This window comes from Polyodon spathula, chromosome 29 (genome assembly GCF_017654505.1).
Source record: "Polyodon spathula isolate WHYD16114869_AA chromosome 29, ASM1765450v1, whole genome shotgun sequence".
NCBI lineage: Eukaryota > Metazoa > Chordata > Actinopteri > Acipenseriformes > Polyodontidae > Polyodon > Polyodon spathula.
Genome location: NC_054562.1, coordinates 3,783,319 through 3,855,195, shown reverse-complemented (window position 1 = coordinate 3,855,195; position 71,877 = coordinate 3,783,319). Strand labels below are relative to the sequence as shown.

Below are 71,877 nucleotides of genomic sequence, written 5' to 3'. Positions count from 1 at the left end.
ACTATGCTAGGTGGAGTTCATGTATTTTACTATGCTAGGTGGGTTCATGTATTTTACTATGCTAGGTGGAGTTCATGTATTTTACTATGCTAGGTGGGTTCATGTATTTTACTATGCTAGGTGGAGTTCATGTATTTTACTATGCCAGGTGGGGTTCATGTATTTTACTATGCTAGGTTGTTCATGTATTTTTCTATGCTAGGTGGGTTCATGTATTTTACTATGCTTGGTGGGTTCATGTATTTTACTATTCTAGGTGGGTTCATGTATTTTACTATGCTAGGTGGGTTCATGTATTTTACTATGCTAGGTGGGTTCATGTATTTTACTATGCTAGGTGGGTTCATGTATTTTACTATGCTAGGTGGGTTCATGTATTTTACTATGCTAGGTTGGGTTCATGTATTTTACTATGCTAGGTGGAGTTCATGTATTTTACTATGCTAGGTGGGTTCATGTATTTTACTATGCTAGGTGGGTTCATGTATTTTACTATGCTAGGTGGGTTCATGTATTTTACTATGCTAGGTGGGTTCATGTATTTTACTATGCTAGGTGGGTTCATGTATTTTACTATGCTAGTTATGTATTTTACTATGCTAGGTGGTTCATGTATTTTACTATGCTTGGTGGGGTTCATGTATTTTACTATTCTAGGTGGGTTCATGTATTTTACTATGCTAGGTGGGTTCATGTATTTTACTATGCTAGGTGGGTTCATGTATTTTACTATGCTAGGTGGGTTCATGTATTTTACTATGCTAGGTGGGTTCATGTATTTTACTATGCTAGGTGGGTTCATGTATTTTACTATGCTAGGTGGGTTCATGTATTTTACTATGCTAGGTGGGTTCATGTATTTTACTATGCTAGGTGGGTTCATGTTCTATGCTGTTATTTTACTATGCTAGGTGGGTTCATGTATTTTACTATGCTAGGTGGGTTCATGTATTTTACTATGCTAGGTGGGTTCATGTATTTTACTATGCTAGGTGGGTTCATGTATTTTACTATGCTAGGTGGGGTTCATGTATTTTACTATGCTAGGTGGTTCGTGTATTTTTCTATGCTAGGTGGGTTCATGTATTTTACTATGCTAGGTGGGTTCATGTATTTTACTATGCTAGGTGGAGTTCATGTATTTTACTATGCTAGGTGGGTTCAAGTATTTTACTATGCTAGGTGGGTTCATGTATTTTACTATGCTAGGTGGGTTCATGTATTTTACTATGCTAGGTGGGGTTCATGTATTTTACTATGCAAGGTGGGGTTCGTGTATTTTACTATGCTAGGTGGGTTCATGCATTTTACTATGCTAGGTGGGTTCATGTATTTTACTATGCTAGGTGGGTTCATGTATTTTACTATGCTAGGTGGGTTCATGTATTTTACTATGCTAGGTGGGTTCATGTATTTTACTATGCTAGGTGGGTTCATGTATTTTACTATGCTAGGTGGGTTCATGTATTTTACTATGCTAGGTGGGTTCATGTATTTTACTATGCTAGGTGGGTTCATGTATTTTACTATGCTAGGTGGAGTTCATGTATTTTACTATGCTAGGTGGGTTCATGTATTTTACTATGCTAGGTGGGTTCATGTATTTTACTATGCTAGGTGGGTTCATGTATTTTACTATGCTAGGTGGGTTCATGTATTTTACTATGCTAGGTGGGTTCATGTATTTTACTATGCTAGGTGGGTTCATGTATTTTACTATGCTAGGTGGGTTCATGTATTTTACTATGCTAGGTGGGTTCATGTATTTTACTATGCTAGGTGGGTTCATGTATTTTACTATGCTAGGTGGGTTCATGTATTTTACTATGCTAGGTGGGTTCATGTATTTTACTATGCTAGGTGGAGTTCGTGTATTTTACTATGCTAAGTGGGTTCATGTATTTTACTATGCTAGGTGGGTTCATGTATTTTACTATGCTAGGTGGGTTCATGTATTTTACTATGCTAGGTGGGTTCATGTATTTTACTATGCTAGGTGGGTTCATGTATTTTACTATGCTAGGGGTTCATGGTTGGGTTCATGTATTTTACTATGCTAGGTGGAGTTCATGTATTTTACTATGCTAGGTGGGTTCATGTATTTTACTATGCTAGGTGGGTTCATGTATTTTACTATGCTAGGTGGAGTTCATGTATTTTACTATGCTAGGTGGGTTCATGTATTTTACTATGCTAGGTGGGTTCATGTATTTTACTATGCTAGGTGGGTTCATGTATTTTACTATGCTAGGTGGGTTCATGGTGGGTTCATGTATTTTACTATGCTAGGTAGGTTCAAGTATTTTACTATCCTAGGTGGATCAATGTATTTTACTATGCTAGGTGGGTTCATGTCTTTTACTATACTAGGTGGGTTCATGTATTTTACTATGCTAGGTGGGTTCAAGTATTTTACTATCCTAGGTTGGTCAATGTATTTTACTATGCTAGGTGGGTTCATGTATTTTACTATGCTAGGTGGGTTCATGTATTTTACTATGCTAGGTGGGTTCATGTATTTTACTATGCTAGGTGGGTTCATGTATTTTACTATGCTAGGTGGGTTCATGTATTTTACTATGCTAGGTGGGTTCATGTATTTTACTATGCTAGGTGGGTTCATGTATTTTACTATGCTAGGTGGGTTCATGTATTTTACTATGCTAGGTTGGTTCATGTATTTTACTATGCTAGGTGGGGTTCATGTATTTTACTATGCTAGGTGGGTTCATGTATTTTACTATGCTAGTTCATGGTTCAGGTTGTATTTTACTATCCTAGGTTGGTCAATGTATTTTACTATGCTAGGTAGGGTTCATGTATTTTACTATGCTAGGTGGGTTCATGTATTTTACTATGCTAGGTGGGTTCATGTATTTTACTATGCTAGGTGGGTTCATGTATTTTACTATGCTAGGTGGGTTCATGTATTTTACTATGCTAGGTGGGTTCATGTATTTTACTATGCTAGGTGGGTTCATGTATTTTACTATGCTAGGTGGGTTCATGTATTTTACTATGCTAGGTGGGTTCATGTATTTTACTATGCTAGGTGGGGTTCATGTATTTTACTATGCTAGGTGGGTTCATGTATTTTACTATGCTAGGTGGGTTCATGTATTTTACTATGCTAGGTGGGTTCATGTATTTTACTATGCTAGGTGGGTTCATGTATTTTACTATGCTAGGTGGAGTTCGTGTATTTTACTATGCATGTATTTTACTATGCTAGGTGGGTTCGTGTATTTTACTATGCTAGGTGGGTTCATGTATTTTACTATGCTAGGTGGGTTCATGTATTTTACTATGCTAGGTGGGTTCATGTATTTTACTATGCTAGGTGGAGTTCATGTATTTTACTATGCTAGGTGGGTTCATGTATTTTACTATGCTAGGTGGGTTCATGTATTTTACTATGCTAGGTGGGTTCATGTATTTTACTATGCTAGGTGGGGTTCATGTATTTTACTATGCTAGGTGGGTTCATGTATTTTACTATGCTAGGTGGGTTCATGTATTTTACTATGCTAGGTGGGTTCATGTATTTTACTATGCTAGGTGGGTTCATGTATTTTACTATGCTAGGTGGGTTCATGTATTTTACTATGCTAGGTGGGTTCATGTATTTTACTATGCTATGCTATGCTAGGTGGGTTCATGTATTTTACTATGCTAGGTGGGTTCATGTATTTTACTATGCTAGGTGGAGTTCATGTATTTTACTATGCTAGGTTGGTCAATGTATTTTACTATGCTAGGTGGGTTCATGTATTTTACTATGCTAGGTGGGTTCATGTATTTTACTATGCTAGGTGGGTTCATGTATTTTACTATGCTAGGTGGGTTCATGTATTTTACTATGCTAGGTGGAGTTCATGTATTTTACTATGCTAGGTGGGGTTCATGTATTTTACTATGCTAGGTGGGTTCATGTATTTTACTATGCTAGGTGGGTTCATGTATTTTACTATGCTAGGTGGGTTCATGTATTTTACTATGCTAGGTGGAGTTCATGTATTTTACTATGCTAGGTGGAGTTCATGTATTTTACTATGCTAGGTGGGTTCATGTATTTTACTATGCTAGGTTGGTTCATGTATTTTACTATGCTAGGTGGGTTCATGTATTTTACTATGCTAGGTGGGTTCATGTATTTTACTATGCTAGGTGGGTTCATGTATTTTACTATGCTAGGTGGGTTCATGTATTTTACTATGCTAGGTGGAGTTCATGTATTTTACTATGCTAGGTGGGGTTCATGTATTTTACTATGCTAGGTGGGTTCATGTATTTTACTATGCTAGGTGGAGTTCATGTATTTTACTATGCTAGGTGGGTTCATGTATTTTACTATGCTAGGTGGGTTCATGTATTTTACTATGCTAGGTGGGTTCATGTATTTTACTATGCTAGGTGGGTTCATGTATTTTACTATGCTAGGTGGAGTTCATGTATTTTACTATGCTAGGTGGAGTTCATGTATTTTACTATGCTAGGTGGGTTCATGTATTTTACTATGCTAGGTGGGTTCATGTATTTTACTATGCTAGGTGGGTTCATGTATTTTACTATGCTAGGTGGGTTCATGTATTTTACTATGCTAGGTGGGTTCATGTATTTTACTATGCTAGGTGGGTTCATGTATTTTACTATGCTAGGTGGGTTCATGTATTTTACTATGCTAGGTGGGTTCATGTATTTTACTATGCTAGGTGGGTTCATGTATTTTACTATGCTAGGTGGGGTTCATGTATTTTACTATGCTAGGTGGGTTCATGTATTTTACTATGCTAGGTGGGTTCATGTATTTTACTATGCTAGGTGGGTTCATGTATTTTACTATGCTAGGTGGGTTCATGTATTTTACTATGCTAGGTGGGTTCATGTATTTTACTATGCTAGGTGGGGTTCATGTATTTTACTATGCTAGGTGGGTTCATGTATTTTACTATGCTAGGTAATGGTTCATGTATTTTACTATGCTAGGTGGGTTCATGTATTTTACTATGCTAGGTGGGTTCATGTATTTTACTATGCTAGGTGGGTTCATGTATTTTACTATGCTAGGTGGGTTCATGTATTTTACTATGCTAGGTGGGTTCATGTATTTTACTATGCTAGGTGGGTTCATGTATTTTACTATCCTAGGTTGGTCAATGTATTTTACTATGCTAGGTGGGGTTCATGTATTTTACTATGCTAGGTGGGTTCATGTATTTTACTATGCTAGGTGGGTTCATGTATTTTACTATGCTAGGTGGGTTCATGTATTTTACTATGCTAGGTGGGTTCATGTATTTTACTATGCTAGGTGGAGTTCATGTATTTTACTATGCTAGGTGGGTTCATGTATTTTACTATGCTAGGTGGGTTCATGTATTTTACTATGCTAGGTGGGTTCATGTATTTTACTATGCTAGGTGGGTTCATGTATTTTACTATGCTAGGTGGGTTCATGTATTTTACTATGCTAGGTGGGTTCATGTATTTTACTATGCTAGGTGGGGTTCATGTATTTTACTATGCTAGGTGGGTTCATGTATTTTACTATGCTAGGTGGGTTCATGTATTTTACTATGCTAGGTGGGTTCATGTATTTTACTATGCTAGGTGGGTTCATGTATTTTACTATGCTAGGTGGGTTCATGTATTTTACTATGCTAGGTGGGTTCATGTATTTTACTATGCTAGGTGGAGTTCATGTATTTTACTATGCTAGGTGGGTTCATGTATTTTACTATGCTAGGTGGAGTTCATGTATTTTACTATGCTAGGTGGAGTTCATGTATTTTACTATGCTAGGTGGGTTCATGTATTTTACTATGCTAGGTAGGGTTCATGTATTTTACTATGCTAGGTGGAGTTCATGTATTTTACTATGCTAGGTGGAGTTCATGTATTTTACTATGCTAGGTGGAGTTCATGTATTTTACTATGCTAGGTGGGTTCATGTATTTTACTATGCTAGGTGGGTTCATGTATTTTACTATGCTAGGTGGGTTCATGTATTTTACTATGCTAGGTGGGTTCATGTATTTTACTATGCTAGGTGGGTTCATGTATTTTACTATGCTAGGTGGGTTCATGTATTTTACTATGCTAGGTGGAGTTCATGTATTTTACTATGCTAGGTGGGTTCATGTATTTTACTATGCTAGGTGGGTTCATGTATTTTACTATGCTAGGTAGGTGGGTTCATGCATTTTACTATGCTAGGTTGGTTCAATGTATTTTACTATGCTAGGTGGGTTCATGTATTTTACTATGCTAGGTGGGTTCATGTATTTTACTATGCTAGGTGGGTTCATGTATTTTACTATGCTAGGTGGGTTCATGTATTTTACTATGCTAGGTTGAGTTCATGTATTTTACTATGCTAGGTGGGTTCATGTATTTTACTATGCTAGGTGGGGTTCATGTATTTTACTATTCTAGGTGGGTTCATGTATTTTACTATGCTAGGTGGGTTCATGTATTTTACTATGCTAGGTGGGTTCATGTATTTTACTATGCTAGGTGGGTTCATGTATTTTACTATGCTAGGTGGGTTCATGTATTTTACTATGCTAGGTGGGTTCATGTATTTTACTATGCTAGGTGGGTTCATGTATTTTACTATGCTAGGTGGAGTTCATGTATTTTACTATGCTAGGTGGGTTCATGTATTTTACTATGCTAGGTGGGTTCATGTATTTTACTATGCTAGGTGGGTTCATGTATTTTACTATGCTAGGTGGGGTTCATGTATTTTACTATGCTAGGTGGGTTCATGTATTTTACTATGCTAGGTGGGTTCATGTATTTTACTATGCTAGGTGGGTTCATGTATTTTACTATGCTAGGTGGGTTCATGTATTTTACTATGCTAGGTGGGTTCATGTATTTTACTATGCTAGGTGGAGTTCATGTATTTTACTATGCTAGGTGGGTTCATGTATTTTACTATGCTAGGTGGGTTCATGTATTTTACTATGCTAAGTGGGTTCATGTATTTTACTATGCTAGGTTGAGTTCATGTATTTTACTATGCTACATTGGTTCATGTATTTTTCTATGCTAGGTGGGTTCGTGTATTTTACTATGCTAGGTGGGTTCATGTATTTTACTATGCTAGGTGGGTTCATGTATTTTACTATGCTAGGTGGAGTTCATGTATTTTACTATGCTAGGTGGGTTCTAGTATTTTACTATGCTAGGTTGGTTCATGTATTTTACTATACTAGGTGGGTTCATGTATTTTACTATGCTAGGTGGGTTCATGTATTTTACTATGCTAGGTGGGTTCATGTATTTTACTATGCTAGGTGGGTTCATGTATTTTACTATGCTAGGTTGGGTTCATGTATTTTACTATGCTAGGTGGGTTCATGTATTTTACTATGCTAGGTGGGTTCATGTATTTTACTATGCTAGGTGGGGTTCATGTATTTTACTATGCTAGGTGGGTTCCTGTATTTTACTATGCTAGGTGGGTTCATGTATTTTACTATGCTAGGTGGGTTCATGTATTTTACTATGCTAGGTGGGTTCATGTATTTTACTATGCTAGGTGGGGTTCATGTATTTTACTATGCTAGGTGGAGTTCATGTATTTTACTATGCTAGGTGGGTTCATGTATTTTACTAACCTAGGTGGAGTTCATGTATTTTACTATGCTAGGTTGGTCAATGTATTTTACTATGCTAGGTGGGTTCATGTATTTTACTATGCTAGGTGGGTTCATGTATTTTACTATGCTAGGTGGGTTCATGTATTTTACTATGCTAGGTGGAGTTCATGTATTTTACTATGCTAGGTGGGTTCATGTATTTTACTATGCTAGGTGGGGTTCATGTATTTTACTATGCTAGGTGGGTTCATGTATTTTACTATGCTAGGTGGGTTCATGTATTTTACTATGCTAGGTGGGTTCATGTATTTTACTATGCTAGGTTGGGTTCATGTATTTTACTATGCTAGGTGGGGTTCATGTATTTTACTATGCTAGGTGGGTTCATGTATTTTACTATGCTAGGTGGGTTCATGTATTTTACTATGCTAGGTGGGTCCATGTATTTTACTATGCTAGGTGGGTTCATGTATTTTACTATGCTAGGTATGGTTCATGTATTTTACTATGCTAGGTGGGTTCATGTATTTTACTATGCTAGGTGGGTTCATGTATTTTACTATGCTAGGTGGGTTCATGTATTTTACTATGCTAGGTGGGTTCATGTATTTTACTATGCTAGGTGGAGTTCATGTATTTTACTATGCTAGGTGGGTTCATGTATTTTACTATGCTAGGTGGGTTCATGTATTTTACTATGCTAGGTGGGTTCATGTATTTTACTATGCTAGGTGGGTTCATGTATTTTACTATGCTAGGTGGGTTCATGTATTTTACTATGCTAGGTGGGTTCATGTATTTTACTATGCTAGGTGGGTTCATGTATTTTACTATGCTAGGTGGGGTTCATGTATTTTACTATGCTAGGTGGGTTCATGTATTTTACTATGCTAGGTTGTTCAATGTATTTTACTATGCTAGGTGGGTTCATGTATTTTACTATGCTAGGTGGGTTCATGTATTTTACTATGCTAGGTGGAGTTCATGTATTTTACTATGCTAGGTAGGGTTCATGTATTTTACTATGCTAGGTGGGTTCATGTATTTTACTATGCTAGGTGGGTTCATGTATTTTACTATGCTAGGTGGGTTCATGTATTTTACTATGCTAGGTGGGTATGTATTTTACTATGCTAGGTAGGGTTCATGTATTTTACTATGCTAGGTGGGTTCATGTATTTTACTTGCTAGGTGTTCATGTATTTTACTATGCTAGGTTGGTTCATGTATTTTACTATGCTAGGTTCATGTATTTTACTATGCTAGGTGGGTTCATGTATTTTACTATGCTAGGTGGGTTCATGTATTTTACTATGCTAGGTGGGTTCATGTATTTTACTATGCTAGGTGGGTTCATGTATTTTACTATGCTAGGTGGGTTCATGTATTTTACTATGCTAGGTGGGTTCATGTATTTTACTATGCTAGGTGGGTTCATGTATTTTACTATGCTAGGTGGGTTCATGTATTTTACTATGCTAGGTGGGTTCATGTATTTTACTATGCTAGGTGGAGTTCATGTATTTTACTATGCTAGGTGGGTTCATGTATTTTACTATGCTAGGTGGGGTTCATGTATTTTACTATGCTAGGTGGGTACTATGCTAGGTGGGTGATTTTACTATGCTAGGTGGGTTCATGTATTTTACTATGCTAGGTGGGTTCATGTATTTTACTATGCTAGGTGGGTTCATGTATTTTACTATGCTAGGTGGGTTCATGTATTTTACTATGCTAGGTGGGGTTCATGTATTTTACTATGCTAGGTGGAGTTCATGTATTTTACTATGCTAGGTGGGTTCATGTATTTTACTATGCTGAGTGGGTTCATGTATTTTACAATGCTAGGTGGGTTCATGTACTTTACTATGCTATGTATTTTACTATGCTGGGTTCATGTATTTTACTATGCTAGGTGGGTTCATGTATTTTACTATGCTAGGTGGAGTTCATCTATTTTACTGTGCTAGGTTGGGTTCATGTATTTTACTATGCTAGGTGGAGTTCATGTATTTTACTATGCTAGGTGGGGTTCATGTATTTTACTATGCTAGGTGGGGTTCATGTATTTTACTATGCTAGGTGGGTTCATGTATTTTACTATGCTAGGTGGGTTCATGTATTTTACTATGCTAGGTGGAGTTCATGTATTTTACTATGCTAGGTGGGTTCATGTATTTTACTATGCTAGGTGGGTTCATGTATTTTACTATGCTAGGTGGGTTCATGTATTTTACTATGCTAGGTGGAGTTCATGTATTTTACTATGCTAGGTGGGTTCATGTATTTTACTATGCTAGGTGGAGTTCATGTATTTTACTATGCTAGGTGGGTTCATGTATTTTACTATGCTAGGTTGGGGAATGTATTATGAAAAAGACCTAGGGGGTTTGTATTTTACTCAGAAATGTCTTCATGTAGACACTGTGGGGAAGCTATAAATTTTACTATGCTAGATTCTCGTATTTTACATTGTGAAAAGTTCATGTATTTTACTATGCTAGGTGGGTTCTGTATTTTGCTATGCTAGGTGGACCTCATCTTTAATATTATGTTCAGTTCTGAACCTCGCTTTCAAAAAAGATATTGCTGCTCTAGAAAGAGTGCAAAGAAGAGCGACCAGAGTTTATTCCGGGCTTAAAAGGCATGTCATATGCAGACAGGCTAAAAGAATTGAATCTGTTCAGTCTTGAACAAAGAAGACTACGTGGCGTTCTGTATTCAAGCATTCAAAATTCTAAAAGGTATTGACAGTGTCGACCCAAGGGACTTTTTCAGCCTGAAAAAAGAAACAAGGACCAGGGGTCACAAATGGAGATTAGACAAAGGGGCATTCAGCTAGAAAATAGGAGTTCATGTTTTTACACAGAGAATTGTGAGGGTCTGGATTCAACTCCCCAGTAATGTTGTTGAAGCTGACACCCTGGGTGGGTTCAAGAAGCTGCTTGATGAGAGGTGGGATCAATATTTTACTAACAACCAAACGAGCAAGATATTTGACTGGCCTAGGTCGTTTCAATGTATTTTACTTATGCTAGGTAGGGTTCATGTATTTTACTATGCTAGGTGGGTTCATGTATTTTACTATGCTAGGTGGGGTTCATGTATTTTACTATGCTAGGTGGGTTCATGTATTTTACTATGCTAGGTGGAGTTCATGTATTTTACTATGCTAGGTGGGTTCATGTATTTTACTATGCTAGTTGGGTTCATTTATTTTTCTATGCTAGGTGGGTTCATGTATTTTACTATGCTTGGTGGGGTTCATGTATTTTACTATTCTAGGTGGGTTCTAGTATTTTACTATTCTAGGTGGGTTCTTGTATTTTACTATGCTAGGTTGGTTCATGTATTTTACTATGCTAGGTGGAGTTCATGTATTTTACTATGCTAGGTGGGTTCATGTATTTTACTATGCTAGGTGGGTTCATGTATTTTACTATGCTAGGTGGGTTCATGTATTTTCCTATGCTAGGTGGGTTCATGTATTTTAGTATAATAGGGTGGTCAGTGTATTTTACTATGCTAGGTGGAGTTCGTGTATTTTACTATGCTAGGTGAGGTTCATGTATTTTACTATGCTAGGTGGGGTTCATGTATTTTACTATGCTAGGTGGGGTTCATGTATTTTACTATGCTAGGTGGTTCGTGTATTTTTCTATGCTAGGTGGGTTCATGTATTTTACTATGCTAGGTGGGTTTCATGATTTTACTGTGCTAGGTGGGTTCATGTATTTTACTATGCTAGGGGAGCTTCGTGTATTTTACTTACTCAGGGGGTTTCATGTATTTTACTTTTGGGGTTCATGTATTTTACTATGCTAGAGGAGCTTCACTAGCACGACGTATCCACTGGTGTTTGTAGTATGAGCTGTGCTTCTCTGAGCATTGTGCCTCTGACTCGCCCATTCCCAAGGCACTCACAATTCTGTCCCGTATCAGTGACTTGGTTAGCTGCCCGAGGTCACAGCTTTAGGTTTGTATTTTAGATCTATCTATCGTTTCATACAGTCCTTCTTTCTCATGAAGAATATGTGTCTAATATATGTCATGTTCTTTCCTGGCTCACAGTACTGTTCAGATGTTTTTTTTAGTACTGCTAACTTTTCTCTGACTTCTGCATTATGAAACTGGAGCGTTTTAAATCACTGTATTACTTCTCCAGCGACGTGCAGAAATGTGGCACACTGTAGCTTCTCCGTCTTCACCGCCATTCCACTCCCATCACAAACACTTTGAATTTCTGTCTCCATTTTTCTGACAGTTTGAATTTCTGTATGCATGCTGTCCAGTTTTCTGACAGTTTGAATTTCTGTATGCATGTTCTCCTGTTTTCTGCCCAACCGCTGTTAGACACAGATTATTTGAAGGTTTGAGTTGCTCAATTTATTTTTTCCTTTTGTCTAAAGAATTTTGTTCAGTTCTGACACCATGTAATGGAAGCGACTGCAAGAGACTGCGTAGCTTCAAGGAGTGAACTTTTTGTGGGTCAAGAGCACAAACAGTGTGTTTTACATTTGTGGCTTTTGTCACAACACCACCAGCTGACAACCTCCCATACAGGCTTCATTCCACTTTATCAAGCATAATTCATTCATTCTATTTGGAGGGTAATGACGTTAGTTTATGTTTCTCTACAAAGCGAATTTATTTATTTATTTGTTCGTTTGTTTATTAATTTATTTATTAATCTCTTCCGACAGGAAATGACCAAACAGGAAGCAGCAATGCTGCAGTCGGCGCATTTTGACTCCCGACAGGAAGTTGTCACCCTGGAGGTGTGGCCTCATCCTGGACAGGCATTGCCGTTGTGATAGGAGGGACTGAGTCCTCCTGGGGGGGGGGGGGGGGGGGGGGGGGGTCTGTTGGTTTTCGGAATTTTCGGCATTGTGATTGGAGCCTGTGCCACAGTGGTGGGGCTCTGGAGCCAATCAGAGAGCAGAAATGTGTATGGCGGCAAGCCCAATGTGCTCCTGGCCTTGGGATTGGCTGTTCTGGGGGCGGGGCTGCTGTCCGTCATGGCAATCTGTCTGTGGAGGAGATTCTGTGGGAAAAGACGAGAGAAAAACTGAGAAGGGAGGAACGTGCTAGTGAGAGAGACGGAGGAGAAGAAATACAGTGTGTGAACACTAGTAAATGCACAGCATAGCCATGGGAAAAGATTTACTGTGCTGAAGGATTTCATGAACACAGATATATATATATATATATTACTTCTACTGCTAATATTCCCATATGAAAAGCAGATCTTAATTGTGTATTCAAATAACAGCCTGGAATACAATATTACTCAGCCATGTTTCACAAAGAATGTATATATATATATTATATATATATATATATAGTATATATACTGTAGTGAATAGCAAATTCCAATACAGCCACATGCTTCTATGCTGAAGTAGAAATTGTCATTTTACTGATTTAAATAAGGACTGAAACATAATTTTTAAAAAATACAAAGAACTATATGAACATAATTTAGATCTTTTATTTAACCTCATATAATCAGAGAAACTCCACAACGATATTGCAGCAGACCACCGGAAGCCACAACAGTAGTACAGTGTTTCATGGTAGATTTCGTTAACAGATGAAATGGTAGCTGTATTAGTCCAGAGATGATAGACAAAGAGAAGGAGAAGTGATACCTTTTATTGGACTAACTAAATAATAATTATTCACAAGCTTTCACAACTTCAAAGGTCTCTTCTTCAGGTGAAAGTAGGAAAGAGAGATTGATGTTTACATTCAAAGGTTCCATCAATCTCTCTTTGCTACTTTCACCTGAAGAAGAGGCCTTTGAGGTCTTCAAAGCTTGTGAATAATTAATCCAATAAAAGGTATCACATCTCCTTCTCTTTCTAAATCTAACATGAAATTACAACTGTATTTGTATATCTGACAAAACCAGTCAAGCTACACTCTCTCCCCCTTCTCTCTCTCCCCTCTCTCCCTCCCTCACAGGAAGTTAGTAGGGGGACGTGTTGACGGACGGACCCCACTTAAGCAATTCCTGTTGATCGAACTCTTTTCTCCGTTTAGGTGAAACTGAAACAAAAGGTTCCGTTCCTAGAGACTGAGCTCTTGAAACTGCGCTCCGCACATTGAATTACTTTCTGTTTAAAAAAAAAAAAAAGAACGAGAGAAGCCGCATCTTTTAGTATGTTGCTGATGTTGCAATTTCGTACCACTAGAGGTCAGTGTTGCTTTATTATTTTTGTCAACGCTGTCAATTCTTCATCTACCATATTACACAAGCACATCCCAATGTGCGCATTCTTGAACAATGATAATTGTGACGTGTCCGGCTGTGGCCAAACGTTTAGCATCACCTAGAACAGGGCTACTCAACCCTGACCCTGTAGGGCCGCTGTCCCTCCTGGTTTTTGTTCTATCTGTACCCTAAATTACTTAACTGTATCAATTAAGTGCTTATTAGAAGATTAATGGGCCCAATTAATCAATTTCGGGTACAGTTAGAACAAAAACCAGGAGGGACAGCGGCCCTGCAGGACCAAGTTTGAGTAGTCCTGACCTAGAATGTGTTTGAACGTCAGGGGTTTTTGGTTTTTTTAGACAGACCTGGGTAGTGTAGCTCTATGTTTAAATTTTCGCCCGTCCCAGTTTTCCCCAGATCGTCCTGGCTTTGAGGACGATGTTTCCCAAGATTCTGGAAGATGCTGGTTTTGAATCTTGTCCTGTTTTTAATCTTCGGTTTCCACACAAATGTATATTATACAGCAACACCGCACAGCCAGCGCCCTAAACTGAGCACAAGTTACATCAATCAACTCTGCACTGGACTTGCCCGCCCTCAGCACCGCGTCCCACTGGATCCTCAGCTGATGCGCCGTCCGTGCACTGCTATCATGTCATTGCAGATATAACTGGCTGCAATCCTAACGTGTTGCCTCCTAGTTCATATTGTATTCTAGTAGAGTTATTATTTGCACTTACTATGAACTGCACTGTATTTAAATATGAATCTTACATTGTAACTCTGTACTGTCCTGGAACACCTGCAAGTTGCCTTGGATAAAGGGGTCTGCCAAATAAACTAATAATATTGCAATAGATGCGCAATATTAATTGATTGTCAATAGTAGTGATATTAGCAATGTGACTTGTTAGATACATGATATAGACCTGAATACAGCTGGCTTGCGCTATTATTAACCTGTAACACTCTGCTGCCCCCTAGTGAGTACAGCAGTAATACATTGTGACCCCCCCCCCCTTCTGTGATGTCGCTAGCCATCCCGAGCTCTTCAGGTCACTGCAGTGACTCACTCACTGGGTTGTGTTGTTTGAGCTCTTCAGATCTAGCTGCCTGCCAGACGTGTGTAACACAGGCTAAATCACCTTTATATAAGTGATGGCGCAGTCTAGTGCACCGCGAGTTTGCTGCCAGCAGCACTAAAGGAGACTTGATCCAAAGACTCAGACCACTAGATGGCTTTGGCTCTTACTAATGTAAAGATGATCTCACGTGTTACACGTGTCTGTGTTCTTTTACAAGAGTCGTTTAAAATGTCATTTTAATGGCTTTTTATGCCACTTTATTAGGACCTGCCTGCCTCGGTCTTTCAGATTGTCTGTGTGTCTGTGTGTGGTGTGTTAGTGGTGTATGTATTCAGTATTAAGCCCCTCCCCCTGTATTCAGTATTAAGCCCCTCCCCCTGTATTCAATATTAAGCCCCTCCCCCTGTTTCAGTTTTGAGCTTCTTTATATGCAGGACACACTCAGTTATAAAATACACTCCACCTCAACACCAGTTTGATTATTATTAGTTTTATTGAATTAATAATCCTTTGTTTGTTTTCATTGTAGATGTTTAAAAACAATTCATAGTGTCTCTTAATAACCCAACACTTCCATCCTGGAGAAAACAGTTTGCCAAAAAAAGCTACAGCAACAAGAAACAATTCAAAATAATAAAACAAATAAAAACAATAATTTATGTGCTATGCATGGAGATGTCCAGCATGTGGCGCCGCGCTCTCACTAATTTTCTTGTTTTCACCCAAACAGTGTTATAAATGAAATAGAAAAACAGCATTCATTTGTTTTCTTATTTGAATTTGATCAGTTTTGGCAAACCCGTTCTCCTCTCTGGTACTGTTATTATTTGTTTAATTGAGCTCATATTTACAGTTCATTTTCTCAGCTATATATTCGTCTATTTTTAATTCATTCTTTTTTTTGCACAAAGATTCTGAAAACAGCAACGATCACTGACACATAGAAAGACATACAGGAGAGCAGGGGGTTGTGGGTAATCAAGACCCCCCCCCCCCCCCCCCCAAAAAAAAATAAAATAAAATAAAAATAATAATTGATCCCAAACTGATCACTATTGGGACGACAGGAAAGTTGCGGATTTGGGGGTAACACTTCAGTGGAATCGTTTCCCGCGTGCTCTTTGTGGGTTGAATGATCATTTTAAATTGCCCGGTACAGTTTAACAGCCAGTGGTACGCATGTCTGACAGGCTGGAGAGGCGTCTGCTCAGAACTGGAATGGACTCAAATGCAATGGGAAACCAAATTTATTGTGAAAAGGTTGTATTAGAGCATTTGGCAGCACTGCAGGCTGGGAGACGAGGATGCAATTCAGAGAGGAGCGAGAGAGAGAGAGATGCTCTGATTCATTATGTACAGTGTGGATGAGTTTCACAGGCCTGTCAATCACAACCTCACAAACACACACACACACAATCGCTCACACTGGGAGACTCACACAGGGAGACACACACACACTCTCACTCACACAGGGAGACACATGCTCACACAGGAAGACACACTCACAGTGGGAGACACACACACTCACACAGGGAGACACACTCACAGTGGGAGACATGCTCACACAGGAAGACACACATACACACAGGTAAACACACACACTTATCTCCTGTGCTGCACTTCATCCAGCACACTGCACAATATATTGAATCATCCAGACTCTTATTCCATCTGGAACTATTAAACACTCGATTGCACTGAATTTATACATTACTGAAACAAATGTAACGAATCAGTTCAATGACTAACATCTCCACTAGAAGTCTTTCTGAGTGTCTTCAGTGTCAATTCAATGACAAATATTTCCACTGACGACACTGAGAAAGACTTGTAGTGGAAACGCTAGTCGATGAGTTTCTTGTGTTTCTGAATTCAGTGCAATCGAGTGTCGAGACACTAAGCTGGGTGAGGAACCCTCAATACAAACCGAACATTATATTGCAGGAGAATTATTTAAAACAGGAGTCCCTCTCCCCTCTGCCCTCTGCCCTCTCCCCTCTGCCCTCTGCCCTCTCCCCTCTGCCCTCTCCCCTCTCCCCTCTCCCCTCTCCCTCTCCCCTCTGCCCTCTCCCCTCTCCCCTCTCCCCTCTCCCCTCTCACAGCAGAAACGGGTTGGTGCTGCTGGCTCCTCCTCCTGTGCTAGTCTGGCTGTTACTGGGCAAACTGGTCATACTGGAAGGGGGCAGGCCCACTGGCATTCCCATCATCATATGAGGGGCCCCAATCAGAATGGGGCCCCCGGGACCCCCCAGGGGCGAGACAGTGGGATAGGGGAACCCAGGCTGAACCATTCCCATAGAAAGAGGGGGTGGCCCAGGCTGAACCATTCCCATGGAGAGGGGGGGGGGCCCAGGCTGAACCATTCCCATGGAGAGAGGGGGGGGCAAGGGACTGGTGCGGAGCTGCTGCTGCTGCTGGTTGAACTGGGATAACTGGCCCAGGTTGAGAGAGGATGAGGAGGGGGGAGGAGGGGAGGAGGAGAAAGGGTTGGGGGAGACCCCTCGGGAAGAAGGAAGGGGGGCGGCACTGGTAGAGACACCTGAGAGAAAGAGAGAGAAATGTTAGTCAGACACACACACAGTACACTCCACAACACACACACACACTGAGATACACACAAACGCAGACACACACACACTCACAGTAAACACACTACACACTCAGATACACACTCACACAGACACATCGTACCAGTGTTGAGGAATGGGTTGGAGGCCGGAGCTGAGACTGCACTGGGAGCACTGGTCACACTGGTTTTGGGTTTCTGGGAGACTAGCGAGTCAAGATCCACCAGCGAGGCGTTGGGACCCAGGAAGGACTCTGGAGTTTTCCGGGCCGGGACTGATGGAGGGAGAGAGGAGCCGATGGAGGAGAAATCAAATGAGTCCGGAGAAAGGGAGAGGGGGGGTGGAGCCTCACCCGGGTCAGAGTCTGTAGAGAGAATCACAGAATACAGCTCTGCACTGAGAGAGAATCATAGAATACAGCTCTGTACTGAGAATCATAGAATACAGTTCTGTATTGAGAATCATAGAATACCGCTCTGTACCGGAGCCCCCTCTCACCTGCAGTCCCGTTGCTGTGCTGCAGCTTTTCTCTACCCCCCCAAGGATCAGAACTGGGAGGAGTCTCTGAGCTCCAGGGGTCTCTCTGGGGGGGGCTCGCGGGTGTACCCCAGGGGTCCAAGCTGGGAGGTGGAGGGGTCACTGCGTAGGACAAAGAAACAGAAATCCACACGTCAATAACAGCAGTGAGACACGCAGCTTTCAGACACACACGGACATACACACAGACAATGACACAGACATACACACACACTTTCTCTTACCGGCTGTGGAGCTCCAGGGGTCCCCCTTGCTAACAGTCCCCCCGCTCTCGCCCCAAGGGTCAGTGGAGGTCACGGGGGCATGGCTGGGTGGGACGGGCTGATCCCCCGACCCCCAAGGGTCAGCAGCAGAGGTCGCGACCCCTCCAGAGCCCCAGGGGTCCGTGCCGGCCTGGCTCTGAGTGGCTCCACCCCCCCAGGGGTCAGCCGGGCTCACAGAGGTCGCAGAGGCGGGGAAAACACTGGCCAGGTCCATCAGAGAGGACTGTGGTTAACAGACAGGAAGCAGGGATCAGTGTGAGAGCAGGTGTCCCCCTACATCTCTCATCTGTCTCTCCCCCTCTGGCTGTTCTCTCTCCTCCCCCTCCCCCCCCCTCACCTCTTCAGGTTTGGCTTTCTCTCTCTTGCTCTCCTCCAAGGCCATCTGCAGGCGAAGATCATCCCCTCGTCTCAAACGCTCCTCCTGAGAAAGAGAGGAGAGAGGAAAGAGAGGGGCGAGGGAGGAGGGAGGAGAGAGACACGCACATGTTGTTTTCAGTAACGTGTTTTCAGAACAAAAGTGTTTTAAACAAATGAGTAATAAATAACAATCCAGAAAATGTACAAAGAAGAGAATAGAGAGAGTGAGTGGGGGAGAGAGAAATAGAGGGGTAATGAGAGGGATAGAGAAAGAGGGGTAAAGAGAGGGATAGAGAAAGAGAAGGATAGAGAAAGAGGGGTAAAGAGGGATAGAGAGTAAGAGAGGGTTAGAAAGGGATAAAGAAAGAGGGTGATAGAAAGGGATAGAGAGAGCAAGAGGGTGAGAAGGATACAGAAAGAGAGGGGGTAAAGAGGGATAGAGAGCAAGACGGGTAGAGAAAGGGGTAAAGAGAAATAGAGAGCAAAAGAGGAATACAGAAAGAGGGTAAAGAGAGGGACAGAGAAAGAGAGGGGTAAAGAGAGGGATAGAGAAAGAGAGGAGTGAAGAGGGATAGAGAGCAAGACAGGGATAGAGAAAGAGAGGGGTAAAGAGAGGGATAGAGAGCAAGCGAGGGATAGAGAAAGAGATGGGTAAAGAGGGATAGAGAGCAAGACAGGAATAGAGAAAGAGGGGTAAAGAGGGATAGAGAGCAAGAGGATAGAGAAAGAGAGGGGTAAAGAGAGGGATAGAGAGAGCAAGAGAAGGATAGAGAAAGACGGGTAAAGAGAGGGTTAGAGGGATTTGAGAAAGAGGGAGATAGAGAGGGAGAAAGGGTTATGAAGGGGTAGAGGGGGATAGATGGTTAGGGAGGTACAGAGAGAGGGGGACAGAGGCAGGGAGAGAAAAAGAGGGAGGGAGAGAGTGAGCGAGGGGTGATTACACCCCCTGCCCACACGTTGCTCAGCGCTGGTCGATACTCGATTCTGACTGGTTTATTTTGGAGCATGGAAATATGAGGAGATGCTTCTGACTGGTTAAACTGTTAGTGCTCAAGAGAGAGCGAGAGACAGAGAGGGTAACCCATCACCTTTGAACTTTGACCCCATCCATCTCCCAATACAGACCTGAGAACGACACCAGAGCTCCCAGTTTGTTTGTGAACCATCTCCACTGCGCCTGATCACCACCCAGCACTCCCAGTTAATACCTAAGAGCGTGTCTCTCTCATTGCCTGCTGCTTCTGAAAAGACTCCTAACAGAAGAATTGAGGGTGTGGTTTCGGAAGTGGCCGCCAGGAGCAGTGCAGCTTCTGTGCTCCTGGGAGTCTCTGTATAAAATCTCTCTTGTCCTCTTCACAAATGTTTCTGCTTCAATCGTTCAAGTGTTTCTGGGTTCTGTGCCTAGAGCTGCTTTGAGAAGCTTGTCTGGAGAATCCTAGCTGCCAGACACACTTTCTCTGTATAAAAATCTCCTCACTTCAGAAACAAATCCTATATGGAGACTTTTCAGAAGCAGCCAGCAGCCAACAGCCCCCCCCCCCCCCCCCCCCCCAGTGGTTGAGAGGCCTTCACACTCTATGCTGTGCAGCTGCTGTAGTTCTATACAGGGTCTGAACCATTCAGAGGCACAATCAGAAAGAAACCTACAACTCCCAGCATGCCAGTGCAGCAGCAGCACCAAAAAAGGATGCTGGGAGCTGTAGTCTTTCACACAGGGTGGCTGGGAATGGCAGTGACAGCACCCTCCTCCTTTCGATTGAGCATGCACTGAAAGAGTGTTTCATTGGAGCCTCTGTTTTTATCGACAGTTTCCATTCTTTCTCTCTCCTCCTCCCCCTCGCCCTGCATCCCTCCCTCCCTCCCTCCGTGACCCCTGACCCCTGACCTTGTCATGCTCCTCACGACTCAAACTGAGAGCCACTCGCAACTGCAGCTCATCGTCCGTCCGAGGGGGCGGAGCCGACAACTAGGGAGAGAGAGCGTGAGAGAGTGAGAGGAGGAGATAGGGGTGAGAGGAGAGAAGGGTGAGGGGACAGGGAGTGAGAGGAGAGGAGACAGCATAAGAGAGTGAGAAGGGATAGAGAGGAGAGAAGAGAGGGATGAGAGAACAGAACAAGGAGAGAGAAGAAGGAGGAGAGAGGAAAGAGAGAGTGAGGAGAGAGGCGAGAGAAGAGGAGAAAACACATTTACAAAATAATACATAAATAAATAAATAACGATCGCTGGTCTCCTGAGTGCAGCATGAAAAACAATGTTTAAAACAACAAGCACACATCCAGTTAATTGAAACCCAGCACTCAGCTCTTCTCTCCTCTTTACCTGTTCAGCCTCCTCTTTGCTCATGGCCAGTGCGAGTTGAAGCTGCAGATCTTCCTCTCCGCTGCTCTGAGGCCACGCCTGCTCTGGGTCTCCGGCCACACCCCCTCCTCCAGACACGCCCCCTGCCATCGGAGCACTCGCGCCTACTCCGCCCACTCCAGACAGTGTTGGAGCTGAGGATGCTGGGAAAACAAAGATAAACAAAATCGATCAGAAACCATCCTCTCTCCCATCCTCCCTGTCCCATTCCCCTAGGCGCTAGGCATAAGCAGACTAAGCAATTATATATTAATATTATTATTTGACTTTTGCCTGTTCTAGTATTGCACTCATTTGACAAAAAACAGGTTTTCAAAAAGCGATCCGAAAACACTTAACTCAGTAATGGAGGGACATTTAAAAATTGCTTCAGCAAGACATTTCTCAGCACGAGCGGTGTGCGGTGTGTGATGTGCACGTGTCTAGTGTGTAGTGTGTGCGCGGCGTGTGCGTGGTGTACAGTGTGCGTGTGTGTGGTGTGCAGTACACGGCATGTGTGCGCTGCGCAGTGCTCGCGGTGTGTGTGGTGCACGTGTGTTAGGCGCGCGGATGTGCGTGTGTGCTGTGTCCTACGTGCGGTACTATAAGTACAGATTATTAATTTTTTTTTAAACACCAAATATAGAGATAAATGACATCATCCAAATCAACGTCAAAGTTACTCAAGCACTTTACAACAGCTCGTGAAACGGTGTTGTAATTCACAGCCTGTGCAGGTACAGTGTATCTGCTGGACAGCTCTCAGGTTCCAGTACGTCAGGTGCATGTTCACCATTCAGGTCTTGCAAACAAATACAATGTGTAACTGTGACAGGGAGCGTGAGGATCTGAGCTGCAAATCTCCCTCCCGACCCAAGAGGGCACTAAGCAGAGGTACTTGCATGCCTGTTCAGAGATGGGCCGGCTTGGAGAGAGGGGCGGAAAAGGAAGTCGGCCATCTTGGTGCAGGGCGGAATGACCATATTAGGGGACAAAATCACTGTGATCAGCTGTGTTGCATTAGACAACTGGCAGGTGTGCTGAGTCGCGCTGATCATGGGGTGGAGTCCCCTGGTATTAAAGGGCTGTCATTTTGTAAGTGCGAGGCTTGTTGAGGTAATACTGGAGCTAGGTTCCTGAGCTGTGTGTTTGTTTATTTGGTTATTTTTGTGCTACGTGTTTGTGTTTATTGTCAGTGATCCCTGACGCCAAGGAGCTGCCGCACCACTGCCAGCACTTTTCACCTTGGACACCACACACCCCGGACAACAGAACTGGACACTTAAGCACCTGAGCACCTGCACTTTTCACCACCCCAGGAGTGCACCCAAGGAGCTGAGAGGGACTGCTCTGTTGGGACTTATGATTTATATTTTTGTTGCTTTGAACTGTGTTTTTTTGTTAATAAAGTTCACCCTACCATTGGGGTATTTGCAAATTTAGAAGTGACTCTGTGACGTCTGCTCCACACCCACACCCGCTGCAACGTCACAGTAACCCATACTGATCTTGGGCATCAGTCGACTTGTCAGTGACCACTGGCAAGCAACCAGACACAATCTCCTGCTTGTGATACTCGGCAACTTCTTTTCTATATATACATATTTTGACATCTGATGAGTAGTGTTGTTATAATCTTGTACCATTATTTTTTATCCATGTAAACTGAACAGAAACACCAACTAACAGAAAAGGAGCAGAGAGATATCTGTTAATGTGCGTCTAGAAAATGTATTCCCTACTCCCAGTCTCTTTCAAATACCACTGAATGAATATCTATTCAAGCATAAAACAAGGTGTCAGACAGCGAATGAATCCTAGTCAACAATCTCCCTCTCGACCTGTGAGGGCGCTGTCTAACAAGAACACTGTGCCTCGTACGGGATGGTCTGGCAGTCCAGGGTCAGTCGGAAGCCAGCCAGCCAGGAAGGGGACGGAGTCACAATGCCCGATGATGTGGTACGCAATGTGTCAGTCATGGATTAATGGAGATGTGACTGGACTAGCTATCACATGGGCGTGACTAGGGGTAGAAATGGGGATGTGACGATGTAATCCATTCCTTTGATGTGGCTATGAGATTTGACCAATAGGAAACGGATGTAATTAATCAGCGCAAGTGTTTCGCGTTTGAACTGATTGTCACTTGTCTGTGGTTACATGGTTAAGCTCTAGCCAGTCTCTACAACACTGTTTCACGAACTGTTTGTCTTTCACCACACCTGCACAAGAGCACTCCCTATCGTATAAGTGACCGTGTCTGTGTGGGGTGTTAATTATTAGTGTCTTATTGTTTCGGGGAAACCCTTGTTTTAAAGAGCGATACACATTGCTGTGTAGCACCCATGCTTATTATTTAAGTGTTGCTGACACGCAACCCAGCCAAATAAAGGAGCTGTTTTATTGAACTTCCACTGTCTTGTGTGTGTTATTCCTGAGAGCTGCACCAGCACACTGCAAGACACAATTACCACAAGCACACATTTATACAACACCTAACTGTGTAAATGTAATGGAATTGGGATTTCATTTTCACAGGTGCAATGCTCAAGTGTATTTCCAAAGGACGTTTTGCTGAAGAACCACAGTGCCACAGGTGAGGCAGCTGAAGTGCATGCCAGCGTCCCAGGCTCAGCCAGCAACACTGACACAGATGTAAGAGATCGCACTGCACCAGCTACTGGTTCAGCTGCCGACGTTGGACTGAATGCTGAAGTAGATGAAGGACAATCTTGTCAACTCTGCAGCAGTGTTTTAAAGCTGACACCCTGGGATCCTTCAGGAAGCTGCTTTAGAGATTCTGGGATCAATAAGCTACAACAACCAAACGAGCAAGATGGGCCGAATGGCCTCCTCTTGTTTGTAAACTTTCTTATGTTCTTATCTTCAGTCTGTGATCACCAAGCTGACGATGATGCATCATTAGCTGCTGCACCACCGGGCCCTGCTCACTGGCCCCCAACCTTTTCAGAATCACTAAGGTTAGTGTTTGGTTACAGACTCACTGATAATTTAAGGTATCGCACTTCAGTGACTGGGGAAAGAATCCAGAGAAGCTGGCTTCTGTACTGCCAAAAAAAACATTCAACTTACTGTTTCTGCTGCAAATCGTTTTCTTCTCAACAATAGAAACTGATGAGTGAAGGACTGTGACTGGGCTGGCATTAGTGCACTTCTGAAGAGCCATGAAAACAGCCCTTGCAGCACATGCAGTCCTGGAGACAGCCTGAAGTTTGTTTAAAGAAAGGGGAACGATTGATCAGCCATAAATGTGTCTTACTGAAGCCGACAGAAAGCACTGGGGTGATGTTCTGATTTCAGAAAGAAATTGCAGAAAAAAATCTTGCTTTCTGTGGCTCAAACGTCAAACAACGGAAACTTCTTGAAAGAAGTGGCACTGTTTGCTAAGTTTGACTCACTAATGGAACAGCATGCAGGGCGTGTGCAAAGGGTAAGCCCCAGACTATTTAGGGAAAGACATTCAGAATTAATTGACTCATGCAAACAGCAAAAAAACTGTTTAAAAAAATAGTGACACAAGTGAAGAAGTCAGTCACTTAACACTGCAGCCCTGGTGTTAGCCATCAGGAGCAGATGTCTGTGTAATTGAGCAGCTGCAGTTGATGAAAAGCCAGAAGTTAAAGAACTTTTCCTGGGGTTCCTGGTAGTGGCTGAAACAAACTGAGACCAGTTGTAGAAATGCATGAAGAGCTGAATGTTCCACTGGATGAGGGAGAGGTCAGTCTTGTGATGCAAGAGGTAGGCAAGCTCTTGAAGTTTGACTGCTGCCATCAAATACCACAGCGGTCTGTGTTCCTTGTGGGTCGCACACTTTCAACGTGAATAATCACACGACGCTGCCAGGCTCTGGCTGCCTTCAGAAACTCTTCCATTTTGTTCTGCTGCCACACAGCGATGGAGTGTTCTGTGTCATCACGTTAAAGAGCGCCTTGCATATCAAACTGCAGAGATTTCATTAATAGAAATAAAACTGCTTTTATGCGGTTAAAAATATTAATAAACAACACAGATATGATGGATGTTGTGTGGTGTATGAACACACCCACTGAGAAATCATGCTGGCCAGAATAAAACCGGAATTTATGTACAGAAAGGTAAACGACTTCAGAAGATGAAGTTGAAGGCCCAATTCATTTTAGGGAACAAGAGTTATAATCCTGCATTTCTGAACCAGCGGCAAGGCAGCGTGGATCCCATTGATCAACAGAGACAGCGACTAAATGGGGATCGACAAGAAATAGAGATGTGGACCCTGCAAAACCTGTGCGGATCAGCAACACTGCATGGAGAGTACAAAACTGTAATGTGTCTGCTTGCCAATAATATCTGCTTCAGTACCTATACTCTGTAATTAGTTTAACTTAGTTTGTCTGTTATGGCCTATAATAACCATTTTTGTCGTATTTTGTCATATCAAAAATAGTGATGTAACTGAAATACTGTACTGTATTGTACCGTACCTAAGAAAGGGAATGAAGAAACAGACTCACAGTTCACAAAAGCATTTCCTCCGAGTGGTGGTTCAATAGCACTTTGTCCCCCCCTGTTGTTTTAGGTGACAAGTTTTTTAGCTGCACGATAATTGCTGGATGAGTCTTCTTTTCTGATAACCATGATCTTAAAAACTGCATCATAACTACTTCGTAATCCGTTTGTTACTTGACCACTTTTCCACGTGGTCTCTGCAGCTGGTTTGATCCATTTTCATTTCTGCATACTGTACTCAATACGCAGTTTCGCAGCAGTCTTGACTTCACAAGGCGAGTTGTAGTTTTCAAATCTTATTTTCAATAAAAAAAAAAACCTTGCCTTGTATTTGGGTTAATACAGGTATATACAGTGCCTATAGAAAGTCTACACCCCCTTTCAAAATGTTGACCTTTGTTGCCTTATAGCCTGGAATTAAAATGCATTAAAATATATTTTATTTTCATTTATCTACACAACTTCCAAGTGAAAAAGATATTCTAGAAATTTGAAGAACATTAATTAAAAATAAAAACTGAAATAGCTTGGTTGGATAAGTGTCCACCCCCCTTGTAATAGCAATCCTAAATTAGCTCAGGTGTGACATAAGAACATAAGAACATAAGAACATAAGAAAGTTTACAAACAAGAGGAGGCCATTCGGCCCATCTTGCTCGTTTGGTTGTTAGTAGCTTATTGATCCCAAAATCTCATCAAGCAGCTTCTTGAAGGATCCCAGGGTGTCAGCTTCAACAACATTACTGGGGAGTTGATTCCAGACCCTCACAATTCTCTGTGTAAAAAAGTGCCTCCTATTTTCTGTTCTGAATGCCCCTTTTTCTAAACTCCATTTGTGACCCCTGGTCCTTGTTTCTTTTTTCAGGCTGAAAAAGTCCCTTGCGTCGACACTGTCAATACCTTTTAGAATTTTGAATGCTTGAATTAGGTCGCCACGTAGTCTTCTTTGTTCAAGACTGAACAGATTCAATTCTTTTAGCCTGTCTGCATATGACATGCCTTTTAAGCCCGGAATAATTCTGGTCGCTCTTCTTTGCACTCTTTCTAGAGCAGCAATATCTTTTTTATAGCGAGGTGACCAGAACTGCACACAATATTCAAGATGAGGTCTTACAAGTGCATTGTACAGTTTTAACATTACTTCCCTTGATTTAAATTCAACACTTTTCACAATGTATCCGAGCATCTTGTTAGCCTTTTTTATAGCTTCCCCACATTGCCTAGATGAAGACATTTCTGAGTCAACAAAAACTCCTAGGTCTTTTTCATAGATTCCTTCTCCAATTTCAATATCTCCCATATGATATTTATAATGTACATTTTTATTTCCTGCGTGCAGTACCTTACACTTTTCTCTATTAAATGTCATTTGCCATGTGTCTGCCCAGTTCTGAATCTTGTCTAGATCATTTTGAATGACCTTTGCTGCTGCAACAGTGTTTGCCACTCCTCCTACTTTTGTGTCGTCTGCAAATTTAACAAGTTTGCTTACTATACCAGAATCTAAATCATTAATGTAGATTAGGAATAGCAGAGGACCTAATACTGATCCCTGTGGTACACCGCTGGTTACCACACTCCATTCTGAGGTTTTTCCTCTAATCAGTACTTTCTGTTTTCTACATGTTAACCACTCCCTAATCCATGTACATGTGTTTCCTTGAATCCCAACTGCGTTCAGTTTGAGAATTAATCTTTTGTGCGGGACTTTGTCAAAAGCTTTCTGGAAATCTAAATAAACCATGTCATATGCTTTGCAATTATCCATTATCGATGTTGCATCCTCAAAAAAATCAAGCAAGTTAGTTAGGCACGATCTCCCTTTCCTAAAACCATGTTGACTGTCTCCCAGTACCCTGTTACCATATAGGTAATTTTCCATTTTGGATCTTATTATAGTTTCCATAAGTTTGCATATAATAGAAGTCAGGCTTACTGGTCTGTAGTTACCTGGTTCAGTTTTGTTTCCCTTTTTGTGGATCGGTATTACGTTTGCAATTTTCCAGTCTGTCGGTACCACCCCTGTGTCAAGAGACTGCTGCATGATCTTGGTTAGCGGTTTGTAAATTACTTCTTTCATTTCTTTGAGTACTACTGGGAGGATCTCATCCGGCCCAGGGGATTTGTTTATTTTAAGAGCTCCTAGTCCCTTTAACACTTCTGCCTCAGTTATGCTAAAGTTATTTAAAACTGGATAGGAACTGGATGACATGTGGGGCATGTTGTCAGTATCTTCCTTTGTAAAAACTTGTGAAAAGTAATCATTTAACATATTTGCTATTTTTTTTTCTTCCTCTACGATTTTGCCATTTGTATCTCTTAAACATTTAATCTCCTCTTTGAATGTTCTCTTGCTGTTGTAATATTGGAAAAACATTTTGGAATTGGTTTTAGCTCCCTTAGCAATGTTCATTTCTATTTCTCTCTTGGCCTTTCTAACTTCCTTTTTGACTTGCGTTTGCAGTTCTGTGTACTCTTTCTGTGTACTTTCTTTTTGGTCCTTTTTTTAATGCTCTGTAAAGTGCTTTTTTTCGCTGAATATTTTTTTTAATTGATCTATTAAACCATTTTGGCAATTTAGTTTTACATTTAGATTTGTCTACTTTAGGGATATAATTGTTTTGCGCCTCTAGTACTACGTTTTTGAAGAACAACCATCCTTCTTCTGTGGGTGTTTTCTCTATTTTACTCCAATCTACTTCTGTTAGTCTCTGTTTCATGCCTTCATAGTTTGCTTTTCTAAAATTGTAAACCTTAGCTTTAGTCTTTACTTTTGAGGATTTAAAAAACACTTCAAATGAGACCATGTTGTGGTCTGAGTTTGCCAGTGGTTCTCTGACCTCTGTTTTAGTTATTCTATCTTCGTTATTTGAAAAGACTAAATCAAGGCATGCCTCCCCTCTAGTGGGTGCCTTCACAAATTGTGTTAGGAAGCAGTCATTTGTCATTTCCACCATTTCTATTTCATCCTTCGCGCTACCCACCGGGTTCTTCGCGCTACCCACCGGGACCAATCGCCTTCAAAAACACACACCAAGCTAAGTGGCCTCCACCTGTGTTCAATTGTAGTGATTCATTTCAGGATGAATTCAGAAGTTCCTGTAGGTTCCCTCTGCTGGGTAGTGCATTTCAAAGCAAAGACCCAACCATGAGCACCAAGGCGCTTTCAAAAGAACTCCGGGACAAAGTTGTTGAAAGGTACAGATCAGGTTATGGGTATAAAAAAAAATATCAAAGGCCTTGAATATCCCTTGGAGCACGGTCAAGACGATTATTAAAAAGTGGAAGGTGAATGGCACCACCAAGACCATGCCTAGATCAGGCCATCTCTCCAAACTGGATGACCAAGCAAGGAGGAGACTGATTAGAGAGGCTACCAAGAGCCCAGTGGCAACTTTGCAAGAGCTACTGGCTTTTATGGCCAAGAATGGTCAAAGTTAGCATGTGACAACAATATCCCAAGCACTCCACAAATCTGGTCTGTATGGTAGGGTGGCAAGAAGGAAGCCATTACTCAAGAAAGCCCGCCTTGAGTCCCATTTGAAGTACGCAAAAAATCACTCAAAGAATATAAGAAAGTTTACAAACAAGAGGAAGCCATTCGGCCCATCTTGCTCGTTTGGTTGTTAGTAGCTTATTGATCCCAGAATCTCATCAAGCAGTTTCTTGAAGGATCCCAGGGTGTCAGCTTCAACAACAGTACTGGGGAGTTGATTCCAGACCCTCACAATTTCTGTGTAAAAAAGTGCCTCCTATTTTCTGTTCTGAAGATTGTGTAGCCATGTGGCAAAAAGTTTTGTGGTCTGACGAAACTAAAATGGAACTTTTTGGCCTAAATGCAAAGTGTTATGTTTGGCGCAAACCCAACACAGCGCATCACCCAAAGAACACTACTGTGAAGCATGGTGGTGGCAGCACTCCCTCCTCTTTCACCCCTCTCCTCTCCTCTCTCTTACCCATCTTCTCCTTGGTTTTCAGGGCGTGCACTCTCTCCTCCTTCAGCCTCTCCTCGTCCTTCAGCAATGTTACGAGTTGCTTTGCTTTCTCACGAACGTTCACACCCTGGTCCTTCCCATCCCGGTCGATGTACTGGAAGTCCTTCAGCGTCTGCACCGCATAGATATTCTCTCTGCACTGCTGAGCCACGCGCTCCGACCCGGTCTTAATGAGGTACTCCATCAGAGTCATCGCCTGGGAGATTAAATATAATGGACTCTCAAAACCAAAGAGAAGAGTCAATAGAACACATACTGATCAATACTAACACTGACAAGATAACAGAACCCCCCCCATTCCCAATATAGACAGTTTAACTCCTCCCTCCCTCTATACAGAATATAACACACGTTCCCCTCCCTCTATCTCCCCCCCCATCTCTCATCCACACAGTTCTCTCCCCCAAACCCCCTCTCATCTTGTATTCATTATTATTATTATTATTATGAGTCATTCAGCAGACGCTTTTATCCAAAGCGACTTAGACACCAGCGGGTAACTATGCTTCATCAACAACTGCTGCTGCTGCTGCAGAGTCACTTCCAATAGGATCTCGTTTGTTTGTCCGAAGGACGGAGCACAAGGAGGTTCAGTGACTTGTTCAGGGTCTCACACGGCGAGTCAGTGGCTGAGCTGCGATTTGAACCTCCTGATATCAAACCCCTTTCTCTAAGCGCTGGAGCAGCCAGCCTCTCACCTTGTACACGTGTCTCCAGTTCTTGCCGTGGTCGTTCAGTCTCTTCCACACCATGCTCATGATCTCGGAGAAGGCCACCACGTTGTAGGTGAGGTCAGCGATCTCGGACATGAGAGAGCTGGATGGACCCCATGGGTCATTAGAGGTGGCTTCACGGACCTGAGAGGAGGGAGGAGAGAGAGGAGGAGCGGGGAGAGAGGAAGAGAGAGGTGACAGAGGAAGAGAGAGGAAGAGAGAGGACAGAAAGGGGCAGTTTATGTAGAACTGTACAACCGAGCTCTCACGGTGCGGTCAAGGAGAGCCTGGATTGTTTTTCCACTGCAGATCCGAACCGTGCTGCTGACGTCACACGCAACGAAAGACAGTTGATATTAATTATTGTTATTAACTCAGTTTGCTAAAAGATGCGCAAACAAATTCTGTTCAAAAATGAATAGACCAATGGTAGAGCCGTATCCTCTATCGCTATATTTTGTAAATATGTTTAGGAATCTCTTTATAATCCACATATTTTACTGATTATATCGACTTAATAAAGTTCAACTAGTTCTGTTGACGGGGAAAAAAAAAGATTTAAAAAATATGACTTGACAAAATGTTGTGTTTTTGAGTGTGTGTTTGTGTACCATACCTGCGGTTTATGTCCATGTGCTTCAAATTGGAAGAAATTCGAGGATAAACTTTCTCATTTCTGACACACAACTCCAGATCTTCCTGAACACTTCTATCTGCCCAGAGAAACCAGAGAACCGCCCGGACCCATACCGTACCGAACCCTCATGGGTTGGATGTGTCAGTGGAGACGGGGTATAGAGACTCACACTGCCTTACAGAATTACAGGATTTATAGAATCACACTGCCTCACAGAATTGCAGGATTAATACAAGCACACTGCCTCACAGGATTAATACAATCACACTGCCTTACCGAATCACAGGATTAATATAATCACACTGCCTCACAGGATTAATACAATCACACTGCCTTACAGAATCACAGGATTAATACAATCACACTGCCTCACAGGATTAATACAATCACACTGCCTTACAGAATCACAGGATTAATATAATCACACTGCCTCACAGGATTAATACAATCACACTGCCTTACAGAATCACAGGATTAATACAATCACACTGCCTTACAGAATCACAGGATTAATACAATCACACTGCCTCACAGGATTAATACAATCACACTGCCTCACAGATTCACAAGATTAATACAATCACACTGCCTCACAGGATTAATACAATCACACTGTCTCACAGAATCACAGGATTAATACAATCACACTGCCTTACAGAATCACAGGATTAATACAATCACACTGCCTCACAGGATTAATACAATCACACTGCCTCACAGGATTAATACAATCACACTGTCTCACAGATTCACAGGATTAATACAATCACACTGCCTCACAGGATTAATACAATCACACTGTCTCACAGAATCACAGGATTAATACAATCACACTGCCTGTATAGTGTGAGGCGGGGTGGGGTGGGGTGGTGCTTCTGAAAAGGCTCCTAATAGAAACGCAGAGGGTGCAGTTTCAGAAAACACCACTAAGGGGTGCAGCAGGGATTCCTGTGCCCTTTGTCACTGGGAGATTGTGAATGACAGTTCAACACCACTACTCCCAGTATTTCCAGTACTCACCTTGATCTCTGCCTCAGAGTAGTTGTGGACGATGTTCTTGACCTGCCGTCGCAGCGAGGAGGTCGACATGGCAACGAGGAGCGGGGGGTGCGAGGGGGGTCACACACACACAGAGGAGTGAGAGAGAAGGGGTGACTGTGTCTGTCTCTGTCTGTGTGTCTGTCACTGTGTATATATGACTGTCTTGTTGTTTCTGTCTCTCTGTGTGTGTGTGTGTGTGTGTGTGTATTTGTGTGTGTGTCTCTGTCTGCTTGTCTCTCTCTCTGTAAATAAATATATTAAAATCCTTTCTTCTTCAGTTAGTATCTATGGTTAGCGTTGGTCGTTTCTGCAGATCTCTTCTTCTCCGTTGCTTTTTAGTTTCCTTCCCTCCGCTCAGTTTCTCATCTCTCTGTATTCCCTCTCTCGCTCCCTCTCGTTGCACCTGTACTGTGGGCCACTCCTCTTGTTTTTTCTTCGCTCTGTCGTTCTCTCCACAGCGGTCAGCCTGGTTTGTGATTCGCACTCGATTTATCGGAGGGCTGTTTCGCTCTTTCCTTTTCTCACGTTGTTTGAGCAGCACCCTGGAGACATCGAGTCAGAGAGACCTGAGAGAGAGAGAGAGAGAAGAGAGAGATTTGTATCATCTGTGATACAAGATCAAAGCATAAAGCATAAAGAACTACAGCTCTCAGCATCCCTCACCATTGCTGCAGGAGCAGAGGCATGCTGGGAGCTGTAGTCATAGCCAGGGCTGAACTGATGTACTGTGTATCGATGAACTGTGATGCTTTCTTTACATGATGTATCGTAATAAAGGTCTGTATAATTTGTGAATAAGAGGTAAGAGAATGGATTTTAAAGATGGTCAGCGCTCCCTTAAAAGGGAGTGGCCAGTGATACTATTAATAAAGCCAATCAGAGGTGAGAACGGGGCCGTAAAAAGCATTGTGTGAAGAATATGCCCTGCGATAGAACCCTATAACGAAAGTGTAATCAACCAATGATTGAAATAAATCCAGCGCTCATATTGTCCTGCTCACTGTGTGAATGGAGCCGCCGCTGCTGTAGAATTCAGGGAGGAGTGCATTTTATTTGACCTGCCGACAGCTGACAGGTCCATTATTCTGCAGTGAGCTCTGACTGCATTTTTGATTTAGCTATGATGAGCATGCGCCGAGTGTAAAGCGCCTTTTTCAATGTCGTCTCCACGTACAGAAACACCTCCTGAGAGAACACGTCACCTGATGCCTCTTTTCCACGCCGGGTTGGTTGTACAGTGGTTGTACCGAGCCACCCAATATACCATATCCAGAGTAAATGAAAATGATGCATCCTCTTCCACACAGCTCTCAATAGAAGAATTTAATTTAACTGGCATATACAATACAAATTCATTTTTCTATACACAGAGTACAACAATACCCTACAAATATACAGGCATAGTACCTCCCACTCTAATCCAGCATTTACTACCATAAATCCAATATACATGTGCATTAATCAATAAATTACAGTCCAGTAATACACCAGGTCTGAGCTCAGTGTATTGTTCAACAGAGATCACAGTTCAATCACACACAGTCCATGTCCGGTCATGAACCTGTAAATACGATAAAGTGTAGGGGAAAGAAAAGGAGCCTGATGTAGAGCAGCTCGCTCAACCCTGACCTATAAAAACAAACGAGTCTGATGTAGAGACGCTCACTCAACCCTGAACTATAAAAACAAACAAGCCTGATGTAGAGGAGCTTGCTCAACCCTGACCTATAAAAACAAACAAGTCTGATGTAGAGACGCTCGCTCAACCCTGACCTATAAAAACAAACGAGCCTGATGTAGAGGAGCTCTCTCAACCCTGACCTATAAAAACAAACAAGCCTGATGTAGAGGAGCTTGCTCAACCCTGACCTATAAAAACAAACAAGTCTGATGTAGAGACGCTCGCTCAACCCTGACCTATAAAAACAAACGAGCCTGATGTAGAGGAGCTCTCTCAACCCTGACCTATAAAAACAAACAAGCCTGATGTAGAGGAGCTTGCTCAACCCTGACCTATAAAAACAAACGAGTCTGATGTAGAGACGCTCGCTCAACCCTGACCTATAAAAACAAACGAGCCTGATGTAGAGGAGCTCTCTCAACCCTGACCTATAAAAACAAACAAGCCTGATGTAGAGGAGCTCGCTCAACCCTGACCTAGAAAAACAAACGAGTCTGATGTAGAGGAGCTAGCTCAACCCTGACCTATAAAAACGGACGGCATCAGCGGCGCCTGCCGTAGTGCCTCTCAAATTTAAAAAAAACGTGCAGAAACAGTTGCGTGTAAGCACGCCCGTCACTGCCGCCGGCGTCCCTCAGCATCAGCACATCGGATCCACAACCCATTCACAAACACGCTCAGCACCAGCACATCCAATCCACAACCCATTCACAAACCTGCTCAGCACCAGCACATCTGATCCACAACCCATTCACAAACACGCTCAGCACCGGCACATCTGATCCACAACCCATTCACAAACCTGCTCAGCACCAGCACATCTGATCCACAACCCATTCACAAACCCGCTCAGCACCGGCACATCCGATCCACAACCCATTCACAAACTTGATCAGCACTGGCACATCTGATCCACAACCCATTCACAAACTTGATCAGCGTCAGCTGGCCCGTTGTGTCACAATTCAGTTTAATTCTGTCCAATCTCGTCCTGTGGGAAAATGACTCATTAGCATAACGTATTATTGTTGTCATTCTTTTTACTGTGCACCTCCCAGCACTAAGCCCCGAGAAAGTCATACTGTACCATCAGTTAATGAAGGGCAAACAGAGGGAGGGCGTTGTTAGACTGAGCTCAATATGACCGCTCCTCCAGGAATCCTCAATCACACATGTTCACTGGCAGTGTCTCTGTGTGAGCTCCAGCCTCCATGCTAACTTAAAATCATTTAAAAAGAAAGGAAGGATGTCTAGAGCGGCAGTGAAGTGTTCTAGGATTGACATGATGTTCAGGTACGACATGGGTGCACAACAATTCACTCCGACACAATAATATTAATGTGAGCATGCAACAAGCACTGCAGAAATTGGTTATGCCTTCATATTAAGAGCCACTTGTACAGTTTGCATTCCACTGCGTGTGGATGCTTTAGGCCATCGGTTCCCAACCTGTGCTCCGCAGATCACTTCTGGACTGTGAGTAAACTCCAGGTGGTCCACAAACAACTCCAAAAATTCAGTTACGCAGTGCATGCAAAAACCCATTCTACACAATCACACGCTGTGCTGCTACTACTACTACTGAGCAACACAACAAACAGCTTTAACTACATCCTATATAGAGATGTATATAAGAGATGTATGCAGTCTGCATTTCTCCCCTTTATCTGTTTTCTTTTAAATCGATATAAATTACTCCCTTTGATGCAATACCAAGCATCGCCTTCAAAGCTGCCATTAACTGAAACAGCTTTCGAACTAAATAACGTACACATTATGAAGGCACATTTGTCTATAGCCAGCATTATTATTATTTCAGTTTTTTATTTTTCTTAAAAATATTTCCCAACATACAACCAATGTCACCTTACAATAATTGATTCTGAGTTTTAGTGTTTAAAAAATATAATCAAACAGAACGAAATTTCAATGTACCATTTGTAATTCAGTAATATGAGAGAATTGGTCAGGGGTCTGAATACTTTTGAAAGCCACTGTGTGTGTGTGTGTGTGTGTGTGTGTGTGTGTGTGTGTGTGTGTGTGTGTGTGTGTGTGTGTGTGTGTCTGTGTGTCTGTGTGTGTGTGTGTGTGTGTGTGTAGGTTTAATATCTCACAGGACTATATGGCAAAAGGAAATTCTATTGACACTACTTCTGGATACGATGTGTACAGTCTGTTCATGACGCCTCCATATTGAACCAACATGCTATCAGTCCTATCAACCTGTACACTCTCCAACCTTTTCTCATTTTTCAGATTGCTTCCCACCCACCTCGTCTTTGTATTCTAGTGTTTTTTATATGTACATCGAGCAAAGTTTGTGACTCAGTGAGAGCAATAAATTGCATTAGAAATGGATAGATTATACCATAATCTGCTATACCAGGTCACGGTCGCAGGGACCAGCACATACATTTACTGGATCTGAGGACGACCCAAGCCCCAGTGCATTATTTGTCAGGAGGTTTTGTCAAACGAAACTCTTAAACTTAAAAATTGAGACACCATTTATCAACAAAGCATTCAGCATGTGAAAAAATAAATAAGGAAACAGCCATTTAGCACTTTCACAAAATGACAGCATTCCTTGCTGACCTGGCTGGGTACGTTCTATAAATATATAATTATACAGAGACACCTAAATAGTAGATAAAATGAAAAAAATACGTGGCAAGTGGTCCGTGGGAAAAATCCAAACACCAAGGTGGTCCCACATTGAAAAACATTGGGAACCACTGATTTAGGCATTTCACAGAAAAATATCAAACAGCAGAGGGTTTCAGGGCATTTCTTTAGCAGCTGCAATTTAACTTGTTATCAATGCTTTGCTATTTCATGAGACTATCCTCAATGTAGACCTATATTTAATGTCCTTTCTTAATTTACAGCTTAGTAAAAAAAAAAAAAAAGTAACATATACCACATATTGTATGATCACACATTCTATGCTCACACATGCTATAAGGAGATCTGATTCTATGCTTAAATTTGCAATACTTTCAAATGCAGCAGTGCAACACACATTCTGCCTCCTTCCATGTCTTCACTGTAAATACACTGCTAATTTACACAGGCACTTCAATGACCGTTGCTGTTTTGTAATTCAGTGTTATTTCTCCTAAAACATCAACTCTGAAAATGCACACAAACAGGTAGACAATTAGTTTTAGAACATAAGAACATAAGAAAGTTTACAAACGAGAGGAGGCCATTCGGCCCATCTTGCTCGTTTGGTTGTTAGTAGCTTATTGATCCCAAAATCTCATCAAGCAGCTTCTTGAAGGATCCCAGGGTGTCAGCTTCAACAACATTACTGGGGAGTTGATTCCAGACCCTCACAATTCTCTGTGTAAAAAAGTGTCTCCTATTTTCTGTTCTGAATGCCCCTTTTTCTAAACTCCATTTGTGACCCCTGGTCCTTGTTTCTTTTTTCAGGCTGAAAAAGTCCCTTGCGTCCACACTGTCAATACCTTTTAGAATTTTGAATGCTTGAATTAGGTCGCCACGTAGTCTTCTTTGTTCAAGACTGAACAGATTCAATTCTTTTAGCCTGTCTGCATATGACATGCCTTTTAAGCCCGGAATAATTCTGGTCGCTCTTCTTTGCACTCTTTCTAGAGCAGCAATATCTTTTTTATAGCGAGGTGACCAGAACTGCACACAATATTCAAGATGAGGTCTTACAAGTGCATTGTACAGTTTTAACATTACTTCCCTTGATTTAAATTCAACACTTTTCACAATGTATCCGAGTATCTTGTTAGCCTTTTTTATAGCTTCCCCACATTGCCTAGATGAAGACATTTCTGAGTCAACAAAAACTCCTAGGTCTTTTTCATAGATTCCTTCTCCAATTTCAATATCTCCCATATGATATTTATAATGTACATTTTTATTTCCTGCGTGCAGTACCTTACACTTTTCTCTATTAAATGTCATTTGCCATGTGTCTGCCCAGTTCTGAATCTTGTCTAGATCATTTTGAATGACCTTTGCTGCTACAACAGTGTTTGCCACTCCTCCTACTTTTGTGTCGTCTGCAAATTTAACAAGTTTGCTTACTATACCAGAATCTAAATCATTAATGTAGATTAGGAATAGCAGAGGACCTAATACTGATCCCTGTGGTACACCGCTGGTTACCACACTCCATTCTGAGGTTTTTCCTCTAATCAGTACTTTCTGTTTTCTACATGTTAACCACTCCCTAATCCATGTACATGTGTTTCCTTGAATCCCAACTGCGTTCAGTTTGAGAATTAATCTTTTGTGCGGGACTTTGTCAAAAGCTTTCTGGAAATCTAAATAAACCATGTCATATGCTTTGCAATTATCCATTATCGATGTTGCATCCTCAAAAAAATCAAGCAAGTTAGTTAGGCACGATCTCCCTTTCCTAAAACCATGTTGACTGTCTCCCAGTACCCTGTTACCATATAGGTAATTTTCCATTTTGGATCTTATTATAGTTTCCATAAGTTTGCATATAATAGAAGTCAGGCTTACTGGTCTGTAGTTACCTGGTTCAGTTTTGTTTCCCTTTTTGTGGATCGGTATTACGTTTGCAATTTTCCAGTCTGTCGGTACCACCCCTGTGTCAAGAGACTGCTGCATGATCTTGGTTAGCGGTTTGTAAATTACTTCTTTCATTTCTTTGAGTACTACTGGGAGGATCTCATCCGGCCCAGGGGATTTGTTTATTTTAAGAGCTCCTAGTCCCTTTAACACTTCTGCCTCAGTTATGCTAAAGTTATTTAAAACTGGATAGGAACTGGATGACATGTGGGGCATGTTGTCAGTATCTTCCTTTGTAAAAACTTGTGAAAAGTAATCATTTAACATATTTGCTATTTTTTTTTCTTCCTCTACGATTTTGCCATTTGTATCTCTTAAACATTTAATCTCCTCTTTGAATGTTCTCTTGCTGTTGTAATATTTGAAAAACATTTTGGAATTGGTTTTAGCTCCCTTAGCAATGTTCATTTCTATTTCTCCTCTTGGCCTTTCTAACTTCCTTTTTGACTTGCATTTGCAGTTCTGTGTACTCTTTCTGTGTACTTTCTTTTTGGTCCTTTTTTAATGCTCTGTAAAGTGCCTTTTTTCGCTGAATATTTTTTTTAATTGATCTATTAAACCATTTTGGCAATTTAGTTTTACATTTAGATTTGTCTACTTTAGGGATATAATTGTTTTGCGCCTCTAGTACTACGTTTTTGAAGAACAACCATCCTTCTTCTGTGGGTGTTTTCTCTATTTTACTCCAATCTACTTCTGTTAGTCTCTGTTTCATGCCTTCATAGTTTGCTTTTCTAAAATTGTAAACCTTAGCTTTAGTCTTTACTTTTGAGGATTTAAAAAACACTTCAAATGAGACCATGTTGTGGTCTGAGTTTGCCAGTGGTTCTCTGACCTCTGTTTTAGTTATTCTATCTTCGTTATTTGAAAAGACTAAATCAAGGCATGCCTCCCCTCTAGTCGGTGCCTTCACAAATTGTGTTAGGAAGCAGTCATTTGTCATTTCCACCATTTCTATTTCGTCCTTCGCGCTACCCACCGGGTTTTCCCATTTTATTTGGGGGAAGTTGAAATCCCCCATTAGTATGGCTTCTCCTTTGCTACACACATTTCTAATGTCATTGTATAACAGATTATTGTGCTCACCGTCTGAATCTGGCGGTCTATAGCATGCTCCTATTATTATGCCTTTTGAATTTTTGTCTGTTATTCTGACCCATATTGATTCGGTTTTATTTTCTTTGTCCAGGTTTAACACCTGGGCTTCAAGACTGTTTCTTATGTATAGCTCAATTCCTTACAGCTGTGTATGACACGGTTCAAATGGCAGCTCCCTGCGTTATGAAACGAGGAGAGATACATAATAGTGAACGGAACACGATACAGAGAAGTGGATCCGTTTCTGTTTTCATTTATTTGTGCAACACCTTCGCACTACCTTACATAGCTTTAACTAGTAAAACAATTTCACGAAAGGGTTGGAATGTGTGTGCTTTAAAACAGCACATCGTTTCTTTCCTGAATCAAGTGACCAGCAATGCACCAGAACAAGACTGTGAATCCTGTGCAGCTGTGAATTCAACAACTGAAAATATACAGTCTCTGAAATCCAAACATCGAACATGATGCACATTCCACTGTTCATCATTGTGATGCAGAGCCTCTCCATTGCCTGAACAAGTTTCTATTTTGAGTTTTATTTCTCTTTTCAAAGCCGCTCTGTTTGCACAGGTTGTACAGGTTACTTAGCAAACTACAGCTGCGCAGACACACTGCAGACCGAACAGCTCATCTGAGCACAATCGCTACTACACTCCAGCCATGGGGAAATCTGCAGCCAGTCCCCTTCACTGGCATCGCTTGTCTTGTTTGTGCTGTTGCATCATTAAGGTTGTATTTGTTTTTCATGGCGAGCATGGATTTTGAACCAGTGCAGTGTAATAATAATATCCCATTTTCCATGCAAATCACATTTCTGAAAGAACACTATTTTTAGCATTTAGAAATGCACTGATTAAACGTTCGCTTCCCCAGCACACAGCATGCTATATGAAACCCAGTTGAACTTGCTTATCCTAAGTGATGAAAGGCGTGGTTGGAGGGGTTTAAAAAGCTTTAATTACAGGACACAGACCAGCGCTACACTGAGCTCTTGATAACAGGGGGACACAGACTTTAGTAAAAATACCCTGAACATTTCTTTTTCGGCAATTACCCTTTATGTTTTTCAATTATGAAAATTTGTTTTTTTATACCAATTTTATCATTACAATGGAAAAGTGACCTATCTTTAATTTTTGTTACAATTAGTGTGTGAATCACTCAGAAAACATTGATGTGTGTATGAATTAACATTTCATCAAGATAATAATAGGCTCTCTGTATTTCTTTGTTGTTGTTTTATGAATGAGTATGAAGTCGACTTGGTGCCCTTGGGTTGGATTTATGTTTGGTTTTTGTGCCCCCTGGAACTGCCTCGGTGCCCCTGAATCTTCACACCCAATGAGGCAGCATCGTCTTGCCCTTCATGACCTTAACTTCATGCCGAGTTTAACAATCAATCATGTGTAAAATCATGGAAACTATAACAAGGACCAAAATGGAGGAATATTTATATAGTAACAACTTTATAGGAGACATCTAGCATGGCTTTAGGAGGGTAGATCTTGTTTAATTTACTAGATTTCTTTCAGGAGGAGACTACTAGCGTGTGAAAGGACAGTGCTAATGCATCATCTACTGAGATTTTCAAAAAGCATTTGACAAAGTTCTGCATGAAAGACTATATCTAAATAGTAAATCAGTAGGAATAAAAGGTAAAGTAGCAGCATGGATTCATAACTGGATACAAGACAGAAAGCAGAGAGTTAGAATTAGAGGGCAGGCATCAAACTGGAGCAACAGTAACACGTGGGGGACCACAGGGATCAGTACAGGGACCACTGCTGTTCCTAAACTATATAAATGACTTGGACCAAGGCATAATCAGAAAACTAAGCAAATATGCAGACGACACAAAACATAAGAACAAAAGAACATAAGAAAATAAGAAAGTTTACAAACGAGAGGAGGCCATTCGGCTTATCTTGCTCGTTTGGTTGTTAGTAGCTTATTGATCCCAAAATCTCATCAAGCAGCTTCTTGAAGGATCCCAGGGTGTCAGCTTCAACAACATTACTGGGGAGTTGATTCCAGACCCTCACAATTCTCTGTGTAAAAAAGTGCCTCCTATTTTCTGTTCTGAATGCCCCTTTGTCACCCCTGGTCCTTGTTTCTCTTTTCAGGCTGAAAAAGTCCCTTAGGTCGACACTGTCAATACCTTTTAGAATTTTGAATGCTTGAATTAGGTCGCCACGTAGTCTTCTTTGTTCAAGACTGAACAGATTCAATTCTTTTAGCCTGTCTGCATATGACATGCCTTTTAAGCCCGGAATAATTCTGGTCGCTCTTCTTTGCACTCTTTCTAGAGCAGCAATATCTTTTTTATAGCGAGGTGACCAGAACTGCACACAATATTCAAGATGAGGTCTTACTAGTGCATTGTACAGTTTTAACATTACTTCCCTTGATTTAAATTCAACACTTTTCACAATGTATCCGAGCATCTTGTTAGCCTTTTTTATAGCTTCCCCACATTGTCTAGATGAAGACATTTCTGAGTCAACAAAAACTCCTAGGTCTTTTTCATAGATTCCTTCTCCAATTTCAGTATCTCCCATATGATATTTATAATGTACATTTTTATTTCCTGCATGCAGTACCTTACACTTTTCTCTATTAAATGTCATTTGCCATGTGTCTGCCCAGTTCTGAATCTTGTCTAGATCATTTTGAATGACCTCTGCTGCTGCAACAGTGTTTGCCACTCCTCCTACTTTTGTGTCGTCTGCAAATTTAACAAGTTTGCTTACTATACCAGAATCTAAATCATTAATGTAGATTAGGAATAGCAGAGGACCTAATACTGATCCCTGTGGTACACCATTGGTTATCACCCTCCATTCTGAGGTTTCTCCTCTAATCAGTACTTTCTGTTTTCTACATGTTAACCACTCCCTAATCCATGTACATGTGTTTCCTTGAATCCCAACTGCGTTCAGTTTGAGAATTAATCTTTTGTGTGGGACTTTGTCAAAAGCTTTCTGGAAATCTAAATAAACCATGTCATATGCTTTGCAATTATCCATTATCGATGTTGCATCCTCAAAAAAATCAAGCAAGTTAGTTAGACACGATCTCCCTTTCCTAAAACCATGTTGACTGTCTCCCAGGATACTGTTACCATATAGGTAATTTTCCATTTTGGATCTTATTATAGTTTCCATAAGTTTGCATATAATAGAAGTCAGGCTTACTGGTCTGTAGTTGCCTGGTTCAGTTTTATTTCCCTTTTTGTGGATCGGTATTACATTTGCAATTTTCCAGTCTGTCGGTACCACCCCTGTGTCAAGAGACTGCTGCATGATCTTGGTTAGCGGTTTGTAAATTACTTCTTTCATTTCTTTGAGTACTACTGGGAGGATCTCATCCGGCCCAGGGGATTTGTTTATTTTAAGAGCTCCTAGTCCCTTTAACACTTCTGCCTCAGTTATGCTAAAGTTATTTAAAACTGGATAGGAACTGGATGAAATGTGGGGCATGTTGTCAGTATCTTCCTTTGTAAAAACTTGTGAAAAGTAATCATTTAATATATTTGCTATTTTTTTTTCTTCATCTACGATTTTGCCATTTGTATCTCTTAAACATTTAATCTCCTCTTTGAATGTTCGCTTGCTGTTGTAATATTGGAAAAAACATTTTGGAATTGGTTTTAGCTCCCTTAGCAATGTTCATTTCTATTTCTCTCTTGGCCTTTCTAACTTCCTTTTTGACTTGCGTTTGCAGTTCTGTGTACTCTTTCTGCGTACTTTCTTTTTGGTCCTTTTTTAATGCTCTGTAAAGTGCCTTTTTTCGCTGAATATTTTTTTTTAATTGATCTATTAAAACATTTTGGCAATTTAGTTTTACATTTAGATTTGTCTACTTTAGGGATGTAATTGTTTTGCGCCTCTAGTACTACATTTTTGAAGAACAACCATCCTTCTTCTGTGGGTGTTTTCTCTATTTTACTCCAATCTACTTCTGTTAGTCTTTGTTTCATACCTTCATAGTTTGCTTTTCTAAAATTGTAAACCTTAGCTTTAGTCACTACTTTTGGGGTTTTAAAAAACACTTCAAATGAGACCATGTTGTGGTCTGAGTTTGCCAGTGGTTCTCTCACCTCTGTTTTAGTTATTCTGTCTTCGTTATTTGAAAAGACTAAATCAAGGCATGCCTCCCCTCTAGTGGGTGCCTTGACAAATTGTGTTAGGAAGCAGTCATTTGTCATTTCAACCATTTCTATTTCATCCTTCGTGCTCCCCACCGGGTTTTCCCATTTTATTTGGGGGAAGTTGAAATCCCCCATTAGTACGGCTTCTCCTTTGCTACACGCATTTCTAATGTCATTGTATAACAGATTATTGTGCTCACCGTCTGAATAATCGGTGAAAACTGGAAGGGGTAGCCAACTCCCAATCAGCAACTTTAACAAATCAAAGAGGTAGACAGGATTCAAGCTTGGGCTGACACATGGCTGATGAAATTTATTGTGAATAAAAGTCTTGCACGAGGGAACAAAAACATTAGAGGCAAGAACATGAACAGTAATGAAACAGAGGAGGCTACGCATGGAAAGGACTTGGGGGTAGTAGTGGATGAATCTCTTAAGCCATCTAGACAGTGCGGAGAAGCTATAAAAAGGACACCTAGAATGTTAGGTTATAAGTCAGGACAGTTGAATTCAAATCTAGAGAAGTTATATTAAAATTATACAATGCACTGGTACAACCACACCTAGAACACTGTGTCCAGTTCTGGTCCCTGTATCATAAGAAAGACATTGGAGAGTACAGAGGAGAGAAACATGATTAATTCCAGGATTGAAGGGCATGTCATATGAAGACAGAGTGAAAGAGCTGAATCTGTATAGCCTAGAAAGAAGGAGAGACAGATGTGACTTAAGAGGTATTTCATTGCCAAGGGGTTTAACAAAGTAACTGCTGAGAATTATTTTTCACAGGTCAGAGAGAACAGAACCAGGGGCCCCGGCTGGAAGCTGAAGAAGGGCATATTCAGAACCGAGGGGAGGAGCTTTACACAGAAAGGGTGGTGAATTATTGAAACAGGCTGCCGGACACAGCTTGTTGCGAAAGTTGTTTTTTTTCTGATGCTACCAAGGCGTAATTACCACTCCCATTAACTCCCAAGAACAGACTGGATGATGTAATGAACAATACTGTATAACCCTCTCTGTGATCTAGCTAGTCGTCTGGAGGAAGAGCCGTCCGCTTAGCCACGGATTCCCAGAGGTTTCACTTCCCCTAATAACTAAATGGTTCAGGTGTTTGTTTTGTTTCTCCTCTCCTGAGTGTTAGCGGACCACGCTTGCATTACGTGAGTGAGCAGAGGTGGCCCGAATGGCCTTTTCTCAATCTAGAATTTCTTAAGTCCTGAGTAATCTCAACAAATAATGTACACTCTTTAACCCTTTGTGGTACTATGTCAGACCAGGTCCGACATCATCAAAAAGACGTCAAGCACAGGTCTCTAGTTGTGTTTTCTCCAAACAGAGAAAACCTTTCAATGGCCGAGAGAAGCCAAAAAAAAAAAAGGGGGGGGGGGGGGGGGGGGGGGGGGGGGGGGGGGGGTTGGGGGACATTTGCAGAGCTTTTTGAGATGTTATAATAAGAAAATAATGACTTGGATCGCATTATTGAGGAGTTTGGTGATAAAACGAGTGATCAGGAGAGGGTTTATCAGTATGCATGTCTATAAAACAGGTATGTGAAAAATACAGTGAACAAGGAGAGGGGCGAGGCTGAAGATGCAGTACTGAGTGTCCTGTTGATATGCAGGGCCTTTTAAACCTGTTTTACTGTGAATAAAATTACTTTTAAACAGAGCAGGTAAATTAAACAGTGTGGGTAAATTAAACAGTACGTGTGAAAATAAATTAGACCCGACACGCTCAATAGGCACTGAATATATGGACCGCAAAGGGTTAATGGTAACCGGGTAGGCATTAATAAAGAGCCTCCCATTTTAACTGCAGTGTTACTTTGCGCTGCTGTACAGCCATGTGTGTGTTCTGCAAGGCTCTTATCGGCTCAGCGCATTGTTTGAGGTATCACACTGACATTGCAAATGAACAACGTTATGTATATTTTAACATTAACTTGGTGAACATGTTCAAACCTATATAAAGCCATACAGTTAAATAAAATAAGGAAATGCATTAATATTCCGGCAATCTTTTTCACGGTTGCCTCCGATGATGGCTCCAGGTGGATTTGACTCTTTTTCACGGTTGCCTCCGATGATGGCTCCAGGTGGATTTGACTCTTTTTGGCGGTTGTCTCTGATGATGGCTCCAGGTGGATTTGACTCTTTTTGGCGGTTGTCTCTGATGATGTCTCTGATATTGTGTGCAGTTCTGGTCACCTCGCTATAAAAAAGATATTGCTGCTCTAGAAAGAGTGCAAAGAAGAGCGACCAGAATTATTCCGGGCTTAAAAGGCATGTCATATGCAGACAGGCTAAAAGAATTGAATCTATTCAGTCTTGAACAAAGAAGACTACGTGGCGACCTAATTCAAGCATTCAAAATTCTAAAAGGTATTGACAGTGTCGACGCAAGGGACTTCTTCAGCCTGAAAAAAGAAACAAGGACCAGGGGTCACAAATGGAGTTTAGAAAAAGGGGCATTCAGAACAGAAAATAGGAGACACTTTTTTACACAGAGAATTGTGAGGGTCTGGAATCAACTCCCCAGTAATGTTGTTGAAGCTGACACCCTGGGATCCTTCAAGAAGCTGCTTGATGAGATTTTGGGATCAATAAGCTACTAACAACCAAACGAGCAAGATGGGCCGAATGGCCTCCTCTCGTTTGTAAACTTTCTTATGTTCTTATGTTCTTATGATGGCTCCAGGTGGATTTGACTCTTTTTGGCGGTTGTCTCTGATGATGGCTCCAGGTGGATTTGACTCTTTTTGGCGGTTGTCTCTGATGATGGCTCCAGGTGGATTTGACTCTTTCTCGCGGTTGCCTCTCACGATGGCTCCAGGTGGATTTGACTCTTTTTCACGGTTGCCTCCGATGATGGCTCCAGGTGGATTTGACTCTTTTTGGCGGTTGTCTCTGATGATGGCTCCAGGTGGATTTGACTCTTTCTCGCGGTTGTCTCTCACGATGGCTCCAGGTGGATCTGTAGCTGGAGCGGATGTTTACACTTCTGGGCTGCTACGATTAAACTGAAAATCGATTTTCTGATCGATTCCATTTCTCATTATATACATCAATATAATAAATACTGGATAATCAATTCAATATTTTTGTAATATAGTTAATGACATTATTTAAGTTTATCAATGAAACTCCGCTGATGCGCTGCCTTGCTATTTACAATACTTCTGCAAGACAAGCAGGGAGCGTGCTCTTCTTTTCCTGCTCGTGTTAACTATCCTCTGATTTGCTGGTCCAATCCTACCAGCGAATCAGTTTTGAAAATGCTTTGTAAGTACACGCCCCCCTGTGTATTCACTGTAAAAAAAACAAAATGTGCACCACCCTGCATCCAGAGCAGGACGACAGGCTTGTATTCCTGGCAAACAGCCTGGAAATACATTGTGCACATTGAACAAAACTGATAATAGTCGGTTTCAAAATGAACTGTTAATAATGAATATTTAACAATATTCAATAATGTTAAAATAAAGAAAGAAACGATCAGTGATGTTAAACACAATTTTGGAGCAACGATCTGCTTGACCTACAGCAGGAGGAAATCAATGTATTATTGACATGATGATGATGATGATGTTTTAAGCTGGGATTTCCGCATTGTGTTTCACAGATAGTGAAGGTTAGGTGCTACAGTATTTATTAGATGCAGTGCGTGATGCTGTCCCTGAATAAACAAGACGTTTTTCATAAACCTGTGTCTAGTTTATATAGCTTACATTCCACAGTACTGTAATCTGTTTGCAATGAATATTTTAGTAACAACCCTGTAGTGTGTTGAATTGTGTCGATTGTTATATTTGGAGGCTTAACTGACAGCCCTATTACGCTTCAGCCTGTGCAGCTTCCAGTTCTTATTCTTACTGTGATTGGCTGCAAAGACAGCAGGGCTAGCCAGAGATTGGATGATGTTTGTTGGGTTGATTTTTCTTGTGTAGTTTCATAGTAACTGAAGACATTGCATTCTGGGAGTTGTAGTTGTTATTAGCGGGAGTGCTAGGGGAGGCCGGCAAGCTGTGCAGCAAGTGAACAAGCCTTGGGCTTCGAGGAGTTGCAGGCCATTTTTCCAGTTCTAATATTTAAACACATTGTCATTTATAACGTTAGTACATGATGTGCAACAGCAGGATGATATTCAAAGCTCAGCTTTTCCAAAGTTAAAACAGAAAGTGCAAACAATATTTGCAACTGTTTGCATGCGCTGTACAAAAAACTGTAACAGTTTCATTTCAAAACAGGAGTTGAGAATTGTATTTATTTCACTAAATTAACATTTGTTCATGTTTAATTATTATTATTAATTATTATTATTATTATTATTATTATTATTATTATTATTATTATTATTATTATTATTATTATTATCTGCTTTAAACTTAAGTGGCATATTCTTGTTTGGTAAATAAATGTGTATTTGCTGAAATGGCTCTATGTGTTAATTTAAAAAATGACTTGTTATTTAAGTCACTGAAACAGATGTGTGTGTATCGCCTCACCCCTATTCATTCAGCAGACACTTTTTCCCCCCCAAGCGACTCACAGAGACTAGGGGGGTGAACTCTGCATCATCAATAACTGCTGCTGCTGCTGCAGAGTCTCTTCCAATAGGACCTCGTTTGTTTGGCGTCTCATCTGAAGGACGAAGCGCAAGGTGACTTTCTCAGGGTCACACACAGCGAGTCTGAGCCAGGATTTGAACCTCCTGGTATCAAGCCCATTTCTCTAACCACTGAGCCACGAGCCTCCCAATGTTAATTCATGAAGTAGTATTTGATGGTGACTGGGTGTGGATCTGCTTCAATTACCTCAGTGGAATCATTATTAACCACTCAATACTCTACAGCAATTTGAATCAAAATGTTTTGAATATGTTTTAGTGTAAAGCTTTTCAGCTGGAAATAATAGGAGCTGTTCAAGGATACTATACACAACAGCCAGTAGTTCTTAGTTTGATCTCAGAGGGTGCTGGTCACCCTGGCACTGGCTCTGCTCTGAAGCACAGTTTGTTCTTAGTTTGATCTCAGAGGGTGCTGGTCATCCTGGCGTCCGCTCTGCTCTGAAGCAAAAGGTGGATTTTGGCCCTGCCTGGTTCTGGGTGTTTTCCAGTCCTGCTGTTTAGTTTTAAATGTCACGATGAGATAAACGAGAGTGACTCTTTCAATATCACTTAAAAACAGGCTGAGCAAACAAACTGCAGCACTGACCAGAGTTCAGATACACACAGGGAGGAGGAGAGAGAGAAAGAGAGAGAGAGAGAGAGAGAAACTAATAAGTGGCGTAGGTGGTGAAGTATGACACCGTATAGTCAATGTATTCAGGAAATAAATGCAGTGTGAAAATTGGTAACAAAAGAACAGATTTCGTCACACAGGGGGGTGCAGTGAGACAGGGCTGCAGTCCAACACTGTTCAATATCTACATCACCGATCTGGCCACAGTGCTGGAGCAGTCTGCAGCCCTTGGACTCACTCTGCATGACACTGAAATAAAACCCCTGCTCTACGCAGATGAGCTGGTCCTGCTGTCACCCGCAGAGCAGGGGCTGCAGCAGAGCCTGGCACTGCTACAGCAGCACTGTCACACCTGGCCCCATACAGTAAACATGGATAAGACCAGAATGATGGTATTCCAGAAGAAAGCCGGACCTCAGGGAAATACTACTTCACTATAGACACACATACCTGGGTCTGACCATCAGTACCTCAGGGAGCTTTCACCTGGCAGTGAATGTATTAAAAGGAGAAAGCATGCATGGTTTTCACTGCGACTAAGGGGAAGCTGTATAACATGAATCCCCCATAAGAATCTGGCTAAAAATACTTGAAAGTGTGATTCAGCCCATTGCCCTATATGGCAGTGAAGTGTGGAGTCCACTCACAGACCAAGACTACACAAAGTGGGACAAACGCCCAATAGAAACCCTGCATACAGAATTGTGTAAAAATATACTAACAGTGCAGAGAAATACAGCGAATCAGGCAAGCAGGGCTGAATTAGGCTGCTACTCACCGATTTTTAAATTTAAAAAAGAGCACTAAAATACAGGGTTAACTTTCCCTTTCCACTCCGATGTCGGACCCTGTCCATCATCAGAAAGACGTTAAGCACAGGTCCCTAGTAGGAAATAGCCGATTAAACATTTCAATGGCTGAGTGAGACCAATAGGAGATGAATAAAGCCTCATCCAGCGCTCAAAGAGCGGACATTTGCAGAGCTTTTAATAACTTGGGTTGCATTATTGAGGTGTTTGGTGATAAAACAAGCAATCAGGAGAGGATTTATCAGTATGCACATCTATAAAGAGGTATGTGAAAAATACAACGAACAAGGGGTGGGGCTTGGCTGGAGATGCAGTGCTGAGTGTCCTTTTGCGATTCAGTGCCTTTTAAATCTGTTTTACTCTGAAAAATATATAATTGAAAACAGTGCGTATGAAAATAAATTGGACCTGACGCATCTGACAAGCGCTGAATAAACAGACCACAAAGGGTTAAACCCCAGCAACCCAAAATCCTACCATCACAAAGCCCTGACCAGCCAAGAGCTCTGCCAGCTGGTCCTGAAGCTCACTGCACAGCTTCTGGACAGTACTGCTAAAAACAATGCCAATCAGAGTCAACCAAATTACATCTCACCTCAAAAACTCAAACACAAAACAAGTCTGAATGCTATCTGGCCCTAAAAAGAGACTTTACCCTGGCAGAATACCTGGTCAGAGTGAGAGACACAAAGCAGAGCCAGATCCTGACCAAGTACAGACTCAGTGCCCACCACCTGGCCATCGAAACAGGACGACACAGACAGAGTCCTGGCTGCCCACAGACAGGAGGCTGTGTGGTCACTGTGAACTGGGTCACTGTGAAATCGAGACAGAGATGCACTTTCTCCTACACTGCAGTAAATCCACCCAAACAAGGGACACGTTCTTTAAAAACATTGCAATTTCTCTCCCACAATTCCCACACATCAGCAGTCCAGAGAGAGTGCTGGGAGGGTGGGGAGCACATTTTTCACAATAACTTGAAACAACCTTCGAACTTAGTTTATTAACTTTCACAAGGTATCATCAATATCAACCACAATCGAGATCACTTTGAGAGCATTCTTGCAAAGCATTAACAAAAGCATATTCACTTCTGTGTTGCAGCTGATTCTCTGATTTCCCTGTGAAAATGCACGTCACATTCGTGTCGAGCTGCTCGGGTGTCAGTGCATCTGGTACAGGGGGGAGAAGCAGGCACCTGCCGAATCTGCCTCTATGGAGAGGGCTGCTCGGTGCTGCTCATGAACGTTGCAGTTTTTAACTCGTCAATTAATCGAATACTAAATCAGTGAAGCACAACCTTCCTGCATTATTCAGAAGTATGAATACTCTAGTAAACAAACATAAATCACAATACTCACACTTTGACGGTTTTTGTTTTATTTCCCTTTTAAAAAATGAAAAAGTTTTCACTGAGCCTTAAAAACAATGCCCAACGAGCAATACCTAACAGAAGCGTCAATCTCAATAAATACAAAGGTAACACGGCACAGGACAGATTTGCACACCGAGGGGGGAAAACACCAACGCTAAATTCAATGAAAAACAACAAGCTATATTTATGAATGACAGGCTAGAACACAATGTGCCCACTGTGCAAAAAGTGCAGATGTTTCAGTCAAACAGTGACCATCATTGTGCCGCCAAAAACAAAGCACAAACACGTTACAAACAGAGGTTTCAATTAGCTTCATTGGCGTGATGCTAACTATGTGCAAAACAGGCAACTGAAAACAATTAGAACCAGGTGCTCGAGTGTCAACATCCACGGACCACAGACACTATGCATTGTGTGCAACAGCAGAAACAACACAATGGCAAGCAGCACAAGGATAGCAGCATGTTCACAGCTGGCAAGACAACTACAGTCAGATTCAAAAAGTGAGTTCACTACACCACTCCAGCGCATTGTCGTCATCTTCAATATATAATCAATATTCATAGCTCATGATTAAAATTAGAAAAGAAAATAGCTTACTAGGGTGTACAGGAATTCAGACAACTGTAAGAGCACAGCAGTAGTCTATAGAAACAGGATCGTGCAAGTTCTTCATTCAATCCTTTCAGCTGTACCTGGTGTAAATAATAAATCCATTCTGATTCACACTGAAACAATCTTAGGTCAGGATTTTCACATCTGTCTGAAACCGAATGTTGGGTATCGAGAAAGCGTCTCACTATTGGTGAATGGGTGTTTTCAATTGTCTGAGCTCTTGTGTTCATTACTGCACAATCTTAACTGTCTGGTGGTTTTTCAATGTCTTAAAAAATGACAATTTCAGAAATCTCATCATCTGAAGCATTTTAAAAACTGGTAAAAATGTAATCAGAATATCAGAGTCGAAAATACACATCTAGCACACTGAAGTGAATAATACAGTAATTGACGAAGACATACCATGTCTCTCCTGAAACTCAACATGGCAGCTGCACCAACGAAGAAAATAGTAAAAAAAAAAAAAACCTGATTATCTGTGAGTTTTGCTGTCATTCCACTGATCGTGTATCAACACCTTCCAAAGATCTTCTTGACCAGTCATAAACACATAGAGAACAAGAAAGAAAGTAAGACGACAGCAACAGTACAGCACTGCCTCCTCTGTGCTGGGAAACCAGGCTGGGCTTTCACTAAGCAAGCCAAATGAATTCTGTGTTTACTTCACTTCTTTCCATGCTCCCTACCTTTAACAAAGCTATAATTAGCAATATTAAACTGTTTCTTAATTACATTACGTTATCTGACGATGAAGAAAAATGAGCTCAAAGCTATTTTCTAGCTGTACATTCCTTAAAGGAAAGTGATCACTGTCCTGTGTAAATGCAGTCACTGCACTGCACACCACTGGCTTCATAAAGACATTCTGTCTGGAGATGCGCCTCCTTTTTAAATCTTGCAAATAACACTGCAGAATTAGGAAAGAAACAATTAAGAGGATTAATTATGTGTTTACATTAAAAGGGACGCTATTTGAATTACAATTGGGTAATACACAGCAGCGAACCTGTTATAGAGCAACGAGTCAGTCAACACGCCTTTATCAGTGTTTCATATTTTATTATCTTGGTTATTATTATAATGCCAGTAAAACGCTAAACTTAACTTGTGGAGTACTGTGCATAGGATTACTCTCGCATGACATTGCTGGACTGTTGCTAAAAACTGTTTTACATTTTGGTATTGTTATTGTAAATGCCAGCAATAAGCTAAACAAGTCTTTTCCAAACCCCTTTATTTGTAAACTGAACTACTGTAAATATAACTCTCAGAACTGTGCTGGACATTTGGTTTTCTGAACTGTTGAAATACAAGTTTTCCTGTTTATTTTAATGCAAGCAAGTGATGTCTATAAACATTATGACAGGTTTGAAGTGTCTTCAGGTGCGTTACTATCTATTACATTATATTACAAAAAACTCTTGGCTTTAATAAAACAGAAATTGTGGTATTTACTATTTTAACTCAATATTAGATTTCTGTTCAAATGCCATGTTTAATCATTAATACACTGATAAAAAGTGGGAAAAAACGGAATTGACAATTTTTGAAAAACGGAATTTGCTATTCCCAAGAATGAAGGCAGAGCAGACGCCAGTGTTTTATACAGCAGTATGAAGCAATTCTAGCAGGACAGCAGTTCAGCATGCAGTCTGTATCTATGATAACAACCGACAGGGATGCGGTTATGAGAGGATCTCATTCATATGAGATAGCAGGGAGGGGGTTAAAATCCTTCCCCGCTAAAAACCTTGTGAGAATGCACATTTGGGTGTTATGGGGTTTAATTGTGTAATTGTTTTATTGTTTAGTAATCCCCTGCACCTGGTGGTAATTGTAAATTAGAGCCAGGTGCAGGGGATTTAAGAGAGGCAGCCAGCCTGTTCCAGACTGCTGCTGAGAGAAGAGCCCGACTGTGTGAGTGAGCAGTCGTATTGAGGTATTGTGTGAGGGTGTGTTTTTAAATGTTTGTGGCAGGTAAACGGTTTAGCCGTCCTGCGTGATAGTTAGGTTCCTGTTTATGTTTAGTGAGTGCTCCAAATAGGAGCTAGGTGTTTGTTTTGTGTTTATTTCATTTTGTGTTTATTAAAAGTGAGCGCTGTTTCAGTACAATCCTGTGTGTTGGGTCATGATTCAGAAGGGAGAAGAACCCGTGAGAGCCTCTGTGGCGAGCAAAAAGGTGACTCTATATATATATATATATATATATATATATATATATATATATATATATATATATATATATATATATATATATATATATATATATATATATATCATATCTTGGATCTGGTCATTACCTCTGGCCTGCCAGTTGATAATCTGCAGGCTGTTGATTTGGCTTTTTTGACCGTATGGCTATACTATTTGGACTTGAGCTACCAATACCTTTGATTAACCCTAAGCGTACAGTCAAGTATCGTAACATTAAGTCAATCACTCAAGCTGCCTTTACTGAGGCTGTTTTAATTTCACCCCTACTTACTGAACAACCTGACGTATTGGAAGACATTGTAAACTCTTACAATACTACTATGCATAACATTCTTGACAGTTTAGCACCAGAGAAAACACACACAGTCTCATATACTCGCTGCTCCCCCTGGTATAATGATCAGTTACATTCCATGAAAACAGCAAACCTGAACGCAGACGGAAGGATACTGGCTTAACTGTCCACTTGCAGGCTTGCAGGCAGCATAAACACAGTTATAAGGCTGCTTTAAATTCGGCAAGATCATCCTTTTAAAGCAGCCTTATCAAGGATGGCTCTGATAAACCTAGGTGTCTTTTTTCAACTATAAATCGAATGCTGCAGCCAAACTGTCAGTCCACTCCTTCTGGCTCTATAGAGCAATGTCATAAGTTCATAACTAAAATAGACAACATTAGACAAGAGCTTGCATCTTCTTCCATGCCTGGTGTGTTCACTTTTAACAACAGAATTTATGGGGCTTCTTTTCTCAGACTTCGCTGAGGTTACGCCATCATGCCTGACAAAAATCACGTCTAAAATGAATCCTACAGCCAGCTCTCTGGATCCTATTACAACATCTATTATTGATAATTCTGCAGCTGTTAGTTCAGTTGTGGCAAAGATCGTCAATGTGTCTCTAAGCACTGGCACAGTTCCGTCTTCCTTTAAATGTGTATCAGTCACACCATTGCTAAAAAAGCCTACCTTAGACCCAGAGATATTATCTAATTATAGGCCTGTATCTAATCTGCCGTCTAATCACCTACTGCAACACAGTCTGTATGAGCTCCTTCAATCTGGATTGAGATCACTGCACAGTACAGAAACAGCTCTTGTAAAGGTGGTAAATGATCTGTTCATTGCTGCAGATTCTGGAGCCTTATCTATCTTGGTCCTCCTTGACCTTAGTGTCGCACTTGACAGTCAACCATGATATTCTTATTAGGCGCCTAGAGACCTCTTTTGGTATCTCTGGTACTGCACTGTGCTGGTTTAAGTCTTATCTGTCAGACAGGAAGCAGTCTGTCTCGATGGGGGCGTACTCGTTCTTTTCCAGTCCAGTTTCCACAGGTGTCCCCCAGGGCTCTATTCTGGGGCCTCTTATTTAATATCTATATACAGTCACTTGGTCAGATAATCCAGCGCCATGTAGTTAGTTTTCATTCTTATGCAGATGACACTCATATTTATCATCCAAATTTATCATATATATAATAAATGAGAGGATGATTCAAAATCAGAGGCAGAGCCACAACAAATGTCTTGTATCAATTTAAAGTAAACTGTAATATTTGGGGGGGGGTGGGGGGTTGTTTATTTACCAGTGTTCCATTTTACATTCCTACCTCTATTTAATTATTCCTTTGTATTATTTATTTTATGTTGATGATCATAATGTTTATATTATATACTGTACTCCTAACTGCTTTTGCAATACCGCTAATGCCAATAAAGCACCTTTCAATCTGAATTTGAAAGAGAGAGAGAGAGACACACACACAGTCACACACACAAACACACTGCCACACATACAGGCCCTTATAAAAGATGTTTCCCATGGTAATACTACACATTTCCCAGTTTCCAGGGCTTGGCCATGTTTATTAATATGCTTTACCACACACAGACACTGAGACACGCACACACACTGAGACACACAAACAGGCACACTGTTTAATCAGTGGCTGGTAAATAATGCCTTCCTAAAGCAGCCCTGTGCATCCTCCCTCCTGCAATATGGACAGCTTGCGAATCCACTCTCATCCCTGTGAAGCCATGCTGCTGCAGGACTCTCACAATGCACGAGATCTCATTATTCACAACACCGCCACTAATCAGAATGACACCAACATGATGTTTAAACCACTCTTTGGTCTGAAGCTAAGCAGCAGTCTTGCTGAGGTTCACATTTAACAGCAGTCCAATAGAATCAAATTCCACAAGCTAATAAAACCATAAAACTATAGAATCAGCGTTACCACACTGCAGGATGGCTATCTGGAGCACTGCTATAGCACAGCGATCCTCGTTTATACCCTGGAGGAAGGCTTATTTTAAGGAGGGCAACAATCTTTCCCTGCACTACTGAAAAATAAATACATACATTAATCAATACATTAAACACATGCCATGAGATTCACAGTCTGGATTTTATTTTAACATTATTGTACCGATAACTTAATGTCTATCATTAAAAACATATTTGTCATCTTCATGTTTTAATAGTTTCACAAATCGATAGACTGTGCATGTCCAATAAATTCTGTTCAAATCTAGTTAAAAAAAAAAAAAAAAAAGTATTTTGTTTAATAGAGTGTTTAAATAAAAAAAAATATTGAAATGCAGTAAATGGCAAACACTAAAATCGAAAGAAACCATGAAAGTTTATCTTGAAATGCTTCTAAACAGTAAACTTCATGCTTTTTTAAACATCCCAACAAGCACACGCTTGAGCACAAAGTCTGCAGTCCGCTACCTCAGCGGCTGTGTGTTTCTGTTACTCCACTGAACTGCACTATTTTAAATGCCTGCTTCATTATTAAGGCAGCACTAGCACGGATTTGCTCATTTACAAAAAATGTAAACACCTTCAGTTTAAAAGACTAGTCTGTGCTGCCAGAGGCTTTCTTGGAGCCATTTCTGGGTTTCTTTGTAACCAATAGAAGATCAGCTTTTTCCACAGCTAGCCAATCTGAAGTGACAGGGGTGGGGAGTAAACACTTTTTAAAACGTGTGTGCTTCGTGCCAGATTTCCACAATTCTGTTCTCAGAAGCTTGCGTGGCTCTCTACAGATATACCGGAGTGTCCCTCTAGCACCACAATGATCACATGAAAAATACATAAACACAAACTACCTGTCCGACGGGCAAAGCATAACGGCAAAACTAATTCTGCCGGGTGTCAGGAGTTATAACTGCACACAAACACCCTGACAGACACATATACAGAGTCACAGATACATATACATACTCATTGACACACACACACCCTGACAGACACACATACAGAGTCACAGATCCAGACACATACTCACTGACACACACACCCTGACAGACACATATACAGAGACACAGATACAGACACATACACACCCTGACAGACACATACTCACTGACAGACACACATCCTGACAGACACATATACAGAGTCACAGATACAGACACATACTCACTGACAGACACACACCCTGACAGACACATATACAGAGACACAGATGCAGACACATACACACCCTGACAGACACATACTCACTGACACACACACACCCTGACAGACACAGACAGGCACACTGAGACACACACACACACAGATACTCATGGACACAGACTGACACACACACAGACATGGAGATACATACGCACTGACACAAACACTGATACACACACACACACTGAGGCACAAACACTGATACACACAGATACATACGCTCTGACACACAATGAGACAGACTTACAGACACACACACACACACTGATACACTCAGATACACAAAAACTGAGGCACATAGCACTGACACACAGATACATACACTCTGACACACGAGACAGACTTGCGCGCACACACACACATTGAGATTCACCGTTCAAACAGACACACGAAACCGCTGCTCAACCCAGCCACCAGTTCAGAAACACGGATTTGCAATCTGAGAGGAACAGCGCTTTCTGCGCGTTTAAAAATCTAACGAGTGAGTCAGCCAGTAGATAGAGCATTACTGTGAGCAATGGCAATATAACAGGAATCATCACCATCATCATAACCGCCACTAATATTGCGCTCGGTATCTGGGTTTGCAGTCGTCAATTATTATTATTATTATTATTATTATTATTATACCAACCCATTGAGAAGTGAAGGTTCTGTGAATAGAATACTATAGCTGAGCAGGCATTTGTATTCAATAACCCTGTACAGTGCCGGGCAGGGTTGGGCGGGGCAAGGTACAGTACTGGCGATCATTAACATTATACTACACAGGAGGGGAGCGTGTGTCAATATTTGTTATGATCAATCGCTAAGCAATTCCTATTGGAAAATACGCGCACCTCTCTCGCCGTACTGTCTGCGAGAATACTGGCAACCAATCGAGGTATATTTCACTAAATAATAATAATAATAATAAATAATAATAATAATAATAAATATAATAATAATACGGCTATTAATGGGAGACGGACGTGTTGGGTTCTGCCTCCAGTCGCGACTCACCCTCCCTCCCGGCTCTCAGCTGCACCGGGCCGCCATCGCCCCGCTTTCTGAACAGATGAAGCCGATGTTCGGGTGTTTGTTTTCGGGGGTATGTTTAATTTCGCTGTACCCCGAGATTTCTCTTCTCTCTCTGATTCTGACCCTTTTCTCCACAAACACTTTGGGACAGGAACAAGATGGCACCCCGTTTCCGCTTCCGGTAACGTCATGTCAGGATTATTAATTATGTGGGCGTGGCTGACCATTAAGGGAATATTAATGAGGTGACGTCACACAGCCCGGTCGCCCGTGGCGGAAGGGAGGCTTATTGGCTGTAGGCCACGTTCATATCGTTTATTTTCAGATTTCTTCTTTGTAAACTGTTAGTTTACTGGTTAGCTTCAAACATTTTTTTTTTTTTTACTTTCTTCATGTTGCGTCCAGGTTTTACAGGGATGTTAATAAGAATAAGTAATGTTGTTGAATACGGCATGCTGGGATCCTTCAAAAAGCTGCTTGATGAGATTTGGGGACTGGTAAACTGCTAACAACCAAACAAGCAAGATGGGCCGAATGGCCTCGATTGTAAACATTCTTATGTTCTTAGGACACCGTCCCACAGCAGTTTGATCCAGTCGTTGTTTCACTAGGAGTTTAATAATAAGACAAACCTTTGCTTGTTACCTAGACAAAATGTGGCTAATCAAACTGGTAGTAAAACCTGGACTGGATGGCACTGCTATCTTATTCCCAGCCCTCTTGTTAGAGGGTGTGTTAGTTTCACAGTTTGTTGGGCTCAATTATAACTGTAATTGTGTAATTTCCAAAATTAATTGCAATGTAACTGTTACTATAGTTGAGCCCTGACACCCCAGTGTAATTATAATAGTAATGATCCAAAATCACTGCTCCATTAGTCTTCAATCACACAATAAACCAACACCACATCACTGATCCATTACACTTCAAACACACACTGAATTATGACACCACATCACTGACCAATTACACTTCAATCACACACTGAACCAACACCACATCACTGATCCATTACACTTCAATCACACACTGAACCAACACCACATCACTGATCCATTACACTTCAATCACACACAGAACCAACACCACACACTACTGATCCATTTCACTTCAATCACACAGAACCTACATCACATCACTGATCAATTACACTTCAATTACACAATGAACCAACACCACAGCATTGAACCCTGACACGACATCACCAATCCATTACACTTCAATCACACACTGAACCCTGACACCACATACATGATCCATTAAACTTAATGGACACTGAACACTGACGCCACATCACTGATCCACTGTACTTCAATCACAGTGAACCAACACCACATCACCGATCCATTCCACTTCAATCACACGTTGAAACAACACATCATTGATCCATTACACTTCAATCACACACTGAACCCACAACACATCGCTGATCCATTACACTTCAATCACACACTACACCATGACATCACATCACTGATCCATTACACTTCAATCACGCACTCAACCAACACCACATCACTGATCCATTACACTTCAATCAAACATTGAACCAACACGACATCATTGATACATTACACTTCAATCACACACTGAACCAACACCACAGCACTGATCCATTAAACTTCAATCACACACTGAACCCACCACACACTGATCCATTACACTGATCCATTGAACCACTTCAATCACTGACACTTCAATCACACACTGAACCCTGACACAACACATCACTGATCCATTACACTTCAATCACACACTGAACCCTGACACCACATCACTGATCCATTACACTTCAATCACACACTGAACCAACACATCACTGATCCATTACACTTCAATCACACACTGAACCAACACCACATCACTGATCCATTACACTTCAATCACACAGTGAACCACCACATCACTGATCCATTACATTTCAATCACACACTGAACCAACACTACATCACTAATCCATTACACTGCAATCACACACTGAACCCTGACACCACATCACTGATCCATTACACTTCAATCACACACTGAACCAACACCACATCACTGATCCATTACACTTCAATCACACAATGAACCAACACCACAGCACTGCACTTTAATCACCCTGAACCAACACCACATCACTGATCCATTACACTTCAATCACACACTGAACCAACACCACATCACTGATCCATTACACTTCAATCACACACTGAACCAACACCACATCACTGATCCATTACACTTCAATCACACACTGAACCAACACCACATCACTGATCCATTACACTTCAATCACACACTGAACCAACACCACATCACTGATCCATTACACTTCAATCACACACTGAACCAACACCACATCACTGATCCATTACACTTCAATCACACACTGAACCCTAACACCACATCACTGATCCATTACACTTCAATCACACACTGAACCAACACCACATCACTGATCCATTACACTTCAATCACACACTGAAACCAACATCACTGACATCACTGATCACATTACACTTCCATTAATCAATCACACTGAACCAACACCACATCACTGATCCATTACACTTCAATCACACACTGAACCAACACCACATCACTGATCCATTACACTTCAATCACACACTGAACCAACACCACATCACTGATCCATTACACTTCAATCACACACTGAACCAACACCACATCACTGATCCATTACACTTCAATCACACACTGAACCCTGACACCACATCACTGATCCATTACACTTCAATCACACACTGAACCAACACCACATCACTGATCCATTACACATCAATAACACAATCACACACTGAACCATTACACCACATGACACCACATCACTGATCCATCCATTACACTTCAATAACACATGGAACCTGACACCACATCAATGATCCATTACACTTAATTCACACACTGAACCCTGATGCCACATCACTGATCCATTGTACTTCAATCGCAGTGAACCAACACCACATCACTGATCCATTACACTTCAATCATGCACTGAACCCTGACACCACATCACTGATCCATTACACTTCAATCACACACTGAACCAACACCACATCACTGATCCATTACACTTCAATCACACACTGAACCAACACCACATCACTGATCCATTACACAATCACAATCACACACTGAACCAACACCACATCACTGATCCATTACACTTCAATCACACACTGAACCAACACCACATCACTGATCCATTACACTTCAATCACACACTGAACCAACACCACATCACTGATCCATTACACTTCAATCACACACTGAACCAACACCACATCACTGATCCATTACACTTCAATCACACACTGAACCAACATCACTGGTCCATTACACTTCAATCACACACTGAACCAACACCACATCACTGATCCATTACACTTCAATCACACACTGAACCAACACCACATCACTGATCCATTACACTTCAATCACACACTGAACCAACACCACATCACTGATCCATTACACTTCAATCACACACTGAACCAACACCACATCACTGATCCATTACACTTCAATCACACACTGAACCAACACCACATCACTGATCCATTACACTTCAATCACACACTGAACCAACACCACATCACTGATCCATTACACTTCAATCACACACTGAACCAACACCACATCACTGATCCATTACACTTCAATCACACACTGAACCAACACCACATCACTGATCCATTACACTTCAATCACACACTGAACCAACACCACATCACTGATCCATTACACTTCAATCACACACTGAACCAACACCACATCACTGATCCATTACACTTCAATCACACACTGAACCATCACTGCAATCCATTACCATTACACTTCACATCACATTACACTGACACACAACACCACATCACTGATCCATTAAACTTCAATCACACACTGAACCCTGACACCACATCACTGATCCATTACACTTCAATCACACACTGAACCAACACCACATCACTGATCCATTACACTTCAATCACACACTGAACCAACACCACATCACTGATCCATTACACTTCAATCACACACTGAACCAACACCACATCACTGATCCATTACACTTCAATCACACACTGAACCAACACCACATCACTGATCCATTACACTTCAATCACACACTGAACCAACACCACATCACTGATCCATTACACTTCAATCACACACTGAACCAACACCACATCACTGATCCATTACACTTCAATCACACACTGAACCACCACACCACATCACTGATCCATTACACTTCAATCACACACTGAACCAACACCACATCACTGATCCATTACACTTCAATCACACACTGAACCCAACACCACATCACTGATCCATTACACTCAATCACACAATCACATCACTGATCCATTACACTTCAACCACACTGAACCCACATCACTGATCCATTACACTACAATCACACACTGAACCAACACCACATCACTAATGAATTACACTTCAATCACACACTAAACCCACACCACATCACTGATCCATTACACATCCATCACACACTGAACCCACACCACATCACTGATCCATTACATTTCAATCACACACTGAACCAACACCACATCACTGATCCATTACACTTCAATCACACACTGAACCAACACCACATCACTGATCCATTACACTTCAATCACACACTGAACCAACACCACATCACCGATCCATTCCACTTCAATCACAGTGAACCAACACCACATCACTGATCCATTACACATCAATAACACAGTGAACCAACACCACATCACTGATCCATTACACTTCAATCACACACTGAACCATTACACTGATCCATTACACACTCAAACACTGAACCAACTTAACCCATCACATCCTGCCTCCATACACGTGCAATCTTACACTGACCAAAACACATCACTGATCCATTACCTGCAATCACACCTGAACCATCAGCACATCACGTGATCCTTACACTGGCATCACACGCTGAACCAACACCACTCCTGATACCATTACACTGCAACACACAGCTGAACCACACACATGTGGTGACCCTTACACTGCAAATCACACCGAACCAAACCCAAATCACTGATCCATTGTACTTCAATCACAGTGAACCAACAGCACATCACTGATCCACTACACTGCATTCACACACTGAACCAACAGCACATCATCACTGATCCATTACACTTCAATCACACACTGAACCAACACCACATCACTGATCCATTACACTTCAATCACACACTGAACCCCTGACACCACATCACTGATCCATTACACTTCACATCACACACTGATGAACCACACACTGAACCAACAACCACATCACTGATCCATTACACTTCAATCACACACTGAACCAACACCACATCACTGATCCATTACACTTCAATCACACACTGAACCAACACCACATCACTGATCCATTACACTTCAATCACACACTGAACCAACACCACATCACTGATCCATTACACTTCAATCACACAGTAAACTCACACAACATCAGTGATCCATTACACTTCAATCACACAATGAAACAACACCACATCACTGATCCATTACACTTCAATCACACACTGAACCAACACCACATCACTGATCCATTACACTTCAATCACACACTGAACCAACACCACATCACTGATCCATTACACTTCAATCACACACTGAACCAACACCACATCACTGATCCATTACACTTCAATCACACACTGAACCAACACCACATCACTGATCCATTTCACTTCAATCACACACTGAACCAACAACACATCACTGATCCATTACACTTCAATCACACACTGAACCAACACCACATCACTGATCCATTACACTTCAATCACACACTGAACCAACACCACATCACTGATCCATTACACTTCAATCACACACTGAACCAACACCACATCACTGATCCATTACACTTCAATCACACACTGAACCAACACCACATCACTGATCCATTACACTTCAATCACACACTGAACCAACACCACATCACTGATCCATTACACTTCAATCACACACTGAACCAACACCACATCACTGATCCATTACACTTCAATCACACACTGAACCAACACCACATCACTGATCCATTACACTTCAATCACACACTGAACCAACACCACATCACTGATCCATTACACTTCAATCACACACTGAACCAACACCACATCACTGATCCATTACACTTCAATCACACACTGAACCAACACCACATCACTGATCCATTACACTTCAATCACACACTGAACCAACACCACATCACTGATCCATTACACTTCAATCACACACTGAACCAACACCACATCACTGATCCATTACACTTCAATCACACACTGAACCAACACCACATCACTGTTCCATTACACTTCAATAACACAATGAGCCAACACCACATCACTGATCCATTACACTTCAATCACACACTGAACCCAACACCACATCACTGATCCATTACACTTCAATCACACACTGAACCAACACCACATCACTGATCCATTACACTTCAATCACACACTGAACCCAACTCCACATCACTTATCCATTACACTTCAATCACACACTGAACCAACACCACATCACTGATCCATTACACTTCAATCACACACTGAACCAACACCACATCACTGATCCATTACACTTCAATCACACACTGAACCAACACCACATCACTGATCCATTACACTTCAATCACACACTGAACCCACACCACATCACTGATCCATTACACTTCAATCACACACTGAACCAACACCACATCACTGATCCATTACACTTCAATCACACACTGAACCAACACCACATCACTGATCCATTACACTTCAATCACACACTGAACCAACACCACATCACTGATCCATTACACTTCAATCACACACTGAACCAACACCACATCACTGATCCATTACACTTCAATCACACACTGAACCAACACCACATCACTGATCCATTACACTTCAATCACACACTGAACCAACACCACATCACTGATCCATTACACTTCAATCACACACTGAACCAACACCACATCACTGATCCATTACACTTCAATCACACACTGAACCAACACCACATCACTGATCCATTACACTTCAATCACACACTGAACCAACACCACATCACTGATCCATTACACTTCAATCACACACTGAACCAACACCACATCACTGATCCATTACACTTCAATCACACACTGAACCTGACACCACATCACTGATCCATTACACTTCAATCACACACTGAACCAACACCACATCACTGATCCATTACACTTCAATCACACACTGAACCAACACCACATCACTGATCCATTACACTTCAATCACACACTGAACCCACACCACATCACTGATCCATTACACTGCAATCACACACTGAACCAACACCACACACTACTTCCCTATTTCACTAATCACACACTGAACCAACACCACATCACTGATCCATTACACTTCAATCACACACTGAACCAACACCACATCACTGATCCATTACACTTCAATCACACACTGAACCAACACCACATCACTGATCCATTACACTTCAATCACACAGTGAACCACCACATCACTGATCCATTACATTTCAATCACACACTGAACCAACACCACATCACTAATCCATTACACTGCAATCAAACATTGAACCCTGACCACATCACTGATCCATTACACTTCAATCACACACTGAACCAACACCACATCACTGATCCATTACACTTCAATCACACACTGAACCAACACCACATCACTGATCCATTAAACTTCAATCACACACTGAATCCTAAAACCACATCACTGATCCATTACACTTCAATGACACATGGAGCCCTAACACCACATAAATGATCCATTACACTTCAATCACACACTGAACCAACACCACATCACTGATCCATTACACTTCAACTGATCCATTACACACAATGAACACTGAACACCACATCACTGATCCATTACACTTCAATCACACACTGAACCAACACCACATCACTGATCCATTACACTTCAATCACACACTGAACCAACACCACATCACTGATCCATTACACTTCAATCACACACTGAACCAACACCACATCACTGATCCATTACACTTCAATCACACACTGAACCTTACACTGCAAACACCACATCACTGATCCATTACACTGCAATCACACACTGAACCAACACCACATCACTGAATTACACTTCAATCACACACTGAACCAACACCACACACTACTAATCTATTTCACTTCAATCACACACTGAACCAATACCACATCACTGATCCATTACACTTAAATCACACCGAACCAACATCACATCACTGATCCATTACACTTCAATCACACAATGAACCAACACCACATCACTGATCCATTACACTTCAATCACACACTGAACCAACACCACATCACTGATCCATTACACTGCAATCACACACTGAACCAAAACCACATCACTACACTTCAATCCATTACACTTCAATCACACACTGCAACCAACACCACATCACTGATCCATTACACTTCAATCACACACTGAACCCTAACACCACATCACTGATCCATTACACTTCAATCACACACTGAACCCTAACACCACATCACTGATCCATTACACTTCAATCACACACTGAACCAACACCACATCACTGATCCATTACACTGCAATCACACACTGAACCAACACCACATCACTGATCCATTACACTGCAATCACACACTGAACCAACACCACATCACTGATCCATTACACTGCAATCACACACTGAACCCAACAGCACATCACATCCACTACACTGCAATCACTGAACCAACACCACATCACTGATCCATTACACCTGACACCACATCACTGAACCATTACACTTCAATCACACACTGAACCAACACCACATCACTGATCCATTACACTTCAATCACACACTGAACCAACACCACATCACTGATCCATTACACTGAACCCAATCACACACTGATCCAACACTTCAAACACCACATCACTGATCCATTACACTTCAATCACACACTGAAACAGCACATCACTGATCCATTACACTGCAATCACACACTGAACCAACACCACATCACTGATCCATTACACTTCAATCACACACTGAACCAACACCACATCACTGATCCATTACACTTCAATCACACACTGAACCAACACCACATCACTGATCCATTACACTTCAATCACACACTGAACCAACACCACATCACTGATCCATTACACTTCAATCACACACTGAACCAACACCACATCACTGATCCATTACACTTCAATCACACACTGAACCAACACCACATCACTGATCCATTACACTTCAATCACACACTGAACCAACACCACATCACTGATCCATTACACTTCAATCACACACTGAACCAACACCACATCACTGATCCATTACACTTCAATCACACACTGAACCAACACCACATCACTGATCCATTACACTTCAATCACACACTGAACCAACACCACATCACTGATCCATTACACTTCAATCACACACTGAACCAACACCACATCACTGATCCATTACACTTCAATCACACACTGAACCAACACCACATCACTGATCCATTACACTTCAATCACACACTGAACCAACACCACATCACTGATCCATTACACTTCAATCACACACTGAACCAACACCACATCACTGATCCATTACACTTCAATCACACACTGAACCAACACCACATCACTGATCCATTACACTTCAATCACACACTGAACCAACACCACATCACTGATCCATTACACTTCAATCACACACTGAACCAACACCACATCACTGATCCATTACACTTCAATCACACACTGAACCAACACCACATCACTGATCCATTACACTTCAATCACACACTGAACCAACACCACATCACTGATCCATTACACTTCAATCTGAAACACCACACACTGATCCTCAATCACACAATGAACCAACACCACACACTGATCCATTACACTTCAATCACACACTGAACCATGACACCACATCACTGATCCATTACACTTCAATCACACACTGAACCAACACCACATCACTGATCCATTACACTTCAATCACACACTGAACCAACACCACATCACTGATCCATTACACTTCAATCACACACTGAACCAACACCACATCACTGATCCATTACACTTCAATCACACACTGAACCAACACCACATCACTGATCCATTACACTTCAATCACACACTGAACCAACACCACATCACTGATCCATTACACTTCAATCACACACTGAACCCAACACCACATCACTGATCCATTACACTTCAATCACACACTGAACCACTGACACCACATCACTGATCCATTACACTTCAATCACACACTGAACCAACACCACATCACTGATCCATTACACTTCAATCACACACTGAACCAACACCACATCACTGATCCATTACACTTCAATCACACACTGAACCAACACCACATCACTGATCCATTACACTTCAATCACACACTGAACCAACACCACATCACTGATCCATTACACTTCAATCACACACTGAACCAACACCACATCACTGATCCATTACACTTCAATCACACACTGAACCCAACACCACATCACTGATCCATTACACTTCAATCACACACTGAACCAACACCACATCACTGATCCATTACACTTCAATCACACACTGAACCAACACCACATCACTGATCCATTACACTTCAATCACACACTGAACCAACACCACATCACTGATCCATTACACTTCACATCACACACTGAACCAACACCACATCACTGATCCATTACACTTCAATCACACACTGAACCAACACCACATCACTGATCCATTACACTTCAATCACACACTGAACCAACACCACATCACTGATCCATTACACTTCAATCACACACTGAACCAACACCACATCACTGATCCATTACACTTCAATCACACACTGAACCAACACCACATCACTGATCCATTACACTTCAATCACACACTGAACCAACACCACATCACTGATCCATTACACTTCAATCACACACTGAACCAACACCACATCACTGATCCATTACACTTCAATCACACACTGAACCAACACCACATCACTGATCCATTACACTTCAATCACACACTGAACCAACACCACATCACTGATCCATTACACTTCAATCACACACTGAACCAACACCACATCACTGATCCATTACACTTCAATCACACACTGAACCAACACCACATCACTGATCCATTACACTTCAATCACACACTGAACCAACACCACATCACTGATCCATTACACTTCAATCACACACTGAACCAACAGCACATCACTGATCCATTACACTGCAATCACACACTGAACCAACACCACATCACTGATCCATTACACTTCAATCACACACTGAACCAACACCACATCACTGATCCATTACACTTCAATCACACACTGAACCAACACCACATCACTGATCCATTACACTTCAATCACACACTGAACCAACACCACATCACTGATCCATTACACTTCAATCACACACTGAACCAACACCACATCACTGATCCATTACACTTCAATCACACACTGAACCAACACCACATCACTGATCCATTACACTTCAATCACACACTGAACCAACACCACATCACTGATCCATTACACTTCAATCACACACTGAACCAACACCACATCACTGATCCATTACACTTCAATCACACACTGAACCAACACATCACTGATCCATTACACTTCAATCACACACTGAACCAACACCACATCACTGATCCATTACACTTCAATCACACACTGAACCAACACCACATCACTGATCCATTACACTTCAATCACACACTGAACCAACACCACATCACTGATCCATTACACTTCAATCACACACTGAACCAACACCACATCACTGATCCATTACACTTCAATCACACACTGAACCAACACCACATCACTGATCCATTACACTTCAATCACACACTGAACCAACAGACACATCACTGATCCATTACACTTCAATCACACACTGAACCAACACCACATCACTGATCAATTACACTTCAATCACACAATGACACAACACCACATCACTGATCCATTACACTTCAATCACACACTGAACCAACACCACATCACTGATCCATTACACTTCAATCACACACTGAACCAACACCACATCACTGATCCATTACACTTCAATCACACACTGAACCAACACCACATCACTGATCCATTACACTTCAATCACACACTGAACCAACACCACATCACTGATCCATTACACTTCAATCACACACTGAACCAACACCACATCACTGATCCATTACACTTCAATCACACACTGAACCAACACCACATCACTGATCCATTACACTTCAATCACACACTGAACCAACACCACATCACTGATCCATTACACTTCAATCACACACTGAACCAACACCACATCACTGATCCATTACACTTCAATCACACACTGAACCAACACCACATCACTGATCCATTACACTTCAATCACACACTGAACCAACACCACATCACTGATCCATTACACTTCAATCACACACTGAACCAACACCACATCACTGATCCATTACACTTCAATCACACACTGAACCAACACCACATCACTGATCCATTACACTTCAATCACACACTGAACCAACACCACATCACTGATCCATTACACTTCAATCACACACTGAACCAACACCACATCACTGATCCATTACACTTCAATCACACACTGAACCAACACCACATCACTGATCCATTACACTTCAATCACACACTGAACCCTGACACCACATCACTGATCCATTACACTTCAATCACACACTGAACCAACACCACATCACTGATCCATTACACTTCAATCACACACTGAACCAACACCACATCACTGATCCATTACACTTCAATCACACACTGAACCAACACCACATCACTGATCCATTACACTTCAATCACACACTGAACCAACACCACATCACTGATCCATTACACTTCAATCACACACTGAACCAACACCACATCACTGATCCATTACACTTCAATCACACACTGAACCAACACCACATCACTGATCCATTACACTTCAATCACACACTGAACCAACACCACATCACTGATCCATTACACTTCAATCACACACTGAACCAACACCACATCACTGATCCATTACACTTCAATCACACACTGAACCAACACCACATCACTGATCCATTACACTTCAATCACACACTGAACCAACACCACATCACTGATCCATTACACTTCAATCACACACTGAACCAACACCACATCACTGATCCATTACACTTCAATCACACACTGAACCAACACCACATCACTGATCCATTACACTTCAATCACACACTGAACCAACACCACATCACTGATCCATTACACTTCAATCACACACTGAACCAACACCACATCACTGATCCATTACACTTCAATCACACACTGAACCAACACCACATCACTGATCCATTACACTTCAATCACACAATGAACCAACACCACATCACTGATCCATTACACTTCAATCACACACTGAACCAACACCACATCACTGATCCATTACACTTCAATCACACACTGAACCAACACCACATCACTGATCCATTACACTTCAATCACACACTGAACCAACATCACATCACTGATCCATTACACTTCAATCACACACTGAACCAACACCACATCACTGATCCATTACACTTCAATCACACACTGAACCAACACCACATCACTGA

The 71,877-nt window shown here is 41.5% G+C and overlaps 1 protein-coding gene across 2 annotated transcripts; it reads right to left on the bottom strand.

Moving 5' to 3' along the window:
* Positions 1-16,996: 16,996 nt before the first annotated feature.
* epn1a (epsin 1a) lies at positions 16,997-58,304 on the bottom strand. Of its 2 annotated transcripts, XM_041232314.1 has the most exons (11): positions 58,112-58,304; positions 31,848-32,434; positions 30,176-30,334; positions 29,439-29,673; positions 20,959-21,140; positions 20,525-20,605; positions 18,620-18,703; positions 18,244-18,505; positions 17,981-18,121; positions 17,607-17,846; positions 16,997-17,454 (listed from the first exon to the last, which is right to left on the bottom strand). In XM_041232314.1, the coding sequence occupies exons 2-11, from the start codon at positions 31,914-31,916 to the stop codon at positions 17,012-17,014; spliced, it is 1,896 nt and encodes a 631-aa protein (XP_041088248.1). In that variant the 5' UTR covers positions 31,917-32,434; positions 58,112-58,304; the 3' UTR covers positions 16,997-17,011. The 2 variants fall into 2 exon arrangements, with proteins under 2 accessions (XP_041088248.1, XP_041088249.1); XM_041232315.1 differs by lacking the exon at positions 20,525-20,605.
* Between the last annotated feature and the right edge of the window lie 13,573 nt (positions 58,305-71,877).

Coding starts and splice junctions, on each gene's coding strand:
- epn1a (XM_041232314.1), bottom strand. CDS start 31,916: ATGTCGACCTCCTCGCTGCGACGGCAGGTCAAGAACATCGTCCACAAC. Junction 30,335..31,847: donor ACTCTGAGGCAGAGATCAAG/GTGAGTACTGGA, acceptor CCCTCCTCTCAG/GTCCGTGAAGCCACCTCTAA. Junction 29,674..30,175: donor ACTGGAGACACGTGTACAAG/GTGAGAGGCTGG, acceptor TTAATCTCCCAG/GCGATGACTCTGATGGAGTA.